This window comes from Polypterus senegalus, chromosome 17, assembly GCF_016835505.1.
Source record: "Polypterus senegalus isolate Bchr_013 chromosome 17, ASM1683550v1, whole genome shotgun sequence".
Classification (NCBI taxonomy): domain Eukaryota; kingdom Metazoa; phylum Chordata; class Cladistia; order Polypteriformes; family Polypteridae; genus Polypterus; species Polypterus senegalus.
Window position 1 is genome coordinate 91,046,971 of NC_053170.1, and position 60,948 is coordinate 91,107,918.

General features: G+C 41.6%; 1 protein-coding gene across 1 annotated transcript; it reads left to right on the top strand.

Moving 5' to 3' along the window:
• The first annotated feature begins 16,263 nt into the window (after positions 1-16,263).
• LOC120517994 (alpha-N-acetylgalactosaminide alpha-2,6-sialyltransferase 1-like) lies at positions 16,264-59,333 on the top strand. The gene is made up of 9 exons (XM_039740538.1): positions 16,264-16,394; positions 34,672-35,011; positions 39,671-39,833; positions 42,280-42,445; positions 47,850-47,988; positions 51,438-51,541; positions 58,175-58,258; positions 58,378-58,477; positions 58,597-59,333. The coding sequence occupies exons 1-9, from the start codon at positions 16,288-16,290 to the stop codon at positions 58,765-58,767; spliced, it is 1,374 nt and encodes a 457-aa protein (XP_039596472.1). The 5' UTR covers positions 16,264-16,287; the 3' UTR covers positions 58,768-59,333.
• The last annotated feature ends 1,615 nt before the right edge of the window (positions 59,334-60,948 follow it).

Genomic DNA, 60,948 nt, shown 5'->3' on the forward strand with positions numbered 1-60,948 from the left:
TATATATATAAACGTATATATTGCATTTTACGGTGAACGCAGAGTAGGCTAAGCACACGTGATGACGCGCGCGCCCTCATGTATTTACTTTTATTTAAATAAAGTTCTGTTTTGGCCCCTATAGTAGGTGTTTTTTTTTATTATTTTATTTTTACTTCCGTAATATTTGGGGGAGGGGGCACAAAAGTACATTTCTGCTTAGGGCTCCCATTTGGCCAGCAGCGGCCCTGAGCCGGAGCTTCGAGTTCGAGATGAGCGCCCGCAGTTACCGCACTTAAGTGTCCACTTTGGTGGCATCTCAAGCTACTTCGCCACTTTGCCCGTCCCTCTGTTCCTCAGAGGCCACTCGAATGCCCACTATTCACTGGTCCTGTGAGACTCGCTGGACACCACACATCCAGGGCAGCCAGGAAACACGTCTGAAGTGTCGCGTGTGCAACATCGCGATCACGGAGCTGCTTCTCCAGGTAGTCCTGTCCTCCTCTCGACCACCCGAGGATGATGCCCCTTTCATAAGTCCAGACCCAAGTGCACAACACACCCTTTATTCATTATTTGTTTCCATGGCACACCAGGGTAGCTCTCAGGGCGCACCGCTAGAAAAACTCGGCGAAAAAGGCTGTTTTTTTTTTTTTTGTTTAAAATTCAATAGGCACCAAAAACTACCGCCAGGTGTCAGGCTTGCGCACAGTTTTCATTGCAGTGACTGACATAATAAATGAAGAAATAATTGCATAGCACATAAGGAAATAAACAAATCACTATTTAATTATTTATACTCACATTTCATGTTATTATTTGTTTATTGTCACGTTTCATATTGCGTATATGCGTTTTTTTTCATTTTTGTCTGAAATTTTCCACCATAGACTTCCTTCCTTTATGAAAAACCGTTTTCTGTGCCATAACACTAAAAGTGGAAATAAAATATAAAGTGTCACGTGGTAAGGCATGGCTGGGGTGTGCGCATGGAGCCGCTCATATTATTATACAACTGAGAAGACGAAAGCTTTGGAGGTGAAAAATATATGCAACATTTTGTTAGACAAATTGTGTTGTACGGGTAATCCTGTTTTAACTCCAGCAGCGTACAAAGGGAAGAGGTGTGAGGTCTCCAAAACTGATATGGAAATCAAAAAAGTAGAGCTGTGTACCATTTGTTGGAGTAGCAGAGACATTGCAACTGGACAGACAGAGACACACGTTTGATAAGATGGATTGTAAAATGAGCACAAAACTGGAAGTTACTGTGAAAAAAAAAACCAAAATGGCAGCACAATAATGCCACAATCATAACAATAAAATATTTTCATCAGCCCAAAAGTAAATAATATGCAATGGAGTGTCAGAAATGCATTTAAAGGATGCTAGAACTCAATTCACAGCGACAACATTCTCAAATCCGCTTAATCCAACTGAGGTTCATGGCTGGTGATGCCTATCCTAGCTAATGTTGGGCACAAGGCAGAAGTGAACCATGGACACGGTGCCAGTTCGCCACTCTTGGTTCCAGTGACCCTAACCTGTGCACAACCCAGGGTTCAAATCCAGGATTCAGGATCTGTGCTGGACAAGTTTTTCTTAAAGACTCTGCATTTTCAGAAGTGGTTAAAGTTATTCTTCAGTTAAGTAGATAATGATTCATAGGTTATTACCTTTCCATTTTACAAGTGATAAATAAAAATGTCAGCACCCCTGTTTACAAAACAGTAAAAAACGTTCCTAACTGGCTCCTCATAAAATGATCGAGTGATGTTATCTCTGAAAATGTCCTTTGACCAATCGTAAGTTCAGCAGATAGCAGCTGGCTGACTTGCTAATGGCCTGACATGAACTGACAACAATCTTTTTTACTGATAACAGATTGTCTTTTGGGAGGTGTGGTGAATCATCCAGGGAGATAAGGGGCACTACATTGAGGGCATTGTGTCCATCGTTCAGCCTTTCATTGGGCGTGGAAAACGGCCATCTAAGAAGAAAGCTGAGTCCATGCCATGGACGTGCAAGTCAACGGAAGAAAAGATTATTTAAAAGCAGCCCAGAGATTAGGAGAGGAGAATATTTCAAATATGACTAACTAGTGCAACAACACGTGAGACAATTTAAGATCTGCTGTATTCCCAGTTTTGGATTTTAATTTAGAGCATACTGCACTTCTTTACAGGTCTCCATTTTATGGGTGGCACAGCAGTAGCGCTGATGCCTTGCAGTAAGGAGACCAGGGTTCATGTCTCGGGTCCTCGCTGTGTAGAGTTTGTTCTCCCCATGTCTGTGTGGGTTTCTTCTAGATCAAGGTTGGATTAAAACCCCGAAAGGCCCTTGGATAAGTTAGATCCTTAGCAGAGAGTTGAGTATGGTCTGAAAAATCGTCGCTGAATGATATTTTTCCCTTTTGACTTCTATACTACATTCGATCAGTTCTTCACCGTTGTTTAGTGGTTCATTTCTGCCTATGGGTTCTCAATTGTTTCATCGGAGGGGGTCCACTTTGGTCATTTCAACTAGTGGATAATCAAAGCTTTGATCGAGCAGGGGAGGGAGGGAATTGGTAAAGGAGCCCCTTGCCATCAAAGGCCTCACCCAGCATGCTCTGATGATGGATCCACCATTGCCCCGGGTGCTCCTCTTTCCTCTCACACTCCATGTAGGTTAGGTGGACTGATTCTTACAGAGGAAATATTGTGAATGACCACTTTGAGCATAGATACCACCTCCAACTTTGTACCCTGGGATATGACTGCTTTACTTGACTACCTTTGTTGCTGCTGCTACAATTAAGTGGACCTTTTGTCAACTTCGCCCTGGAGATGCACACGGGGATGTAAGGCAATATTAGGAGATGTACAAGAAGAAGAAATAAAATAAGATGAAACACGAAACATTGATAGATGAAAAGTAAAAAAAAAAAACTAAGGAAGAAATACACACAGAATTAGATGTAAGTGTTGACAAAAAGAAGTTAAAAGTGAAGACTCCACCACTTGTCTTATGATTTTTTTAAATTAAAATAGCTTAGTGTGAAAGCTATATTTAAAGAAATGTATGGGGGGGGGGAGAGAAAAACAATGTAAGATGGATCTATAAAGAAATATGAAGTATAGCCATGGAGACCAATCTCCCTTTTTCGTTTAGATTACAACGTTTTTAGTGAAAATCCTGAAAGACATACCTAAAGATATGGCCGACCAAAACTAATGTGCTGTCCTGAAGGAAATCTACAGACATTAGTGAGAAACTAAATAAAATAAACACAATCTTGAAATATGTTTTTATAAATTTGTAAAAGCCTTTTGATAAAATGGTGCACTTGGAAAATAAAGAAGAGGTAAAGCTAATTTCCACACTGAAAAAAAGCAGCTGAAGAGAGTTAAACGGTTCTTTATCACGCAAAGGTTCTACGAGGAATCACTCAATCCAGTATACAGTGATCCCTCGCTATATATCACGCTTCGACTTTCATGGCTTCACTCTATCACGATTGTTTCTCATACACACTTACGTCACTGCACATGCGCTTTCTGAGAACTTTTATCTAAGTCCTACGATGGCTCCTAAACGTGCTGCTTTTTCTAAGCCTTCTGACAATAAAACGCCGGAGGAAGATGCTTACTATCCAGGAGAAGGTGAAACTCTTGGATATGATTAAAGATGGCAATACCCTACAAAAGCCTCCTCACGCATATGAAAAGATAGCGCCAGCAACTGCCTATCAAGATGTTCTTCAGCCGCGCACCCAGACACCCACTGCCTACTCCTAGTACTTCTTCACTGAAGACAATAACGCACCGGCTGAAGATACGGCACCACCTCTGAAAACTCTCCTACTGAGGTCGTGCCTTCATAGATTAGTGGTTGTGTGCAATTAAATGTACAGTACAATAATCTACTTTTTAAAAGCGTTCGGGATTGCCCTTCCGTCCCGTGAGTGCAAAGCGTAGCAGTTTTCTGCTTATCACAGACTTACTACTTGCGGCTTGAGATACGAAGCGACGCGATGTGAGCAGAGTTCTGGTGCTCTCATCGTTCCCTTGCTTTTGTGCGCAATGCGCTGGAAAAATAGACAAAATTATGTCTCTGGAAATAATTAATGTTGGTGGAGTACAAATGCCTCACCGCGTAGTAAATATCAGGGGAGATGGTGCTTGCTTATTCTCATCTATAGCTTATTTAGTGCATGAAACTCTGTCTTTAGCGGTACAGATTCGGGCTGACATTGTACGACTTTGGACAGGCACTTGAGGGGATAAAAACGTAGGTTTTCGGGACATGTTATGAATGGACACTTTGATGTTCTCATTCCCTATACTTTTACATGCCTGATGTACACATGGAGCGCACAAAAATTGAGGATAAAAGTCGGTCGCTTTTAAAGGCGAGTGCGCCTAGTAATATGATATTTGTAACGTCTAATATGTCTTATTTTCTCTTATTTTGTCTAATATATTGGGTAATACGAGTGTAATGGTGACTAAAGGGTGTTATTTCATGTCTATTAGAGGGCTCTAATAATGTTAAAAAATGTATTTAGAAGGTCGTAAACAGGTTTTCTATACTCTAACTGCGAAAATATTTGATTTATAAATAAAGAATCCTACTTCGCAAAAATTCATTTATCACGGTAGAGTCTGGAACGGATTAACCGTGATAAACGAGGGTTCACTGTAGTCCCATTTTGGAACCGCTGTTTTTAAGAGTTGTCATGCATGTGTGTCAGAGGATCGCTCTCCAAGTTCTCGCTGGGTATGTGATACCACCCTGGGCCGAGAGGGGGCGCTGCCGCTATCTGCCTTGTCTTTTCTCTTCCCCCCACAGTTCATCGAAGCCACCCAGTTAGGGTAACTGACTCCGTCCCTTCTGATCCCTGGGCGATAAAAACGCGCCCACCCAGAAGGAGGCGTCACTTCTACCCAGAAAAACCAGAGCTAAGGAACTCCAAGTTTTATCAAAGGCTGAACAGAGATCCTGGTTAAGTGTAGCCATCTTATTTTCTTGGTAGCTGTTTTTTTTTTTCCCTTTTACGTATTTATTTTTTTTTTGTTGTTTGAACAAAGGAGTAAATGGAGACGGCCAGGTTGGCAACCCAAAATATTCGTTGTCTTTCGAGCCTGTTATCCCATGGATGAGCGCACAGTGCACTGCAAGCCTTTCCTCAGCAAAGAATGACAAACGTCTCGGGAGTTCTTCTGGATGTAAACTTGGTATTAGCACTCAGTCCTGAATAAAAAAAAAAAAAAAGAGAGGAGAACAGGCCAGCTAATTAAACAGATCAACTGGAATAAAACGTGACTCGTTGAGTCGTGAAATCGATTGCAATACACACCAGCGGTCACAAGAGACAGACAGACATGACGACTTTGCCACACAACACACCTTTATTTGTAACTGGGGAGCGTTTCCCCTGCTCCCCACAGCACAGTGCATAAGCACCAGCACACAATACTCAGTCTCTTCTTCCTCTTTCTTAACTGCCTCCATTCCTTTCCCAGCAAGCTCAGTCTTTCTTCCTCACGACTCTGGCTGCCTGAGTTGTGGCAGCTGTCTCCTTTACTCGAGGACCCAGAAGTGCTCCAGCTGTTCTATGGTCACCTTCCGGTTGAACTTCCGGGATTGTGATGGCAGCCCTGCACCGGAGGGCTCAGCCATTCTCCACATGCCCCCTGGCATTGTCCATGGGCCACAGCAGGGTTGAGCTGCCCTGCGTAGCAATCCAGGGGGACTGCCCTCTGTCATCCCGGGGGGGAAGTATTGCCCCGTGCAAACTCCTTCCCTTATGGAGGTGTCCCGGCCAGGTAAGCATCCCGGCTGCCCATTACACTGAGCTTAAATAACAAGAAGAATCATGCGGAGATGAACTGAAGGCATCCTGGACTACGCCATAAAGGAGTGTGGAGAAAACAGAGAGATGTAGAATGAAAAGTAACTGGAGTCAACGATGGAAATTAAAACTGAAAGTTATCGGGATCAAAAAACCAAATTAAAATTGAATAAAAACTGTAAATAATGAAGTTTGAGCTTGTAAAAGTGAGCGAAAATAAAACAAAACATAAACACACTGTGTGAATAAAACAATTTACAACAAGACTAGAAAATGGCCTCTCTGCTTGTTTAATGAGATCAGCGCTACATATAAAAATACCCTGCTAACCCGTGACTTTAAATACAAGTTTTAATTCTCTGTCCTGGGTTCAGATTTTAGAAATCTGTATCTAGAGACGCGGACAAATGTGTCCGTCCCCTTACGGCTCATTGAAAAATTCTGTACCCCCCCCCCCTTAAAAAGTGACAAAACAAAACGCAGTTATAGACCTGCATGCCTTTGAGATGTCATCGAGTAAAGCAAAGCAAGTGTGACAAGAGATCAAGTGGGACCCCTAGGGAAGACCCTAAATAACTGGATTTGAGTGATTTTTCAGACATGCCATCTAGCGGGTTGGCAGAGCATATCGATTTGAAATGGAGTCTCCCCCATTCTCTCTGTAACATTGACCTCCCAGCCGGTTAAGGGATTGGACCCGATCCCATGCGTGCTATCCTAGTTAAGGATAAGCTAAGGGTGGAGACCATCAGGACTCTGAAGGAACAGCTGATGGCAATGGGGCTTTGCAGTCATATTGGAATAATACAATTAAAAATCAGCCATTTTAAACAGTAACAGCCATTAATAACCTAGGAATGTCTTGAGTCTTTTTTGAAATCACTTTAATGGTGTCCTGTTTGTGGCCACCAGGGGGAGCAAGAGAGTCTCAAACCCAGGACACAGTATAACACTAGGCGTCATATGAATAAAATAAAAGGTATTTATTCACACCAATTACCTCTTCAACAATCCTCCAGTAATTAGCCACATAAACAATGCAAATAAATTCCACAATTATTCTTCCTCCTCTCCACCTCCCACTGAGTGTTGCCCGCTGCCTCCCGACTCTGACTCGATTCAAATAAGGCAGCAGGCTTCCTTTTAAACCAGACCTGGCAACTGTTTCCGGTCTCCTGTCCAGGACATCCACAGCATGTGTGGAAACCAGAGATGTCCTCTCCCAGTAGCTCCCTCTGGTGGTCCTCAAAGACCCCGACAGGGCTGCATTTCCAGACTCCAACTCCCATGCCACCCTGTGGGTGTCCTGATTGAGTTTAGGTCAGAGAGACCCCTGCCACCTGTTGTGTGTGGGCGTGATCTGCAACCGGTGAGCCTGTTCACCTGTTCCTTCCATTATGGCCTCCTGGCTGGGCATTAATCCTTCCTTTGTCCCGGCCAGGGTGCCTGTTCTTCCTCTTACACTTGATAAAATTAAGGTATCAATTTCTATCAAAAACATGAAGACATTCAGGTATGTCCAAACGTTTGACTGTTAGTGTCTTTGAAAATAAAATTGCAACCTTGAAGCGCAAATTTTTATGACTTTTATTTCATGTTTATGAATCCATTTTGTTACCCATGGTGCCGTGGTCCTGTCCCCGCTTGAGAACAGAGGACTGCAGACCTGGCAGCACCGACACTGATGTGACAATGACAGCAAAGGATCTTTGCAAAGTCTTCAAACTACCTCATCTTAACAGATGTTGCATGGAGATGTTTACCAAGCGCTTATAATGAGTGACAGGACAGAGGAAGAATTACTTTGCTTTCAATTGTTTTTTGATTTTATGATAACCAAGGTGGCTGCACTATTTGGATTAGTCAAAGGCAATAAACATCTTGTGCATATTTAACTTTAATTACATTTGTTGTCAGGCTGTACCTAATAGAACAGATGCGTGCCTTTTATATTCCGCAAAAGTAAACATTTAGCGGTGGGCTTGGTGTGGACATTTATTTTTTCGATATCTTTTAAGTCAGTTTTCCTTTTTTTCCAAAATCATATCTGTTACACGGTTTGAGGAGAATCTAGAACTCGATGGTAGTCAAGGTGGGGACATCGATCATCTCCGCACGTGGCCTACACTCCCGTTCACAACTACTGTAGTTAATTCACAGTCATCACGTCAACTAACATATCTGGAACATGACGGTAAATCGGTGAGGTTAACGCAAGAAATGTCAGATTGGCTTGGGATTTTCTTTTATAGATTACATGTTTTAGCAATCCAATAGTTTTCATATGAATTTTGAATTAATAAATGAATGCTAACTATTTGCCCACTCTCTCACAATCCCGAATGGGTTTAAGCAGGTTTGAGAATGATATGTCACTTACCCTGTAAATGGATGCTTTATGTCAAATGGGGGCCCTTTCAGATATGGGTGGTGTAGTGCGGGCAGGTGAGTAATAAGGTGGAACGAGAGCCCAAATAGTTGGGGTGCCAACCAGGTAGACCCTGATTAATTCAAAATAAAAAAGAACTTAACAGGCGCACGAGGGCACTACAACAAACAATTGGCTAATAACCAGTTATTGCCCTTTAGTGGCGCTCCTAGGAAGGGGTTGGTCTGGAGTCGTGTATGACAGTGAGGCTCCACCTTCTAGGGAGTCTCCCTTCTGTATTGGTTGGACTGAAAGGGGAGGAGCTTCTCTAACTCTCTGATGAGAAAAAGGAGGCAAGACTATTAGTGGCAGTGCCCCCTCTCATCCAGGGGTGGTACCACATACCTTAGGTGAGCCTGGAAGGCAATCGTCTGGCACACATGCGTGACAACAGCTAAGCTGAGGATGCCCAAAGTGCGCTCAGTAATCTACAGTCGCACCACTTTTCTTGCATTTGCTCTCATGCTGGTTTCAAAAAAATTTTAATTAAAAGAATACTCTGCCCATAAATTGTATATATTTTTTATAAGTTAAAAATACCATGTACTTCGAGAAAAATGTTTAGTCGAAGAATGGGGAGAAAAAAATTTACGACATAACAGAACCCAATAGTGACCGATGCTGTACATGTGAACAACATCCATGTAAAAAACAAACAAAAAAAAACTCATGTTACTCGTGTCTCACGATCCACAGGTCCGGTATTCAGTCGTACATGCAAAACCTGCAAAATGAATCCTTTTTTGCTAAAATATTATTAAACAGACACTTCCAGAAGAATCAGAGAGCATCATAAACAAGAAACTAAGGTCTCCTGGGACTGAATTGAAGGCAGGATCAGTGTTGCCCAGGTCCGCAGTTTTCTTACCCAATTGGGCTATTTTTGAATTGAAATTCTATGGGGTGCCTTTCTGTTTTGAGCTACTTTTTAAAAAACAGAGCTTTTTTGGGCTATTTTTTAACCCTCCCACAATGAATTTGGCACCCCCTCCCCTACTATTGGCACTTGCACTATGTCCCCACATTGCATGATGGCACATACCCATTCTACCAATGTGAAATATCTTAAAGGAGGAACTCGGGCTTTGGTATGTATCTAGCCCTCTCATTTTTTCTACCTCAGGCATTGGACAAATTTGCTATTTTTAAGCAGTTATTGGGCTATATTTTTTTTAGGAACCTTGCAACCCTGGACAGGAGTCTTGACCAATGAGTGGGGAGTAGATGAGAATCTTCAATTCAAAAAGAAGGGAAGTATAAAAGCAGGACAGGAGGCGAGCAGGGTACCTCGAAATGTCCGAGTCTAAGAAGTAGGCTTTACAAGAGAGGTTCACACACAGGACGATGTCGAGGAAAGGCATTAAAGGTAAAGGTTGCAAATATCTTTAAATTCATTCTATTAGTTACACACAACATGACTAGCATGAGTATAAATGTATCGTGAAATATACAGTATATTTTTGTAAATTGTATATTTCATTATTTATTTAGTATTTTAGTGTCACCACATGCAACACAACATGCCTTGAAATGAAAATTGTCACTTTCACTCGTCAAAGTGGAGGGGGCGGGATGAAGAGAATATTGTTTTGTGATTGGCGAATCTTACGAAAAGTGCACATCCCGTGATGGCTCATTCGTAAGCTCAAAGCTATGACTGTGTGCCTCGGATACGAGTGCAAAAAAAAAAAAAAACATCACCAAGAATTACTGTGCGATCGTTAGGGGTCTGCATCCGAAGTGTCTGCTGTAAACGTGCCGCTTAAAGGTTTACAGTATGGGTGCCCATACTTTTTCGGTTTGCGATCCACTTTTAAAATGACCAGGTCGAAATGATCTACCTACATTAAAAATTATATATATATATATATATATATATATATATATATATATATATATATATATATATATATATACTGAGTATACTTTATACATGAAAAGTATGTTGTCGTACCTTGAATAATTGAATAACCTTTATGGCACAATAACAATTCAATACATTTATGGTCACTACAGTATTTGGATTTAATAATCGTCAGTTGGGAAAATGCTGACTCGCATAAATAAGCAGAGCCGAATAATGCAGTCAAGGGGCTTTTGAATTCAGCCGAGTGAAAAATGACGGCTGTCCAATTAACTGCGATTTTAGTTCCCTCTCATTTCTCTTTCCCAGATCGCTTTTTGGAAGGACGTCAGTTTCGTAGTTTTTATGAACAGTTCGAAAATGCCTTTCCACATTTTCCTTCTTTGGAATAGCAATGATAGATTGACAGATCAGTCAAACGCACTTCGATTGTGACATCGTGAGAAAAAAAATTCTCTTCTAATTCCACATCCAGCCCATACCCTCCCCAAACATTTTTTTTTAAATCCCTTCTTTAGTTGATATAAATTGGAACGTTAACTAGATCACAGCCGGAGTTTTACAGTAGCTCGCGTGCTTGATCGTGGGTGCGGGATGACCAGTGTGTTAGAAGAGAAGAAGTCTCAGACTGGCCGCCCTGTATGTCAATTAAGTGGCAAATGCCATAGGGAGGAAATATGATCAGTGGCGTAGCTCGGGTTCGTGCCGCTCAGTGCGGGGCGGGGCGGTGCTTCAATTTTCCGCCATCCAACATATGTGAATATGTTAAACTATTCAAATAGAAAATAATATTGACGTATAGAGAAAAATTAAGATACATTTTGCATAGATTTATTCATATATACAGAAACAGCAATATTTTTTATATACATTTATAAGCATCAACTAGACAAGAATATAGTATAGACGCACTGATATGCCGGCGGCACGCGGTGGCGCTGCTGCCTCGCAGTTAGGAGACCCGTTTTCGCCTCCCTGCGTTGAGTTTGCATGTTCTCCCCGTGTCTGTGTGGGTTTCCTCCCACGGTACAAAGAGGTTAGGTGGCTTGGCCCTATTGTGTGTCCGGCAGTGGGTTGGCACCCTGCCTGGGATTGGTTCCTGCCCTGTGTTGCCTGGGATTGGCTCCCGTGACCCTGTGTTCGGATTCAGAGGGTTGGAAAATGGATGGATGGATGGCACGGATAAGCCATGTTCTAATTAAACTGCTCAAAAAAATTAAAGGAACACTTTGAAAACACATCAGATCTCAATGGGAAAAAGAAATCCTCCTGGATATCTATACTGATATAGACTGGGTAATGTGTTAGGAACGAAAGGATGCCACATCGTTTGATGGAAATGAAAATGATCAACCTACAGAGCCCTGAATTCAAAGACGCCCCAAAAATCAGAGTGAAAAAATTATGTGGCAGGCTAGTCCATTTTGCCCAAATTTAATTGCAGCAACTCAAAATTGTACGCAACACTTTGTATGGCCCCTTTGTTCTTGTATACATGCCTGACAACATCGGTGCATGCTTCTAATGAGATGACAGATGGTGTTGTGGAGGATCTCCTCCCAGATCTGGACCAGGGCATCACTGAGCTCCTGGACAGTCTGAGGTGCAACCTGGTGGCATTGGATGGACCAAAACATAATGTCCCAGAGGTGTTCTATTGGATTTAGGTCAGGAAAGTGTGGTGGCCAGTCAATGGTATCAATTCCTTCATCCTCCAGGAACTGACTGCATACTCTCACCACATGAGGCCAGGAATTGTCGTGCACCAGGAGCCACTGTACCAGCATAGGGTCTGACAATGGGTCCAAGGATTTCATCCTGATACCTAATGGCAGCCAAGGTGCCTTTGTCAAGCCTGTAACGGTCTGTGTGACCCTCCATGGATATTCCTCCCCAGACAATCATTAACCCACCACCAAACTGCTCATGCTGAATGATGTTACAAGCAGCATAATGTTCTCCATGGCTTCTCCAGACCCTTTCACTTCTGTCACGTGCTCAGGGTGAACCTGCTGTCATCTGTAAAAAGCACAGGGCACCAGTGGTGCATCTGCCAATTCTGGTATTCTATGGCGAATGCCAATCGAGCTGCATGCTGCTGGGCAGTGAGCTCAGGGCCCATTAGAGGACATGGGGCCCTTGGGTCACCCTCATGAAGTCTTTCTGGTTGTTTGGTCAGAGACATTCACACCAGTGGCCTGCTGGAGGTCATTTTGTAGGGCTCTGGCAGTGCTCATCCTGTTCCTCCTTGCCCAAAGGAGCAGATACTGGTCCTGCTGATGGGTTATGGACCTTCTATGGCCCTCTCCAGCTCTTCTAGAGTAACTGCTTGTCTCCTAGAATCTCCTCCATGCCGTTAGGACTGTGCAGGGAGACACAGCAAACCTTCTGGCAATGACACGTATTGGTGTGCCATCCTGGAGAAGTTGGACTACCTGTGCAACCTCTGTAGGGTCCAGGTATCGCCTCATGCTACCAGTAGTGACACTGACTGTAGCCAAATGCAAAACTAGTGAAGAAACAGTCAGAAAAGATGAGGAGGGAAAAATGTCAGTGGCCTCCACCTGTTAAAGCATTCCTGTTTTGGGGGTCATCTCATTGTTGCCCCTCTAGTGCATCTGTTGTTAATTTCATTAACACCACAGCAGCTGAAACTGATTAACAACCCCCTCTGCTACTTAACTGACCAGATTAATATCCCATAAGTTTCATTGACTTTATGCTATACTCTGATTAAAAAGTGTTCCTTTAATTCTTTTGAGCAGTATATTAGTTTAATATAATTACGCTAGAACCAAAGTAGGGTGCAAGTGATAGATGGGGATGTTTTCTGTGCAGAGCAAGAAAGCATTCGGATTAATAACGAAACAAAATTATAAATTGTAAATTAGTTGTTTATCTTCCTAGAAATTATCGGTTTAATGCTTATGTTTATTTTTTTGTCATTGCCTCATCAATTTCAACTGCTCTGTCTGATGCAGAAGGACAGTCTGACTGTTTGACGTTTTTCCTTTTGGCTAATAATGCCGCCCCCTCAGCCCCTAGCTACGCCACTCTATATGATAGACTAACGTTTAAAATTTTTTTTTTAAATGCAACGCGATGTACCTGCACTACCTTTGTGATCTACCGGTCGATCGCGAACGACGCATTGGACACCCCTGCTTTATGGCCACTCTGCTGACGATTCACCAATCAAATAACAGCACTCGCTAGAACCCGCCCTCTCAACGTTGACGAGCGAAACTGACAGTTGCCATTTCAGGGCTTATTTCCTGTTGCATGCGGACTCGCTGAAATATAATATATAATTAATATAAATATAGAAAGAAATAAACAACCACAATGTATTTTGTGACACATTTGTTTATTCATACTTCGGTTTCATGTTGTTGTTCTTTAATTATTGTCCCATTTTATGTACGTTTATCAATTTGTGAATTTTTAAATTTCATTTTATCCGAAATATTCTCCATTTTCCCAAAGCTGGCTTCTTTATTACTTTCTACGTGGTCTTTATAAGAAGGCATTATTTAAAATAAAATAATTCGGATGTGAGCGTCAATAAGCTTTGCACCCTATAGGAACCAAGTTACCTGAAATATTATGTAACATTTCAGTAATTATTTATCACTCTGATTATGATCTTTTTTATTATAAAATTGGTCATTATATAATCAAAATTTAATTGCAATATCTAACATGACAGGAATTAGCCTTTACTACATCATAGTTTAGATTTATTTACTCTGATGTGGAAACGGGACGCTTTGTATTTTTGTAGTATTATTGTGTAGCGGGGTGGCGCGGTAGTAGCCCTGCTGCCTCGCACTAAGGAGACCAGGGTTCACTTCCCGAGTCCTCCCTGCGTGGAGTTTGCATGTTCTCCCCGTGTCTGTGTAGGTTTCCACCAGGTGCTCGACTTAATCCCACAAACATGATCTTGCTCAAGAAGAAGGACGCCCTTCTGACTGACATCGGGAAGTGATGCCTGGTTGACTTAGCAGATGAAGCGGCTTCCTCCTAACAGTCCGTCTGTGTCCTGCAGGGTCCAAAGAGCAGAGTCTCGTTTCTAACATTGAAAAAATAAAACATGATGAGAGTGACTCGGCAGTTAGTTAGGTCTGACCTCTTTGGTTCCGCTGGTTCCCTCTGTGATGATTTGGGTTATTTATTTTACCGTGTACTCCATTTTTTTATCCCAAATATATGCATGCCGGATTAGTTGTGAAGCGTGCACGGATTGTGTGAGTGTCATCGCAAGTGGCCTCTGATGTTGCCGGTGGAGACTTAGACGGGCTAGCGAGTGTTTTTTGATTTGTCCGTCTATCCATTTTCTTAACCTGCTTAGCATGGGCAGGGGTGCAGGGCAGCTACATCTGTCCCGGAAAGCATTAAACTCAAGGTAGGAACAGGACAAAGTGACAGTCCATCGCAAGGTGTATCCATCAGTTCTCCAAACTAGCTTATCCAGAGCAGGGTCGCACACACACACATTTAGCAACGCCAGTTCACTCAGCCTGCAGGGGTCTGGACTGTGGGAGGAATTCAAACTACACGCAGGGAGGGCCCAGGGTCGTGAATCTCCTTGTTGCATCAGCGCTACCACCGAGCCGCCTTGAAACATTGCGAAATATTGTGAAATTGTCGCGATCCACAAATTTGCAACACGTATTGCACATAATGTAATGAAACTCGAGTCTAAAGCACCTATAGTTTCATGTTAGTCTGATCGGAACCCAGCTAGACTGTTGATACAATTAATGAATTCTTAAAAGTGACACAGGATAATAATAATAATATAATATAAAATTATATTATTAACCTACAAAGCTTTAAATGACCTCGCACCGGACTACATTGGCGACCTTCTCTATCGCGCTTGTTCGCCCTGGACTAAGGTCCTCTAATTCTGACCATCATGTTGTGCCCCACACTATAACCTGCACTCTGTGGGTGACAGAACCCCCAGCTGTATAGCACCCTGCCTTTTTGGAATGACCTCCCGAAATTAATTAGCTGAATCCATCCATCCATTATCCAACCCGCTATATGCTAAGGGTCATAGGGGGTTTGCTGGAGCCAGTCCCAGCTAACACAGGGCGCAAGGCAGGAAACAAACCCTGGGCAGGGCGCCAGCCCACCACAGGGCACGCACACACACACACACCAAACACACACTAGGGACAATTTAAATCGCCAGTGCACCTAACTTGCATGTGTTTGGGCTGTGGGAGGAATCCGGAGTACCCGGAGGCAGCAGCACTACCCACTGCGCCACCGTGCCGCCCTTAGCTGAATCTATTCATTCTTTAAAAAAAAGAAAAACACTGAAAACTAATCTGTTCAGCCAGGCGCCTAAAATCTAATATCCAGATGTTAATTTGTGTGTGTGTGTGTGTGTTATATCACAAATGATGTTATTTGCTAGGCTCTCTTAGTGCTAATTTTAGTATTTTACTCTGGTTTATTCTATTTTATGCATTTTTACCTGTATCTGTTTTAATGTGCTATATGCAGGAAACATCTAATGTTACATACACCGGCTGTTTCTCTGTGAATCACTTTGAGCATAGGAAAGGCGCTATATAAATAACATGTATTATTATTATTATTATTATTATTATTATTATTATTATTATTATTATTATTGAAGTAAGAAGAAGTTCACGAAACAGTTTTGCTCCGATCCCTTTCCTTCCAACTCGTTCTTAAAGCATTTTCAATAAAGCGTAACGGCGTTGATAAACCGGATTTAAACGTTTGTTAACTTTGCTACTGTCTGAACAAAGGTTAATGAAGTGGGCAATTGGATTATACGCCTAGAAAAATACGGTATATGTTTTTAATATTTCTATTCATTATTTTATTTCCCGTTTAACCTTGATGTCATGGCGCTGTCGTGCGTTCCGACTCGTGTAACTGTAACCCGTGTTCACACGTACCTGGAGGTCTGAGCTGCAAGTGTCCGTCCGTTAAAACTTTGTGCCCGTTTTTCTTGCGGTGGATCAGAACATTTCAAACACTGAAGAAAAAAACCCTGTTTGTCTTGGATCAGCTTCCCTGTGAGATGATCAAGTCGGTTTGTTTAAACGGGCGGATGGCTATAAACTCCTCCCAGACAGAAGCGATAATCTTCTCCACCTCGCTGTCGCGTTAGCCACTTCACGATTGGCCAAGATGTTTCGCGTTAGAGCTCTGTATTTTTCGCTTTTGGGATTTATTTCGATTTTTCTTGGTTTCGCCTACTTTTCAAAAGATTTGACATTTTGGAAATTTGACAGCCGGTGAGTTGCAAATCGTTTTATTTTAATAAGAATAACATATAGGGCTTCCAAATTTATTATTTTTACTAAAGAGAGACGTAGCGGTGAATTCAAGTCATATCTGATGCACTTCTGGATTTCACATTTCTCTGATCAACTTTTTATTAAGTCAAGTCTAAGTGACAGGATCTAAGCGCTTTTTCTTTTTTTATTTTGCATCTTTACTTTCTTATGTTGTATATTAAAATGTGGTTTCAGGTTTACAAACAGAACATTATTAAATATTTACAATATCTGTCCTTTATTTATACATGTTAGTATGTAAAATACTGCGGTGGGTTGGCGCTCTGCCCGGGATTGGTTCCTGCCTTGCGCCCTGTGTTGGCTGGGATTGGCTCCAGCAGACACCCGTGACCCTGCGGTCGGATTCAACGGGTTGGAAAATGGATGGATAGTATGTAAAATAGCGATCGTCTAGCGTGCTTAAGCGCTAAAAAAGCCCAACACAGACCTAAAGGGTCCACTTAAACTCCTGCCACCGCACCCTCTTCTACCACCCACCGTGAACTTAGAGGAAGTTCGAGAAAATGCTTTTCCTCTGCAGAATATCATTAACTCGACAGTGACCCCTGCCCGGTCAAAGGTGGACTGCTGCTGGTCTGCCATCAAGGTGTTTTGGGAGCGTGCCCATGGGGTCCCGTGACGGCAGGGGGTTTTCTCACCAATACACGATCAAGTATCCGTACGTGATCACGTGTCCGCACGTCAAAAACAAGAGTGGGAGAGCGCGCGCTGCATGGTTAAAAATACAGTCAACGTAAGTCATTAGGCCAGCCAGGGGTTTGGCGCAATTAAGGGGCCAGGGACTGGGCTGGAGGCTATCGGGTCTCAATTCGGACATGTCAATGAGACAAGAAAGGCAGAGACTCGATTGGTTTGAACTCGGACCTCTGCAGATAGTGCTTGTAACGCGAGTCTGAAGAGCGCGAAGATTGTGTGTGGACCCTGAGATGAACCTGTCATAGACTGAGAACCCCAGAGAGTGCTGGACGGTGTCGTGTTAAAATGTCCAACCATTCTTTTTACAAATCTGCCTATCCAGTACAAATGATCGGCGGAGAAGCTGGGGCTAACAGAGCAAGCATCGAACGTAGGTATTGGAACCACACCTGCATGGACAGGATGCTGGTCCATCACAGGGCGAACGCACACACGCGCGCGCACACCCTCACAAACACATGTGCGCACACAACAAAAACAACATTTATTTATACAGTACAATTTTATATAAATGTAGCTCAAAGTGCTTTACAAGATCACACAAAGGAAAATATAAAAATAAGATTAGGCAATAAAAAAGAATAAAATGGCCAATAGGGACGAAAAGAACAAATCAAAAAAATCTACAGGGGTTCCCCAGCCCCGACTTGGCATTCTACCTCACATCAATGATCTAAATCAGCCCTCATGGTTTACATCTTTCACGTGGAAGAATTAGATAATAATGGTCATATGAACATCAATCCATCAGTGTTTGTACTGCATGGTGCCTTGATCAGAAGGTGGTGGCGAAAAACCTGAAAAAGAACAGAGAATGTAGAGGTGTACCAGCACACACGCACGCGCTCACAAATACACGCGCGCAAACCCTCACAAACACACACACGCGCTCACAAACCAAACACGCACAGGTAAATTTAGAATCACTGGTTCACGTAACCTGTATGTCTTTGGACTGCGACCGGACTCCTGTGGTTATGTCGTATTTGCTAAGCTGTGTTCGCTAAAGAAGACCTGTTTATCCGCGGTGTCCGTAACGTTTCGTTCCGCTTTTATGAACTTATGTTAGAAAAGCATATTGCATTCTGGGAAGGCTTCTTTGCCTATGAACTATATTCACTCACCGGGGGTTGAATTCAGGTTCGTTAAGTTTGACTTATAAAAAATGTATTGCATTCACTCAGAACGTGCTAACATTTTCACTGCATCAACCGATTGTGGCCCGGATGCACTTATGGATAACCTTAAATAAATACAATAAATAAATAAATAAATAAATAAATAAATAAGCATATATATATATATATATATATATATATATATATATATATATATATATATATATATATATATATATATATATATATATATATATATATATATATATATATATCCATCCATCCATTATCCAACCCGCTATATCCTAACTACAGGGTCACGAGGGTCTGCTGGAGCTAATCCCAGCCAACACAGGGCGCAAGGCAGGAAACAAACCCCGGTCAGGGCGCCAGCCCACCGCAGCGTATATATTATATATACGAGTTACATTCAAAAGGTTTCTGCACTTTTTTAAGTCAATTAACTCAATTTATTAAGAATTTCAAAGACAAAAAACAAATTACATTACTTTTCTACACAATCACCTTCGCTTGCGATGCAATTTTCCCAGAGTCGTACCAACTTTTCAATGACCAGTTACTAATCCTCCCGCCTTCACCGTTTCCAACCAAAATATAAAAGTGCGAAACTTTTTTGAACGTCCCTCGTTGTAGCGTCCTAGCCAGGCTGAAGCCTTTTATTTTTGGAGTCACTGTTGAGTCCGATTGAGTGAGGGCGGAGTACAGCGCGGAGGACTGACAGCGGGGGTAATGATTGATGCGGTAAGGGACGGGAGGAGGGTGGAGAGGGAGCTTGGTTCTGTGATGGGGTTACGAAGGCGGTGTTCTTTTCTTTATTGTTCAAGTAAACCTTTGTGAGACTTTACTACGCCTATTTTTTCCTTCTTTTTCGAACCCGAAAAAGGTCGCTACAATATATTCGTTTAAAGATTGGCGGCGCCGCCCCTTAAAAATATTCATATTTCGGTTTGTTTCCCTTCTTTCATTTTGTTTAAATGTGCTGCTCCGTATCTGCAGGTGAGTGTTTGAGCTATTTTAGCACTGCAGATGCTCTCTTAAACACCAGCTCTTTAATGGCACTTTTACCGGGCTGGGCGGTCCCTGGTAGAGCCAGTATGTGACAAAGACCCGTTTCTTTTAGAGAAGACTTCTTTGTGTATACGAAATTGACTCTTAAGGTTTAAAAGGTACTCTAATATGTGGGGAAAAAAAAGATTAAGAACATATTTATAGGAACCAACGGTGCTCAAGGTAGTTAATTAATTCAAGAAGACGCTCAAAGTTCTTGTGAATTTCTTTCAAATGCACTGAATGAGCAACAGGTGCCGATTTGTATTTCGTATTCATATGAAGAAGTGCTACTCTTTGTCTTTTCTTTAAATCGTCACCGTTCTTCAACATTGTATTGCCTGCCAAGTTTCTGCACCATGCGGGCCACTTAGCCAGGGCAGTAAGCCAAGGGCTCGTCTGTGTTGAATTAGACTGCAAACTCTGCTTCTCTTTTGCGGTACCGAGGGAAGCTTACGTTTGCTTGTAATACGTTTTTGGCTTTTAATCAGGACCCCTGGAGCTCTGCAGCGCTTTTTAGAAGGCTTGAACCAGCTATACTCTTAGAGAACCAGAATGGTTTTTCAGAGTGATGCTGTATAGGGCAATCTTTTATTTATATAGGTCAGTAACAGGCTCCATACAGGAAATAGCCAGGTAGATGATCACAGATTTGTGAAATACCGATGGGTCGTGATTTTAGAAGGAAATATAAGGTAGATTAACAGCACGGTAGCACGCGGGTTGAATTCAGGTACGTTAAGTTTGACTTATAAAAAATGTATTGCATTCACTCAGAACGTGCTAACATTTTGACTGCATCAACCGATTGTGGCCAGAAGCACTTAAAGACACCCTTAAATAAATAAATTATATATATATATATATATATATATATATATATATATATATATATATATATATATATATATATATATATATATATATATATATATCCATCGGAGGTAGCGCTGCTGCCTTGCAGTTAGGAGACCTGGGTTCGTTTCCCGGCTCCTCCCTGCATGGAGTGTGCCTGTTCTCCCCGTGTCCGCATGGGTTTCCTCCCACAGTCCAAAGACATGCAGGTTAGGTGTGTGTGCCCTGCGGTGGGGTGGCGCCCTGCCCGGGGTTTGTTTCCTGCCTTGCTCCCTGTGTTGGCTGGGATTGGCTCTAGCAGATCTCCGTGACCCTGTAGTTAGGATATAGCGGGTTGGATAATGGATGGATGAAATAATGGAACAGAGGAAAGAGATCAGATATATTGTTTGGATTTAAACTTTACGTCGGAGACTTGTATAAGTCTAATTCGTGTTGCCATTCAGGGAGATAAAAAGTAGTGCTTCTTCCCAATGAAGAGGCCTATCCACGAGAATTAAAAGTTTTGTTGTTTGGTGAAAGTGAAAACCACATACGCAAGCAACAGAGATGTAAAGTTGCTGGTGCAAAGTGTAGGCACTTCGCAACCAAAGTGAGCACATACTAAGGTCTGTCTGTAAGATAGTCCACGATCCATACCATCAGGTATATGAATCTACTCCCATCTCTGTCAGCTTGTCCCTAAGGAGCAGAGGTTGAATGGTGTTGAAGGCGCTAGAGAAGTTCAGAGACATAATTCTTACAGCACCACTGCCTCCGTCCAGGTGGGAGAGGGATCGGTGTAGCATGTAGATGATGGCATCCCCCGCTCCCACCTTCTCCTGGTATGCGAACTGCAGAGGGTCGAGAGTGTGGCGAACCTGTGGCCTCAGGTTGTGAAGCAGCAGCCGCTCCATGGTCTTCATCACATGTGACGTCAGAGCGACAGGCCTGAAGTCATTCAGCTCACCAGGACGTGATACCTTTGGGACAGGGGTGATACAAGATGTTTTCCAAAGCCTCGGGACTCTCCCCTGTTCCAGGCTCAGGTTGAAGATGCGCTGTAGAGGACTCCCCAGCTCCAGCGCACAGGCCTTCAGCAGTCGTGGCGATACTCCATCTGGACCTGCTGCTTTGCTGGCACGAAGTCTCCTCAGCCCTCTGCTCACCTGCGCTGCTGTAATTGTGGGAGGGGGTGTCTCTCCTATGCTGGTATCAGCAGAAGGATGGTTGGAGGATGCAGTACTCCGAGGTGAGAGTGGGTTAGGGTGGTCAAACCTGTTGAAGATGTTGTTCATTTGGTTTGCTCTTTCCACGTCTCTCTCGATGGTGGCACCCCGCTTCAAGCTGCAACCAGTGATGATCTTCATCCCATCCCACATTTCCTTCATGCTGTTATTCTACAACTCCAGCTTTCTCCTGTACTGCTCCTTCACCGCCCTGAGCTGGACTCGGAGTTCCTCCTGCACGCGCTTGAGCTCATGCTGATCACCGCCTTTAAAAGCCCTTTTCTTCTGGTTCAAAAGGTCTTTAATGTCACTTGCAATCCATGGCTTGTTGTTAGCACAGCAGCGTACTGTTCTTACTGGAACTACAATGTCCATACAGAAGTTGATGTAGTCAGTAGTGCAGTCAACAATCTCCTCAATGTTCTCACTATGTGACCCCTGCAGGATATCCCAGTCCGTAGTTCCAAAGCCGTCTCTCAGAGCCTGCTCTGCCTCAGGGGACCACTTCCTGAATGCACCCAGAATGGTTTCCACCTATGACGAACCGCTCTAGCACCTTTATTTTTATGAGTGTATGATGAAAACCTTGCAGACATTTCCACAAAACTGTGCCTCATCGTCTCCGGAGCTGATGATCTCAGAAGGCAGGTTAGGTTTCGAGTTTATGGAAAGCCAGTTAGACTTATGTAACTTCTTTTTACCGCCGAAAGTCTCTTCTGACCAGAGTAACACACCCAATCTGTTCTGAAAACGATGTATGGATCGTCATTGTATGGATGGGTGTATGGACCATTGAATTACCGAGTTAAGGGCCATCCTCTTCGATCAGGTCTGAGATTCTAGGCATCTCCTAAAGCACAAGAAATGAACTTCAAACATATCATCGGTATAATTAGAAACTTAAGCTGCCCTTTAGTTTCATTTCGACAGGCTCTTAGAGCCCTGCAGCGTTATAAAATTGTTCTATAACAAAGACCTAAAATAATACAGAAGTCGATCTCATTTAATACATTTGACAACACAGTGGAATGCGGAAAGTCCCTGACAAAAACAAGGCCAGATCACGGTGCCAATTCCAGTCTGCCCTTCCCAAGTTTGTGGTTCTTAAGTTCAAACCTGTAAAGGGAAAACGAGTTTCTGTCAGACTTGAATTCCGCCCAGCTACCTATTCTTCAATTTTGGATGCTAACCACATGAATCGGCTCAAAATTGTTCACATCTGCTTGTCGTGTTTACGTGGAACAATGAAATTCTCACTTGGATGTCTCTTCAGAACAGTAACAGCGACACAAGACCAATAAAAGATATACACAGACACACACACACAAAACTGCAACATATATCTGCAAATACGAGGGGCGTTCAAAAAGTTTCTGCACTTTTTTAAACTTTATTCATTAAGAGTTTTAAAAACAAATGACATATAGTCATATAGTCACCTTTGTTTGCAATGCAATTTCCCCAGCGTCATACCATCTTTTCAATGCCCAATTACTACTCCTGCCACCTTCACTGTTTCCAATGAAAATATAAAAGTGTGGAAACATTTTTGAAAGGCCCACATTATGAATAACCCTGTCAGTATTTGCACAACAATCGCTACACGAGTTGCTGCGATAATCCATCTATTATCCATCACGATCACGAGGGTCTGCTGGAGCCAATCCCATCCAACACGGGGCGCAAGGCAGGAAACAAACCTTGAGCAGGGTGCCAGCCCACCACAGGGCACACACACACACCAAGGACAATTTAGAATCGCCAATCTACCTAACCTGCATTTCTTTGGACTGTAGGAGGAAACCGGAGTACCCGGAGGTAACCCACGCAGCAGCCACGGGGAGAACATGCAAACTCCACGCGGGGAAGCGATCCCGGGTCTCCTAACTGCGAGGCAGCAGCGCTACCTACTGCGCCACCATGCCGCCCTGCCGCGATCATGTCGGGTGAAAAAAAATCGAACAGCGAATCAACATCAAATTTCTCGCGAAATTGAACAAAATGGCCACAGAAACTTCTGAAATGATAAAAACAGTGTACGGTGATAACAGTTTGCCTCGCACACAACTTACTGAGTGGCACAAACGTTTCAGGGAAGGGCAAGAAAATGTGGAAGACGTTGAACACCCAAGTCAAGGGGAGTCGGTGCTTCACCAGGACAACGCTTTTTGCGCACAATGCTTTTTCCGTAAAGCAGTTTTTGACTGACAAAAACATTCCTGTCCTCGATCGTCCTTTCTATTCGCCCGATTTAACTCCCTGTGATTTTTACTTATTACCGAAAAGCAAAAGTGACCTGAAGGGAAGCAAGCAAGCAAGAAGACGTTCCAGCACTGTTTCAATCAATGGAGGACACGTATGGAGCGGTGTAGAGATCGGGAGGGGGAGTATATAGAAGGTGACAATGTTTAGAATGCTATAATTTATCAGTAAATATTTTATTTTTTTACCAATCCGGTTATTTTTGTGCCTCATCTTATATAACAGCGGTTCTCTGTAGGGCGCCCCTGTACAAGGTGGGCGTCGAATAAATTGAACAAGACATCAAAATGATTTTTTTTACATTTTTTATTTCAAATTTAAATTTGCAAGCATATAATCACAACGAATGCATTGTATTTAAAATAAAATATTTCTAAGGCCTAGACCTAATGACTAATATGTGCCTGCGCTTTAAAGCACACAGCCTGTCCAGGTTTGGTTTGATATTCGAGATATCGAGACACTCTGAGCTCCTTTTCTATTTGAAGTTTGTTTCTATGACGAGCGGCGCCGCCGCTGCTGCTGCTTTTATAGTTGCGTATTTTCAATCCAGAAAGTTCGAGATGTATCGGTACCTGTCGCGAACATTCGGGTAACAGTAGATCAGGTGATAATGCGGCGCGACTGCACCACATTGGCAGTGTAGCCAGTATTGCCAAATTGAGTTAAATAATTTACTGCGTATTGGGTTATTTTCATGACACAACTAACAGCGGTTTAATATTTGCCGGACGAAAATACGTTCGTCTTGCGCAGATTGACTTCATCGGTGTCCTCGTTTACGAGGTTTAAAAAAATTAAAACATATTTAATCGTTTCTTTACATAAAAAAATAATTAAATGACAATAAATAATTTATTCTTTGTTTTTGGGATTACTGCCAAAAACCACACAAGGCATTTTAACAGTTATTAAAGCACTTAAAAAAAAAAAAATTGCAAATATTTCATCGAAGTTAGCCGAACACATGCAAATCTTATGGAAGTAAAAATGATAGGATACCGCGACACCGCACGAGTATCGTACCTTTGTTAGTTGTATCATGGGTTATTCTCATCTATCTTATACAGGGTGACACAGAAAAACTGGAACGTTTGAAAAACCCAATTAAATAGAAGAAATCTAGCAAAAAAATGTTATTGACAGCAATTCAACCACTACAAGTTGCCTTTTACAAGACAGTAATCCAAATTATCAATGTCTGAAAATGACATCCTGTAGATGGCGCCCTGCTCTACGTATGCATTCTTCCAATCTGCTGTTGAGGTTCCCCATTGATCGCTGCAACATCTCAGCTGGGATACCACGAATTTCGTCTTGTATTCTTTGTTTCAAGTTATTCAGTGTCCTTGGCCGAGTCGTGTAGACCCGACTCTTAAGGTAGCCCCAGAAGAAAAAATCACAAAAAATCCGGTGATCTTGAGGGCCACGGACTGTCACCGAAACTTGAGATGATGACACGGTTACCGAACAATTCTCGCACGGCTGCCATTGATTGCCTTGCAGTGTGCGATGTCGCACCATCCTGTTGAAACCAGGTTTCGTGAAGTTGTGGAAAATTGTTTAATGCAGTTTTGAAAACGTCAGAAATCCCTCTGCGCACCTTCCAAACTACCATTGTTTTTGTAAAACATTTTTATGGGGAAAGCACACTGTTGACCGTTCCACTAATCCATGATTACTAAATGGCGAGATGGTTTACAGCTCAAGGTCCCTGTTCCGCAGTGCTGCCAACTGTACATGGCTGCCGCTACGCATTTCAAAAGTTCCCATTTTTCTGTGTCACCCTGTATTATGCAGGAGGCGCGAAATACGAAAGTTTGAGAACCGCTGTCATATAAAGTACCTGCAACCGCAGTGAATACACATTATCAAACCACTGTATAACAGAACAAATAATTACAGATGATATCTGTAACCACAATGAATAAATGTTGTGAGCGCTGAAGTCGGAAAACAACGGAAAAACTTAAACCCAATTAAAGTAAAAATAATGACTTTATTCTTAATTCTTGGTGAGTAGAGAGAATGTGAGACTACCTCTTTCCAACTCAGTCAACTGATTTTGATTTTGGCAGAATATCTCAAGTAAACCCGTTCTCTCTTTTATATCCTAGAAAAGAAAAAAAAAATCCCTAGCAGTTTAGTTCTGTGGTTATACATATAATTTATGATATACTGGAGTGTCCTAAAACATAAAACAAACAGCCATCTGCATTCCTAAGGAATACACCCTTCTAATTATACACATGTAGAATCAATTTAAACATTCTTATAGTCCATAAAGATCTTACATTCTTCACGGGGCCTTCTGATAGGTCAGCCTTTCCTCATAAATGATAAAAGTTAGTCCCTTAATGCTGTGCACACGGCCCAACTCCTTTTCTGCATAAATCAGGAACAAATCATATAGCTCTCTGCAGCCTGATCAACTCAAAACACAGTCCTTGATATCTGTGAGTTAAATAATAATGTTTTCTCTTCCTCAATGTCAAAACACCACATCAGAACAGAACAAATTAAGTATATAACATATCTCCAACCGCAGTGAATAAATGTCAAAACATGAAAGGATAACAGAACAAATAAGTATAGACAATATGTGCAACCACAGCAAATCAGTCACTGAAAAAAGTATAACCTTCATTCAACTCAAAATAATTAAGGTAATGATTCACACTTAATATTTTCAATCTGAATCACCATAATTCTTTTTAGCTTATTGATCCTACAATTTGTAAGTTGAGGTAAATCATTTAGAGTGATTGGGTGCAATTGACTTGTTTTAAACTATTTTTTAAGTTGTTACAATTTAAAATGGTTTATTTGTCATAACCTGTTTTTATGCTATTAGAAATATTATGAACAGAACACATTCCAAATGCTGTACTTTTTACATTTATTTAAAAATCTAGTGCAAATACACCAGCATTTTGCAGTGTACATCTTAAATATACAACAAAATATTATTAAACGTTTCTACAGCTTTCTTGAAAATATGTTTTATTACAAGTTCTTATACTTAAAATTAACAGTTGAGAAACAGGGTTACCTACCAGAAATCCTCCGTTATAAAAGTCTGCTGCTGAAAATGGCCAGACAGGTTTAGCCACGTCCACTCCACTCGGGAAAGTGTTTTTCTTTTTTGTGTTGGAAAGCCAGCACAGACCCTCCCCAACAACAGCACACGAACTTCCTAAAATATTAGGTTAACTGAAATAAGATTTTTAAGTTTATTCCCTCCATCACAACTTACTTTGGTACAAACAATTTTTTTTTTACTTTGATTGAGATCTGAAACCAAATATTTTAAGCTATAACACTAAATGACTAATCTTAAGTTGCTTGAAAGAGAAAATTTACGTTGAATGAGCAACATCAATGTTACACTTTTTTCAGTGTTATAACAGAACATGTACTGTAAGTTTAGGTCAGCAAACCGCTAGATGAAACCAGAAAGGAATTTGGTTCCTCTCTTTTCCTCATTTATGTGTGACATCTGCATCTTACCACTACCTCCATGTTCAACACGTTTGATGTTAATCACATACAAAGAACAAAAGAAAATGAAAATGAAAATTGCTCCATTCATAAATTAGCATGGTATGTGATGCCAGCTAGTCTTCTTCTTCTTTCGGCTCCTCCCGTTAGGGGTCACCACAGCGGATCATCTTCTTCCATACCTTTCTGTCCTCTCCATCTTGCTCTGTCACACCCATCACCTGCATGTCCTCTCTCAGCACATCCATAAACCTTCTCTAAGGCCTTCATCTTTTCCTCTTCCCTGGCAGTTCTGTCCTTAGCACGCTACTCTCATTTGTGGAGGACTGCCGACTTCGTGCTCCAGCCCTCACCCCCAGGCCGCCAGGAGGAGCTCTCCCGACAGCAGGATCGTGCCCCGAGTTCCAGCAGGGCCTCATGGACTATGTAGTGTTTATACACAGCCCTGCTGGATACCTTGGGGACCACCGGGAGTCGCTGTAGGGGGGCTCGTGGGCTCTTACAGTGGTGTGAAAAACTATTTGCCCCCTTCCTGATTTCTTATTCTTTTGCATGTTTGTCACACAAAATGTTTCTGATCATCAAACACATTTAACCATTAGTCAAATATAACACAAGTAAACACAAAATGCAGTTTTTAAATGATGGTTTTATTATTTAGGGAGAAAAAAAATCCAAACCTACATGGCCCTGTGTGAAAAGTAATTGCCCCCTGAACCTAATAACTGGTTGGGCCACCCTTAGCAGCAATAACTGCAATCAAGCGTTTGCGATAACTTGCAATGAGTCTTTTACGGCGCTCTGGAGGAATTTTGGCCCACTCATCTTTGCAGAATTGTTGTAATTCAGCTTTATTTGAGGGTTTTCTAGCATGAACCGCCTTTTTAAGGTCATGCCATAGCATCTCAATTGGATTCAGGTCAGGACTTTGACTAGGCCACTCCAAAGTCTTCATTTTGTTTTTCTTCAGCCATTCAGAGGTGGATTTGCTGGTGTGTTTTGGGTCATTGTCCTGTTGCAGCACCCAAGATCGCTTCAGCTTGAGTTGACGAACAGATGGCTGGACATTCTCCTTCAGGATTTTTTGGTAGACAGTAGAATTCATGGTTCCATCTATCCCAGTAAGCCTTCCAGGTCCTGAAGCAGCAAAGCAACACCAGACCGTCACACTACCACCACCATATTTTACTGTTGGTATGATGTTCTTTTTCTGAAATGCTGTGTTCCTTTTACGCCAGATGTAACGGGACATTTGCCTTCCAAAAGTTCAACTTTTGTCTCATCAGTCCACAAGGTATTTTCCCAAAAGTCTTGGCAATCATTGAGATGTTTCTTAGCAAAATTGAGACGAGCCTAATGTTCTTTTGCTTAACAGTGGTTTGCGTCTTGGAAATCTGCCATGCAGGCCGTTTTTGCCCAGTCTCTTTCTTATGGTGGAGTCGTGAACACTGACCTTAATTGAGGCAAGTGAGGCCTGCAGTTCTTTAGATGTTGTCCTGGGGTCTTTTGTGACCTCTCGGATGAGTCGTCTGTGCAGTCTTGGGGTCATTTTGGTCGGCCGGCCACTCCTGGGAAGGTTCACCACTGTTCTATGTTTTTGCCATTTGTGGATAATGGCTCTCACTGTGGTTCGCTGGAATCCCAAAGCTTTAGAAATGGCTTTATAACCTTTACCAGACTGATAGATCTCAATTACTTCTGTTCTCATTTGTTCCTGAATTTCTTTGGATCTTGGCATGATGTCTAGCTTTTGAGGTGCTTTTGGTCTACTTCTCTGTGTCAGGCAGCTCCTATTGAAGTGATTTCTTGATTGAAACAGGTGTGGCAGTAATCAGGCCTGGGGGTGGCTACGGAAATTGAACTCAGGTGTGATACACCACAGTTAGGTTATTTTTAACAAGGGGCAATTACTTTTCACACAGGGCCATGTAGGTTTGGATTTTTTTTTCTCCCTAAATAATAAAAACCATCATTTAAAAACTGCATTTTGTGTTTACTTGTGTTATATTTGACTAATGGTTAAATGTGTTTGATGATCAGAAACATTTTGTGTGACAAACATGCAAAAGAATAAGAAATCAGGAAGGGGGCAAATAGTTTTTCACACCACTGTATGTGCCCTATAACCCGGGACTACGTCACAGTCACGTGACATGAAGGAACGATGTGCTCCCGGGGTGAAGAAAAGGACTGTTTACCCTGACCCGGAAGGAATAAGGAACTGTGGATTGATTGGGCAGGAACACCTCCGGGTCAGGGTGTATAAAAGGATTGTGGGAAAGCCCTGAGACTGAGCTGAGCTGGGAGGAAGGGTGGCTAAGTGTCTGGGTGAGGAGGAGAGAGTATTATTATCGTTGTTTATTTAGTTAATGAGTAGTGTGGAGGGTGCTTTGTGCACGTTATTATTATTTAATAAAGAAGTCTTGGACTTTTATCCGGTGTCTGGAGTGGTACCTGAGGGTTGAAGTGGTGGACAAGAGCGTTATCTGTGACACATTATACTCAGCATCTCTCCTCTGCACATGTCCAAACCAACGCAATCTCGTAAAACAGCATTATCACCGGAGCACTTGCCTTCACAGTTGAAAATATTTGTATCCCTTTCCAGGTTTTTGAGATGACATGTTGCACTCCTCTAATTGTGTAACGATTGCTCCATTGAGTTTGCTGACCACCATTCAACAGGAAGGTGATTATCCCAGCAAGAAACTGGAGGAAGTCGTCATAGATGTGTGCACAAGTGGCCTGTTACTGCTGTTAAGAAACCGCTATTCTTATCGAAGCCTCCTATCATTCCCACTCTATTTGCTCTGGTGGGCTCCTTGATTTTCCGTCTGCTACTCTGTTGCCTTGGAACTGTCTCTCTGGTTTCCAACAATCCAAACCATCGACACATTATGTTTTAATGCAGCGCTTCTCAACCTTTAAGTATTTGCGACCCGAGTTTTCATAACAGTTTTAATCGCGCCTCCCCTAACATTTTTTTTGAAATGCAGATGCATATTTTATTATACCTACTTAACTTTTATCGCCATTTATCTAACTCTATATTTATTGTTCTAGTATCAGAATGTAGTTTAAGTTCATTTGTTTTGGTTTCAACAGATTTTTTTTTTTTTTCATATTTTTGATTCTTGTTTTCTTTTTTTCACGATGATTGCCTGCGTTTCTCCATGGGAGATACTGTACAAAACCTGGACGTTGATTTAGCGGCATATCAACAAGACGGATCCCCTAGGTGACAGTCCGAGACAATTGTGGCTTCACGGAGACATGAAAAAGGCAAAACTGAGTTGAGAGAAAAAGAAGTCGAAGAGCCACTGCTTTTTCTTAAGTCGATGTCACGTTACTCTTCTACTTAGAAAGCATGTCAGACATGTTGAAGGCAGTTGCTCATTTCGCTACCTAACCATGTCAGTTTGCAGGACTTAAAATCAATGGACGTGTCAATTTTAGTGACTGTATGACGACTTTCCAGTATAGTCAATGTTTGCCCCTATTTGTGACAGCCAAGAGCTGGTTCTGTATGAAGGGTTAACAGCTATTGTACAAAGACACAATCTCAGCCCTTCTCCCCCTTTTTCCATTCCATCGTGGTACATAAAACACACGACATCAGACAGATGAGCTTCTCTTCTTGTTTGTGAGGGCCAAAACACAGGCGTTCCTTATTCCTTGTCACTGCATTATATGCATTGCACTTTCTTTGGTTGTCAGCTCTCATGCACACTGAGCCCACCCCAATGACTAAAGACAAAATGAAACGTACTTGAGGGATGTGCGCGTCTTCTCTCTATCAAACTAACACTGAGGACTTTCAAGCAATGAATCATTCAGCAGAAGGGTGTCAAGAAAAGGACCAACGTCAATATTCCTGTATAACGCCTCACTGTTACTGGAATTGCCAAGTCAGGAGTTTTCATTCTGGTGTGAGTTCAGAGCATACTGTGCGTGTATATTTATTTATCTATCTGTTTATGAGTTTATTTATTTAAATAGCTTCTATAAAAAAGCTAAATTTCCCCCTGGGCACAAACAAAGTTTTATCTATCTGCCATTTATATAATGTTTCTCATGTCTACTGTATCTATCTGTCTGCTATTATAGTGCCTTTCATATCAATCTACATGGGCAATTTTCCATCAATTAAATAAAGTACATTTTTTTGAAATTTTATTGAAAGTGATGGCTTAACTATGTTCTGTTCCTCAGTGAATGTTTTACGTACGGATTATCTTTAGTGGAGTAAGCATTTTGTTTAGATATGCCCTACCACAGAGTATTGGGTCACAGCCAGGATTTATTTCTCAGATCTCACGTATCGTCTTTAATTGTTGTTTCTGTTGCTTTTGAATGATTATTTTGAGTTTTATGTTAGGCTTGTTCATTGTTTATTATTTGTGTATCAAGTCACTAAATGCTTAGCTGTTTCCTGTACTTTGTGGGTGGAACCTCAGGAGGCGGGGCCACTTTGACATCACTGCAGTTTGGTCCGCCCTCTGCCTTTATACTGAGGTCAGAGAGGGGGAGCCTGCAGTAGTTCATTGAGTGTTGTTTGGAGTTGCTGTTTTTTTTTTTTTTGTAAATGATTTTCTCTTTATTTCTGGCTTCTGGGATAAATTCACTTCTATTTCTGGATTTTTTTTTTGGTTTGTGTATTAATTCTTTTTTGTTTCCATTTTCACCCCTTTACCTTTATTTTTATTCTTTCTTGATTTTGCTGATAAATGTTTCTTTTTATTTCTTCCCTCTACAAGCCAGCATTTCATGTCTTTTCTCTCCCTTGTAGGACATTTTTGCACTTTGCATTGCATTTTGAACTTTAAAAGCCAGTTCCCTATTTTTGGGCCTGCTTAGGCTTAAACCTGCAGGTAGTAGTTGGGACGGGCTGCCTAGGGATGAGCCTAGGAAAAAGAGCTAGCAGTCCAGGGTTTTCTTTGAAGAAAAAACAAGAGAAGAAGCATTGTCAGAGTCAGAAACGGGTCAAAACCGTAACATCTGCAGCGCCACACAGTCAAAAAATCCCAAGCAAGAGTTGAAACCAAAAAGAGAGTGTCAGAAAGGGTATTTGGAATCTGTAATGTTCTACAGGGAAATGACGTTTTAAACCTTTTGTGTCGTTGTGTCATAACAATAGAAAGACAAAATAGCCATGATTATAAATCCCTCTATTATATAAAAAAATCTTGGGACAAGACAAGACTTTTTGAGAGAGACGAGACAAAACAATTTCAGAGAGATAATTTCAAGTCCTGCGAAACAAGACTTTGTGCCAAGAGACGAACTGAAAGCCTGATAGGTCCAAGCGGGAGCCGAAATAAAAGACAGACAGTAGAAGAAGAAAAGACAACGAGTAGAACAGCGGTTCTCAAACTTTCATATTTCACGCCCCCTCTTGTTCTACCTGGAATAATTCTGCGGCCCCTGTATAATATAAGATAGATGAAATAGCCCATGATACAACTAACAAAGGTACGATACTCATGCGGTGTCGCGGTAGCCTATCATTTTTACTTCCATAAGATTTGCATATGTTCGGCTAACTTTGATGAAATATTTGCAATATATATTTTTTTTAAGTGCTTTAATAACTGTTAAAATGCCTTGAGTGGTTTTTGGTAGTAATTCTAATCCCTAAAACAAAGAATAAATTATGTATTCTTATTTAATTATTTTTTTATGTAAAGAAACGATTAAATATGTTTTAACTTTTAAAAATCTCGTAAACGAGGACACCGATGAAGTCAATCTGCGTGAGACAAACGTATTTTCGTCTGACAAATATTATACCGCTGTTAGTTGTATCATGAAAATAACCCAATATGCAGTAAATTATTAAACTCAATTTGGCAATATTGGCTACGCTGCCAATGTGGTACAGTCGTGCCGTATTATCACCTGATCTACTGTTACCCAAATGTTCGCGACAGATACCGATACGTCTTGAACTTTCTAGATTGAAAATACGAGACTATAAAAGCAGCAGCAGCGGCGCCTCTCGTCATAGAAAAAAACTTCAAATAGAAAAGGAGCTCAGAGTGTCTCGATATCTCGAATATCAAACCAAACCTCGACAGGCTGTGTGCTTTAAAGCGCAGGCACATATTAGTCATTAGATCTAGGCCTTAGAAATGTTTTATTTTAATTTTAGTTATAATGCATTTGTTGTGATTATATGCTTGCAAATTTAAATTTGAAATAAAAATGTAAAAAATTCATTTTGATGTCTTGTTCATTTATTTGACTCCCACCTTAGTACAGCTTCAGCGCCCCCCCCCCCAGGTGGGCGCATCCCACAGTTTGAGAACCGCTGGAGTAGAAGACAAAGTAGAACGTTATAAAGAGGTTCAAAAATGTTGACGCGATACACATGCATAGCAGGTTAAAAATTATGAAAGGACTAAAATTCTAAAGTCTCAAAAACAATGACAGTAAAGATCGCATTAGCGCAAACAAACGGAAATTATTACCTGGTGAAATAACAGAACAGCGAAAAGAGATTGAATATATGGACATAGGTGATATGAGAGAAGTATGTAGATATTGTTCATCTTTAAAGTTTAAGTCGGAGACATATAGATCGTCTAATTCGTGTTGCCATCAGTGAAAAGTAGTGTTTCTTCTCAATGAAGAGGCCTATCCACGAGAATTAAAAGATTTGTTATTTGGGTTAGGGTTAGGGTTAGGGTTAGGGTTAGGGTGAAAATGAAAATCCACAAACATTACAGGCAAAATATCCGAATCTACAATAATCTGTACACGTTTACAATGCTCGTAACGCATTTACACGATTCAGGATCATATGCTATAAGAATCTGTGGTCTCACAAAAATTAAAGCTACGACAAGTTTAATTTCAAAGAAACCACAATTCGGTCAGGTTTATATTTATAATCACGGAGAAGCAATGCAACACAGAATCGAAAGAGTTAAACGATCCGGTGTATTGGCGAAGCGAGTAGGGGCAGAACCCCCTAGTAACCAAGATGGTGGTGAAAATGGTAAACAATAAATCATAATAACAAAAGTAAATCTTAATTGAAAAACTATTGGAAGATTCTGAAGACAGGGCTAAAGGAACCCCCAAATGAGTGCTCAACCACGCAAATTAGTGCAGAAGAACTCGTAACAAATTAATAATGAAGTCATTCATAGCAACATCTAGATTGGCCAATGAAAGTTCTGGCCTGCTTTGTGGGAATATTACAGGGCCTCACACCTATTTTTGTCCTCTTTGTGACTCCTACGCTCTGGACTAGGTTTGTTTTCTGGATTCCAACTCCTGACTAACGTCTTGGTCTTTGATTCTTGGTTGCCTCTCCACTTGCTATTACTGACTACACCTTTGTCTAATCAGCCATCTTGTGATCTTATTGATTCACACAATAAACCTTAGAAACTCCACACGTCTCTTAACAAAAATCAAACTCGAACTTCAGTTCAATTGCTACAAACATTATGAGCGTTGCCTTCAGACATTGCTGACTCTTATTTTGCTTTCTTGTAGAACCTCAGTGATTTCAGGTATACGGTCTTTTGAGAAAAAACAAATGATATGCGTGGAAGTAGATGAAGAAGTGTTCTATAAAAATATTGGGATTTTTCTAAAATCCAGCGATGATCAACAGAAACAACCGCCGAGGTCAGAACCCCAAGGCAACAAACCGACAACACAGAAAGTGGTGGTGACTACCCGTCCTGACGTTCAGAACGGTAAAAATCAAAAGAGAACTCCTGTCAGCAATCACATGACAACAAGAAAGCCTTACGGTGTAAAGGACTTCACTCTCTATCCTGTGTGGCCCGATGAAGAGGAGTATCATCGTGACCCTGTGGTGGAAAATTGGGTAAGAGCTCTAATCTCCCGCTTCATTTTACAGTTGACCCTCCTGCCTACCATTACAGCTGGTGTAAGAAATGGAATGACTTGCAGGTAAAGTTGGAAGGATTGTTGATTGAGGACATCATCATTTGGACTGTAGCCAAGAATTTATTGTTTATTACTATTTTTTTATACAGTGCTACTTAAAGTCTATTCTCAAAATATTAATTTGCATAATTGTCAGGACAGTACAACGTTAACAATCAACTGAGAAAATCATTTTTTAATAGGGCAGAAGAAATTGTAGAACTGTAGTTAGCACCAGGAGTGGCCAGCAAATGTGAACTCTGTAAATCAAAGGAAACAAGAGTCAAAGTAGAGCAAAGAGGTAGAAACTTGTTAAGGGGTCCACCGTCATGGGCACCTAAAACTGGGAACACTTATGATGCTTGGGAAAACAAATTGATTCCAGTCAAGAAGAAAATGGTGAAAATAAGCAATCCTTTATTTTTAGAGAAGGGAAGACAGTATGGTCATGTCAAGTCAAGTGTGTTTTTATTGAAATCTCGTCAAGTACAATGTACAGGGTGGGACGAAATTACGTGCAAAACGCTCAGGATCACAATGCAAAACAACGACGTATACTATGACAAGATAGTGTATGCAACATATAACTCAATTCATCATATAGAGCAGTAGACAAAACACTGGGTAATATTTATAGTGCAATTGCAGTAATTGACAATAGCAGAAGGGCAAAGTTCAGCGGTTCAGTTAGCTGGGCTGGTAGCAGCTTGATAGTAAGAACACTGTGTTTTAAAATGTGCAAGTTGGGCAGATAAAGCACAAAGCAAATAGCAAATTTAAAATGGCAGTGTCACTACCTGAGAGGCAGCTGCACTGCATGACATGCCTACTGGAATACACGGCCACACCAAAGTCGTCAGTATTCATGAGTCACCTGACCTTCCCACAACCCTAATTCCAGCCGTAGTGTAAGGATGTTTCACCAGAACGAAGAGCACAGTGCACCTTCAAAATGGGTGCGTTAAGAAGGATGCAAATGAGCCGCTCTGCCAGGTGATGTCACTCATGTATAAAGCAAAGGACGGCACACATCATAAGATTTGTGCGATTTCACTTGCTCCTCAACAGAGAAGAGCTCTGGAGGTCTCCGGCTAGACTCTGTTGAACTTGCGAGTTGTCCCACTCACCCGCTTCTTGGATCTGACATCTGTGTACGACTCGCCCAGTGTGGGAATCTCTCTTCAATCTCCAAAAATATGTTGTGGCAGGGTGCAGGGATGACAGGTTGCAAAGCAGAAGAACAGTTGGGACACAAACCTGGGTCACCCCGGGTTTAATAATAGAAATTCCAACATAAATATGCCTCTTGGCTTCAATAAGCAGCCCGCTTGGCTGTGGAAGTCAGGGGTCATTCACATGGAGGTCCATCCGGTGGTTTGCTGTATTTGCAAATGGTGCCTCCTTCTGGGCAGCCGGTCTTCTTATGTCACATGGACTGGAAGGGGCGGGGCTAAGTGCCCTCACTGGTGCTGCGAGGATAGAAGGAGAAGAGAATGTTAGCAACAGCACCCCCTTTCAGGCTATCACATACCGCGTGAGGAGCCCATGAGGAGATGTGCATGTGTAACAACGAGTGGCAGGCCGTGCATTTCACACCTAGGCCTTAAGTGGTGTCCTACCTGAATTAATCCACCGCTTAGTATCATCATTATGATACCAGAAACCATCAGTATTATACAAAAATGCAGTATAACAGGGCATTGCATCACAGACAGGTATCTCATGTATCGAGAATAAATGCCATTACTAAAGTAAGGGACCCAATGAACACAATTCAACAAGTCTCCTTTCACTGCAGCCACAGATGCACCACATACATCACCTCTAGCAGAAGCACCAATATCAACCTAATAAAATGACAAAAATATCAGAAATATAAATAAAATGCATTGTACTCACCAAAAACACTGATTATTTGTACACAAAATCGATCCTCCTTTCTTTCTTTCTTTCTTTCTTTCTTCAAGAACAGTTTAGTTCCAAAAATAAGTCCTTTTCGATAGCTATAAAGTCTAATGACAAAAGTCAAGTATGTCCAGTCGTATTTTAATTCCCTTTAGGGCTGAGAAAGTCCGCTCGACAGAAGCACTGGACACTGGGATAGTCGCTGCCAAGCATCCTCTGTCAGCCATTGTGGATCGACACGAATATGTTTTAACTGGTTACTACAGCTGTGGTGGACTGGCGCCCTGCCCAGGGTTGTTTCATTCCTTGCACCCTGTGTTGGCTGGGATTGACTTCAGCAGACCCCCGTGACCCTGTAGTTAAGATATAGCGGGTTGGATAATGGTTGGTTGGTTGCTACAGATCGCTCTCTGACGATCCAATCACAGGACATGCCAACGTTATCGTATATATATGTTAGATGGCCCCGGTGACCCCAACTCAAAATCTGATTGGTTAAAGCACCAGATTCATTGCCATCTATTTCAAGCCACAGGCGCCCGCACTGTTGATTCTGCAGGCTCAAGGCAGATTTCTTTTACCCTGGCAACACAGGATAGCTGAAATATGATTGGATAAAAAAACTCTAATATAAACATACCCTACTGGGCGCAGCGTGACCAAGCGAAAAGCTATGAAATGAAGAGAACAGACTATTGGGAATTATTTAATACATATTCATGGAAAAATATATGAATAAAAAATATTAAAATAAAACATAAGTCAGTGCTTTTGACTTTTGTTTAGGCCAGCAGAAGAATGCCTTGCTGGCATTGCCGGGCCTCCACTGGCACAGTATAGCCATTGCCATCAAGACTCCATAGATTGGGCTCAACATTTTCACTTTTGGCCTGGGGCAGCACAAAAAGCTGTAGTAAGCCCTATATTCAGTGTAGCACCTCGGACATCTAAGGACATCACAGACCTGATGTTGCTCAGTCCCAGGATTTGCTGCTGTGAGATAGGTGCAAGTAGACTGCGGGTGTCGTGAAATTTGTTACACTTTTATAACAGCAGATAAGCAAATCCACAGGAATGGAATCTGTGGAAAGCGACGATTGACTGTAAGTAACTGGGATCAGAAAAGTTCTTTACAGTTAGAGCTTATTGAAGTATTGGACCAAACCAGTTACAAAGAATATGGCACTTTAAGGAATGTCACCACTTGCAGCCAAAGTTCCTGAATCATCACTTGGGCTCTCAGGTCAAGTCAGGTCAGGTTGGGGAGCATGTACTGGTACAACTCCTGATCTCGGCTGACAATCCCTCAGGCAGACACACGGTTCAGTCCCACCCTCCAGAAATGACCATCGCTCTGCCTAAACCAGGTGTTACATGGGCATCCTCTTGGCCTGGTCCTCAACTATGAGGGTCCTCGGGTAATTGTGCCACACTGCCTTAGTGCCGTAACTGATGCTCCATCACAATACAGGTCATGGGACTCCATGAGTAACCACTCCTTCAACACAAAATCAAACCAGTAGTACCCTAGGATTCTCCAAAGAGACACAGCACCGAAGGAGTCCAGTCTTCATCTCAGGTCACTGGATAGTGTCCATGTCTCGCAACATGGACTATGGTGGTCAATGCAAGGTGAGACACAAAAATAACCGGATTGGTAAAAAAAATATTTATTGATGAATTACAGCATTCCAAACGTTGTCACCTTCTATACAAACTTTTGTCATGTGAAGTTCTTTGTGCAAAATGCGTCTCACTGATTCCTCGTCAATACCAGCCAACTCTAGACGACAATCATTTTGAACAATCTGATTCACTGTTTTTTGATGTTTTCATCCGTCCGAGACGAACGTGGGTGACCTGGGCGTTAAACGTCTTCCACATTTTCTTGTCCTTCCTTGAAACATTTGTGCCACTCAAGAACTGTTATCACCATACACTGGTTTTATCGTTCCATAGGTTGCTGTGACCGTTTTGTTCAATTTCACGAGAAATTTGATTTTGATTTGTTGTTCGATTTTTTTCACCCGGCATTATCGTGGCAACTAGTGTAGCGATTATTGCGCAAATACTGACTGGGCTATTCACAGGATATACATAGCTGGTCGGCGGTTTGAGAGGTTGTGTAGGAAGGGATATCATTCTATGATTCACGTCCGGCCGACCTCCAGACAGTTTTCCAGGAAAGGCCCAACCTCAATCCGTTTTTTTTTTGTGTCTCACCTCGTTTTTAACTCAGTTGCCAATGAACACCATTCCATGGGGAGGGAAACACAACCACTTGGACCTGAATTTGCACATCAGAGGAAGACGGCCCTCTCATGGCAGTCAAGTGTCACCTGTGTTGGCCTGCTCAGTCCCAACCATTGCAGATGCACCGAATAAAGGAATTCTCTTTCTTCAGTGGACATCTTATTCTGAGGGTCACCCTTAGAAGGACAGACTAACGATAGCCATTGCAGAGGCTCAGACGTCATGGCGATGTGGACAGCAGGATGGACCTCATGGGATAAACAAAATGGCTGTTGTAGCACCTATGACTTTTACCGTATGGGCTTTTCCTTTACAACGGACTTTGTGATTGAGTAGCACGTGCCTGCTAATTGGTATTTAGAAGCCATTAAGTTAGATAAACGATACAGAAAACAGTAAGCCATACTGATCTTTGCAATCTATTTTTCTTTATCCACAGAACTGCCCAGTAAATCTAAGGAAGTCGGAGGTCAGTTGGTTTAAGGAAGCCTTCATCCCCAATGTCGGATTCTTCATGCACAAAGAACATTTCAATGAGAAGGAGTGGAGGAGGCTGGAAAAGTTTAATCCTCCATACGGATGGATGGGGGCCGACTACAAAGGTGAAATGTTGTTTGTGGGCAACTTCGCTCGAATAGTGTGAGGCAGCCGAGCAACCAGCCTTGAGGGTCATCTTGGAAAAGGTGCTGTTGTGGAATGTCCTAAGCCAAGAGAAGAAATGAATGAATCAGATCAGGTTCCAAATAGTCTATCCAAGTTCCTTGACAATTTCACAAAAGATTAACAAAAAAATCAGTGCCCTGGGCAAAGAATCAATGGAAACAATTAGAGCAAAAGAAAGGGACATTTGAGGGACTCAAGGCTGGGCTGAAATTACTGGAGCAACTCCGATTGTGAATGGCAGGCTGAAATTTGAAAGGTGCAGAACAGTAACATCACTAGGGTTGGTGTCACCCAGTGCAGTCAGCAAGACATCCCACGTGGCCCCTGGATGGCTTGATGACTAGAGTGTTTTAATAGAGGGTCGATCATACTTCAAAACAAGGCCACAAAGAACAATAGACACTTGGAATAAGCTACCAAGTACAGTAACATGGTAGACAGGAAGACTTTAGGAACTTGCAAAATTCGCCTTGATGTTTTAATAGAATTAAGTGGATAGGACTGGCGATCTTCGTTGGGCCGAATGGCCTGTTCTCATCTAGATTGTTCTCAGGTTCTAACATGCTATGGCCGAGAGAAGAAGAGACAGGGAGTCAAAAAGGTTTGGGGTGTCAACACGGCCCTCCCCGTTTAGTACTAATCCTGCTATAAACAAAAAATAACGCATGATGGAGTGAAAAGAGCAGAATCGCTGCCACATAGCAACATGCCCCCAATTGTCAGGCTTCTGAATAAGGAGGTTCTGTCCTCACATTATCTCCCTGGCCAAAGGATGCCTCCATTCGGGTTGCCATCCCTTTTAAAGCCCCGGGACAGGATGGGATGGGGTTAATTACGTTCACTGGGTGTTTTCTCCCGACTGACGGAAGAAGTACACGACAAGGCTGTTAGTGGCAGTGCCCCATCTTGACCCGATGTGGTTATTACATACGTGGGGATAGCTTGTCTGGTGATCAGATGTGCATGCCAGACATTGCATTGTGGTAATTCCATCTAGTAATGCCGTGTAGATGCTTGATTGTTTCATCGAGCCGGGGGTGTCGACATCCCCCACCCTTTGGTGATTTCAGCCAGAAACACTGCACAACACGTTTTTTTACAGTGAGCCACATGGGCAGGACCCCCTTTGATAGTATCACCCACTGTGGTCCTCACCCATCCCTAGTGACGCCACTTGGATAGAATCAGGCCACTGCTTGTGTTTCTTCTTGTGCACTCACATGTACAGGAAAGGGGTGAACACAAAGAAGAAAACTCGTGGGGACTTAATCGAGAAGATTCGAAGTTGGATTTGCTGCCAAAGGGGCTTCTGCAAAAGTACTGAATTAGGGGTCTGAGTACTTATATGCTTGGGCGGTTTTCACATTGTCAATATGGGTAATCGCACATAGATTGATGGGCAAATATGGACAACATATCCAATTAGAGTGAAGTCTGAAACACAATAAAATGTGCAGAAAGTGAAGGGGTCTCAATACCTTTGTAGATAAGTGGATTTCTGTCCATCCTACCCAAGAGGACTCTGACATTTTGTTGTGAAACATCTCTTTGTTTTAGTGCTTCACTGATTACACATCAGCTCCACCGCTCATTGTATAATTTACCTTTTTAATTAATAAAATAGTTCTTGGGCTCTTTCAGCTTGTACATTTAGTATACGATACGTTCCTCTTTTACTCACCTGAAAGTCGCTCAAATCTGCAAACAGGTCCTCAAGTAGTCAATATGAGCTCTTGAAACGTGACAGTCCAGGTGTTTCAGCTTCTTCTGCTACAAAGGAGAGTCCGACTGACTCCAAATGCCACCGGTTTGCAAGGAAATACTCCGGGCATTCCAACCAGCAAAATATAGAAGTGCCAGCGAGTGAGGCACTGTGTCCTGTATGTGCGGGTTGGCCCCACACTACCAGTTCCCTACAGGAGTCTCTTGCACCCACCACTGCCAATGACGTCCCTGATGGCTGAGCCTAGCAGATGAGGACACAGACATAGCAAGGGGTAGGCGCAAAAGTGACAAGTGCTTTATTTCAAAGCAATTCCGAAACAAGGTGTCCGAAACAGTGCAGTGCTCAAAACGTTCTTCAGAAACAAATAATCCGTCAAAACAAGTGATGGTGGAAGTTCAAAAACGGGTCAATAAATAATTACTAAAAACACTAGAGGTTAAAAGCCAGCCAAAGCCCTCAAGATGATGAGCCCCAATGCTGCCCTTTCACACCCCTTTATCCTGTTCGGTACCTCGCAGGAGGAGGAGGAGATGCCCACTGATGGGTTCAGTCAACCTTCTTCCACTGAGTGATGAAACTGGGTGAAAACTGTTTTCACTTGCAATAGATTGGATGTGAGAAAAAAGAAAACGGCTGACACTCTCCTCGTTTTATTTTAGATGTAAAGGAAGCTGTGGAAGTGATGCCTAGCTTAACTGAACAGAAGCTCTTGCTGACTCCTACAAGCAAGGATGGCTGCATCCGCTGTGCCGCAGTGGGCAATGGCGGAATCCTCAATGGGTCTCGGAAGGGGCAAGAAATCGATTCTCACGATTACGTCTTCAGGTTTGTTACTGCAGGGCTTTAGTTAAAGGAGGAGACCCAGTGAACATTTTGTTGCCTGCTTAATGCAGACATTCCAGACTCTGCCTCTATTTTGCCAGTACAAGTAGGATTTTTGTGCAAGCTTTTTAAAGAAGTGTCTATAACTCAATTTAAGACTTCGAGCCACTACCACTGGTGGAGCTTGGCATTTAGGCTGAGGGTGCCAAATGATCTAAAAGTTACACCATGTTGCTTCATATTTTCATCATGTCTTCTTGTTCTTCATCTTTTCTCACTTCTACGTGATCAACCTTCTCCATACAGTTCAGTCCTGCACCTCCTTGTCAGTCAGACCCTTTTTCTTCAGATCTTCTTTTACTTTATCCATCTGTCTCTGCTTTGGTCTCCTCTTCTCTGTCACTGTTACCTCCATGTGCATCACTCTTTCGCTCACACATTCCTTGTCTCTCCTCATCACACGTCCATACCTCTTCAGCCTACTCTCCTATACTTTCTTAGAAGTCTCTCCCACTTTTCTTGCACTTCTGATTGTCGCATTTCTAATCCTGTCATTTTGTTTTGCAACACCACACATCCATCTCAACCTTCTCATTTCTGCCACATCTAACCTCTTCTCCTGCACTCCCTTTACTGCCCGTGTCTCAGCTCCATACATCATTGCTGGTCTTGGCACTGTGTTGAAAACCTCACCTTTAACTTTCGCCTTAATTCTTTGATCACTCAATGCTTCCTTCTAATTGTTCCATCCACAATGCACTCTGTGGCTTATCTCTGCATCGCATTCAAGATATTTCAACTTGTCCACTCTTTTGTGAATTTCCCCTTGGGATTAATAAAGTATCTATCTATCTATCTATCTATCTATCTATCTATCTATCTATCTATCTATCTATCTATCTATCTATCTATCTATCTATCTATCTATCTATCTATCTATCTTTTCAATAGCTCTCTTGCAGGCTAACTTCTGAATCCTGATCATCATTAAACTTCAGATATCCTGCCTTCTTCTTCCTGTTTATCTTCAGTCCTCTGTCTTCCAATGCCCTTCTCCATTCTTCTAACTTCCTCTCCACCTCTTCTTTTCTGGAGCTACACAACACAAAGTCATCGGTAAAAAGAAAACACCAAGGGGATCAGTCCGTTATCCCATGAGTCAACTCGTCCATAACCATATCCTAGAGGTAAGGACTTCAAGAAGATCCCTGGTGCAGACCTCCTTTAACTAAGATCTTGTCTGTTACCCCAACACTACTTTTAACTCAAGTCCTGACGCTCTCATACACTTCCTTCCATAACAATCCTCACACACTTCTCTGGTCCTCCTTTATCTCTTGTGCACCTCCAGACCTCTTGACGTGGCCCTCGATCATAAGCCTTGTCCAAATCGATAAACACATTCACATATTTAATAAAGCGTATTTACATCACGTCCCAAGTCAACTAAACACATTTACATCTTCTTGTATAATGCGCTACTGTGGCTGTCCGTTTGTCGGTCCAGGACTTTAAGTCACCTGTAGCTCGCAAACCGTTTGAACTATGGACCTGAAATTTGATACACATGTACTACGTGACGTCTACTGTACACTTTCGGGGTGATTATCGACCTCCAAGGTTATTCCTCTTTTTATTTCATTTTATTGTAGAATCAACTCTCGCCAGCGGCCAGCAGGGCAGCCGGGCGGGGAATGCGTACGGGTGTCGTTCTCATCCCTGCCACCTTCGCCATCACTTCCCCTACCTCTTCATATCTTAAATCAATCTTGAGGCAGATTGAAGAGCTTAAGTGCCAGCTTAAGTGAAAAAATAAAGAAAACGCACTAAGTAATTGCAACACAAAAACTGACTGAATCACTTTTAACGCGAAAAGAAGAGAAGAAGCGGGCCGCTAGGGTGGAGAAAAAGAGGCAGCAAGTGCATCAACCTCCGAGCAAACAAATGCTAAACGTACAGAGAAAGAGGAGGAAAACTAGGAATGTTCAGGTCAAGTGTATTCATGGCACGTTATCATGAGTTACTGGTATTTAATAATGCGTATTTACATCACGTCCCGTCAACTATCATAAAATGTTCGTAATATAAAATTACAATTAAAGCAAATCTCACATTACTTTACAATATTAAAATAACAATATTTAAATGGCAGAAAATGTTGCTTTTCTTTGGTTTGCTGGCCTACTTTTTGTAATTGTGGCCAATTTAATCACTTATTTATTTTTTTCAACAAGTTACAAAACATACGTGGGACCGTTCATTTTTAACAGTTTTTCAACCAGTTTTGAAACTTGGGGAGTTTTGAACTTTTTTATTTTATTTACTACATCAAAGAGTCAGTTATCCCATTTTTGCGTATTGTTAAATTTTGCGACGGGCTGCGTGTTGGGTGTTGGTATGTCTTCACCTCCATTATAAAATGTAGGAACAGGCCCGTTATTTTTTAAATGTGTGAAACTCACTAATAGATGTCGGGACTGTGTAGAAATGAGCTCGACATGAAAAATGCCAAACGTATCCTTTAAGGAAAGGCGACGTGCAGATGGCAGTTGCTTAGGGCAGGGCAGACGTATTGCGGTATTTGCTGATTATTATTTACATATTTACATTGCCTGTGGCCTTAAAATTTTTTTTTTGAGAAAATAAACTTCTTTTATTTGAGCTTTATTTCAATAATATAAGGTATCCATTAGGGTGGGCCGCAGTTAAGAACCAGAGGTCAACATCAATAGCGTGTAACCCCTGAAGCTAACCTCTACATCAGGGGCTCAGCTGGAGGTGAGGATTATTTGAATTATCTGAAGAGATGACGCCTACTGTAAACACATAATTTTAATACATGCAGGATTTTAAAAAGTTCATAATGGCGCATTCTTACACTGCTGTTGCTTCAGCAGATTATATTTATAAGACATTTACAAATGATTACCTTCATAGTTTGTGCACATCTACTCAGGTGGCTCACCTGAAATTTTGTGCTGACAAAGCGTTAAAAAAATTCTTAAAAATTAGGTAAAAAGTACAGCAACCCTTTAAAACTTTAAAATGACTATTATCTCTCTATTATAATAAAAAAAAATCCTGGGACGAGACGAGACTTTTTCAGAGAGATACTTTCAAGTCCCACAAGACGAGACTTTGTGCCAAGAGATTTAACCACACCTGGGGCCGGAAATAAAAGACAAAGAGTAGATGACAAAGTAGAACGCAGTAAAGAGTTCAAAACGTTGGCACGATACACATGAAGAGCAGGTTAGAGATGATGAAAGTACTAAAATTCGAAAGTCTTAGAAAAATGATAGTAAAGATCGCATTAGCGCTAACAAATGAAAATTATTACTCGGTAAAATAACGGAACAGGGAAAAGAGATTGAATATTTTGTTCGGATTTAATCCTTAAGTCAGAGACTTGTAGGTCGTGTAATTCGTGTTGCCATCAGGGAAAAGTAGTGTTTCTCCCCAATGAAGAGGCGTATCTGTGAGAATTAAAAGATTTGTTGTTTGGTGAAAGTGAAATCCTCCGAGAGAAAATTTCAAGCCCTGCGAGACAAGACTTTATGCAAAGAGATTTGGAAAAATCCCGCCCACATCTAAAACATTTATAATCACGCACACGGCTCAATCACTTCTCATTTGTGTGAATGCTATTGTCAGACACAGTTCGTGTAGAGAGACAGAAAAGATATTCACTCACGGGCAGTTATACGTTGCATTGTCATGATGTCATTCCAAACATGGAATCAAAATTCAATGTGATATTGACGAAAAGGTAAAAGCGAAAAGAGATCAAATATATGGACATAGGTGATATGACAGAGGGCGGCATGGCGGCACAGTGGGTAGCACTGCTGCCTTGCAGTTAGGAGACCCGGGTTCGTTTCCCGGGCCCTCCCTGCGTGGAGTTTGCATGTTCTCCCTGTGTCTGCGTGGGTTTCCTCCCACAGTCTAAAGACATAAAGGTTAGGTGCATTGGTGGTCCTAAATTGTCCCTAGTGCGTGTGGGTGCCCTGCGGTGGGCTGGCGCCCTGCCCGGGGTTTGTTTCCTGTCTTGTGCCCTGTGTTGGCTTGGATTGGCTCCAGCAGACCTCCATGACCCTGTGTTAGGATATAATGGATGGATGATATGACAGAAGTATGTAGATAATGTTTAGCTTTAAACTTTAAGATGGAGACTTGTTGATCGTCTAATTTGTGTTGCCATCAGGGAAAAGTAGTGTTTCTTCCCGATGAACAGGCATATCCATGAGAATTAAAAGATTTGTTGTTTGGTGAAAGTGAAATCCACATACGCGAGCGGTAGAGACGTGAAGTTGATGGTGTGTAGCGCAGGCAGGGAGGGTTGGAGAGCGAAACGAGCAGGGTGCAAAAAAGAAAAGCATGAAATACCCCTAAAGCAAACATAATTTCTATTACATTATGAAGTGGCAAAAGACTGTTAATTCACAGACACCACTTGCATTTTCTTTTAAAAAACACGTTTTTCATTTATTAAATGTTTTAAGTATTTCAAATCAGTATTGAACTCCTTAAAAAAATGTAGATCTTTCATAAAAACATTAATCTATTAATATAAATAATGTAAAAATATTAGAAAATATTTATATCTATAGAGTCCATTCATATCCTACATACTTATGTAAATCAAACGTTTTAAACGTGTGACACTACTACCAAATATTTAAAAAACATTCTCCAGACCGATTGTGGCAGACGTTAGGAAGAGAAGAAAAAGCTGTCCCTAGTGCATTCCTCATAAATGATGAACCTGTGGAGAAGGTCTCCAGATTCAAATTCTTGGGAGTGAACATCAAAGAGAACTTTTCTTGGGCCGCTCTCACACACACACGCACGGACACACACACTTTTACCATTGATGACCAGTAGAAGGCCAAAAGTGGGCGGGGCTGACCCAGGACCTTCTTGTGAACTTCTATCCTTGCATTGTGGTGGCTTGGAAAGAGGTACCAGCAAGTGCCAGAGGGGGATCCATGTTAATGAAAATATGGATCAAGTGATACTCTTCAAGGGTATTGGCACCCATTAGTGGATTGCTCACATATGAAGAGGAGGTGCCAAGGGCAATGATGACATGCCAGTGTGCCAGAAGTGATTACCCTGGGGGCACTAGTCCAATAGTGATGTCATGGAGTACAAGTAAGACTCCAGAGGGGTTTTCCTATAACTTTGATTTATGGACATGGGGATTTCTGTGGTGGGATATTAAACACTTACTGCCAGAGAAGAAGAGCCAAACTTTCCAATAGATAGATAGAAAGATAGATACTTCCCAAGAGGAAATTCACAAAGTTCTGATCTTGTCTCACTCCTCTGTAAATGTAGCTTTGCAGAAATTTTGCATGTCTTGCGGTGGATGAAGTGCTTTAAACATTCCATTTTGCATTTGTAGGGTGAATGGTGCAATAATCAAAGGCTTTGAGACAGATGTTGGTTCAAAAACTTCATTTTACGTCCATACGGCACACACGATGACAGCCTCACTCTACGTCTATAAGAAGGATGGCTTTACCAAAGTGCCAGTGGATAAGGTAATTCTTGGTGAAACAGTGCCTGCGGGCAAAGCCCATAGGGGGTCTGTGTTGTAGAGCAGTAACAGTATTATTGGCACCCTTGCATTTTAGATAGATAGATAGATAGATAGATGAAAGGCACTATATAATAGATAGATAGATAGATAGATAGATAGATAGATAGATAGATAGATAGATAGATAGATGCTTTATTAATCCCAAGGGGAAATTCACATAATCCAGCAGCAGTTTACTGATACAAAGAAACAATATTAAATTAAATAGTAATAAAAATGAAAAAATGAAAAAATATATATATATATTTTTAGTTATATCATCTACAATATCTTCAGAAAGAATGGAAAATATGCCAATGTTTGTTCATAAGAACATTTTAATAGGATGACCAAAGTTCTCCAACAAAAATGGTGTCCCTACACATTGCATGTAGTTTTCTTTTTATCCAAAGAATAAAATGAAGAAAAGACTCAGACAGTATTAAAGATCCCTTCATTACTGCTTGGCTGAACAATCTTTGGCTATGATGACGGCCTCCAAATGTTTCTAGTAACCATCTAGACCATCTAACCATCTAGAAGTTTCTTGCACATTTCTGTTGGTCATCTCTCTTACTCTTCAGCTGAAATTCCTTCTCGCTCTTGAGTGCTTTTAAGATTCCTCTTTTAGCCGATTTCAGTTCTTTCCAAACTGAGATTGCCACTCATCACTGGCCAGTTGAACACAATCCCTTTTTCCCCTTTGTAACCATCTTATAGGGTGGTCCAGATCTAATTATGCAATTTTCATTACGCTATGACTTATTAAGTTTATTACATAGAAAATCACCCGAAAAATCTGGGACCATCGAGAAGTATGCGAACTGACGACATGAAGAATCGTCTTGGCGCTGAACTGGAATCGTCCCCGCATAAATCAAAGTCATCCAGACGATCTGGATCTGCATAATTAGATCTGGACCACCCTGTACTGTGCTTTTGGACTGTTTTGGGTTTTTGTCCTGCTGGTGTGCCCATGACTTTGACCCATAACACTGGGTAGTACATTCCTTTCTACTCTGATTTCATGCTTCCCTTAATTTGTTTAAAATCTCTTGTACCAAATGCAGCATTTCAGCTCCATGACATTATGGAACATTTAATCATCTTTAATTGAAGCTACATATCACACTGCGAGGTGAACTTTTCTTTAATAGACTCAATTTACAATCTACAAATAAACTGTTTGTCCTTCATTGCCAAAGAGATCACCTTTGGTTTTGTCGTTCCACAATTTGGTTTCTTTAGGTAGGGTCAGATGTGCCATTTTTGCCTTATACCCTCTAATACCATAATCTATCGTCTATGATGAAGGAGCGAAAGCTTTAGGTTTGTCAAAAAATTTTGATCTCCAGTTTTCTACGGATCTCGACATTTTAGGGTGCCCTGATACCAGGGATGTGTGGTCAGGGGAGGCCTGTCATCATGAAAAGTAAAAAAAAAACTAATAATGATAACATAAAATAAATGTGTCCACTAGTCTGAGCTATAAATTTGTTTTCCGTATGATTCCAATGATTTGGATCATTTTTATAGTCAAAATCGCTGACAGGGTTGATGCCTGCAATTGGGGCTGCCTGTTGCTCTCTCTCTGTATGTCGCCAATATAACGTTTACAGATTTGTTTATTATACACCCCGACTTTTCACAGTCTGTCTAATATCTTTAATGAATGTGTGTGACATATTTAGTCTTGCTGATCGGACATAAAACCGCCGTGAAAAGGCACAAGGTGAGGCAGACAGTACCGTGCCGCCCTGAAGGGGGCGCATGTGAGCCCAACAGGTGCTCTGATGCTCTCAACCTCTGTCTTATCTACTGCATTGTCAGAAATTAACAGTGAATGAAAGAGACAATTTTTTAAGACATTAAAAGCAACCATTCTTTGGCTATTTCATATCATATGAGCTCAGGCAATGTTTTGCAGGTGAGTCACATTTCACTGTGATGAGAATCAAGCGCTTCCAGTCAAATCATCTGAACCTTTCAAAAGGCTTTCAACGGTCGTGTCATGAGAACTTTTCAGCTTTCACATAAGAACATAATGAATATGACATACTGAGAGGAGACCATCAGTCCATCAGGCTCGTTTGTTTAGCTAAGATATCTCATCTAGGTTCTTCTTGGAGGTTGTCAAAGCTTTTTCATCAACTCCATGTCTCGGTAGTTTGTCCCAGACTCCCACAACCCATTGAGTAAACAAGTCCTAAATGCACTTCCCCTTAATTACCTTTGCAGTCCATGAGGACACGATTCATCATTACATCGAAGGAATTCTTCAGGATCTACTTTGTTAATGCCTTTGAGAGTTCTGAAGACCTGAATTAGGTCCCCATGGAGCTTCCTCCGCTTGAGACTAAACAGGTTAAACTGTCACAGTAGGACATGTTCTCAAGACCCATGATGCAACTGCTTCCAGCGTTGCTATGTCTTTCTTGTAGCCTGGTGACCACTGCTGCACACGACACTCCAGACGTGCTCACTAGTGTGTGTTATACAGTCTGAGCATGCCTTCCATCGATTTATATTCAGCCCTTTTTATTACACAACCTAATATTTTATTTGCATTTTTAATCACTTCTGTGCATTGCTCAGACGATGAAAACATGGTGTCAACATAAACCCCTGAATCCTTTTCAGAGATCTCCTACTGTAGCTCAGGTGTCTCCGATCTTGTATCTATAATTGACTATCCTTTCATCCATGTGTAGCACTTTCCACTTTTCAACATGAAACTCCATTTTCCAAGCGTTCGTCCAGGTCCTTTTGAATCGCTCTTGTCGTCTCCTCACTGTCTTGACATTTCTCCCATTTCAGTGTCATCTGAGAATTTTACAATGTTTATTATCTACACTAAGTCAATGTCATTAACATAAATCAGAAAAAGTAACAATCCAAAGGACCACCGCCATTGATGAACTCACTCCACGTGGAACAGTCTCCTGTTATCTGTACTCTTTGTCTACCATCTTGAGATCCAGCTTTGTAAGCTACCTCTGATGCCAACAAGCTTCTAGTTTCACACTAGTAGACCATTTGCACACCTTTCAGTTTTGTTATGGTTTGTGTACATATTATTTTTATGTTGGACTTGATGTACCTAAAACGCATGGGTGCCAATAATATGGACGACATCTGCCGTAACAAGTTCTGCTAAATTCTTTCTTGCTTCATGCAGTTTGCTCATTTTCAAACAAATCTATTTGGTGTTGATTTCTCTTGAAGCCATTGTTAGTCCGGCTCTTCTGAGAGTTCAGCAGATGTGCCCTCCTGAAGTGACAGCAACTTATTTCGTAATTGAGTCAATCGATAATCATTGAAAAAGCCTGGAGAGGCATGAACACCCACAAAATGAGCAAAGTATGGAGGACGTCACACTACTCTCTGATTTGAATGGTTTCCTTCTCACAGGACACAAAGTTTATTCTGCTCCCAGAAGGCCGTCGGGATTACGAGTGGATGAAAGCCCTCTACCAGAATACGACGGTTTCTAAAGGGTACTTTCACAGAAAACGGTAAGATTGTGTGGTATGTAGAAGTACCTGGCAAAGAGACATTATATTGTACTGTATTATAATTTAATTTTATCCATTATTTGTGAATTCACCTTTAGGACTGCTGCAATTCCGTTGTACTAAGTGCAATGGCAATAAAAGGAATCTGATATGATCCGATTTGCTAGAATGTTTGTCACATGTTTTGCTTAGTAATTAAATTAGGCTCCATTTGTGCCATAAAGGATCAATGGCCTATCACCAGAATACGTGAGTGAAATCCGTGTATTGCATAATCCTTCAAAGTATTCGTTTGGCAACCTGGAGAATCGTGAAAAGGCTGTGACAGGAGGGAACATTTTCACACAGCAGATGTCTAATTGTTCAGAAACTACTAGAAAGACAAAGAAAAGGCCCCAGAGTTACCTTACACGGGATTCTCAATTGTGTAAACATATCAGGACTGCACTGCTTATGGTGTTTTCGGCACGCCGGTATTAAGGCTACCCTTCATAATAAACAGTCACCAGCGTCCGAGCTTAGACCGCATATTGCAAACTACTTACTTTGAAATCTTGATTCTTGGGTTACGATTTGGCTCTGATTCCACCTCCCTTTGACCCTTGCTTAGCCTTTTTGACTTTGCTCTTTCTCCTAATCGTCACCCTTTATGTGTTTCACGAACAGATGATTAGCTCTCAAGAATTTCATTACCTCACAAATGTGCTGATTATGGTGGAAGGTATCTTTATATCTATAGCTCATTTTACCCCAATTAACCAGGCAGGAGGAAGCTCATTCATTGTGCCTTTAATTTCTCTTCATGAAGAGTAAAACATCCTGTTAACCTTGTCTACTAAGGGGTGGTTCCCCATGCAGAGATGCCATGGAGTGGTCACAGAACTGAGACAGAGTCATTCTTAGAGATAACTGAATCTGCATAACTGTGAAGAATTAATGCTTACTCCAATTGGTTCGTTGGCTTACATACCCAAATAAAAAGTCTTATTTTACTACATTCTGGTCAAATCAGTGCATACCCCCAACCTAACCTCACCTCACCTGGTCCTGTCCATATCTCTTAAGCTCAGCTTTTATTCTTCTATGGAAAACTGTGTATGTGACAACTGGTCAGTATTACAACAACAGCATTTATTTCTACAGCACATTTTCATACGAATAATGTAGCTCAAAGTGCTTTACATGATGAAGAAAGAGAAAAAAGACAAAGTAAATAAGAATAAAAAAAAGAGAACACTAATTAACATCAAATAAAAGTAAGGTCCAATTGCCAGGGAGGACAGAAAAAACAAAAAAACTCCATAGAGCTGGAGAAAAAAATAAAATCTGCAGGGGGTCCAAGGCCACGAGACCACCCAGCCCCCTCTAGGCATTCTACCTAATACAGCGTTTAAGTATTTGCGACCCGAGTTTTCATAACAGTTTTAAACGTGCCCCCCTAACATTTTTTTGAAATGTAGATACATTGTATACCTACTTAACTTTTATCGACATTTATCTAACTCTGTATTTATTGTTCTAGTATCAGAATGTAGTTTAAGTTAATTTGTTTTGGCTTCAACAGATGTTTGTTTCATATTTTTGTTTGTTCCTTGTTTTCTTTTTTTCACATCTTCGCGCCCCTCCTTTTTTTTACTTCGCGCCCCTAGGGTGGCCCGCCCCACAGGTTGAGAACCACTGACCTAACATAAATGACCTCAATCTATTCTCACTGTATTCAGGGTTCACATGGAAGAACCTGAGGATGACGGTCATGTGGACTTCTGGCCTTTAATCCATCAATATGGGGACATCACGGTGCATTGATCAGCTGGCGGTGGCGCAGATCAGCAGATCAGCACCACAGAAAACCGGAAAAAGAACAGAAGAGAGAGTAGGGGTTAGTACGGATTGGGGAGCCACCATGAATAATAATGTTAATTAATTCACTATACAGAGCATCAGGATTAAACTAAGATGACGCTATAAGAAAGCCATGTTACAGTAATGTGTTTTCAGCAGTGCTTTAAAGTGCTCCACCGTATTAGCCTGGCAAATTCCTATTGGTAAGCTATTCCAGATTTTAGTCTCATAACATTACCTACGTTACGTGATAGAACATGACATCAGCCAATTTCCTGAATCACCTCATTCTATCTCCTTGTTGCCTACACTGCCTTTCTCTGGTTTAATTATAAGTTTAACCCTTTTTGCTACTTTGAAGATGAATGCTAGATTTTAATATGGGCAATAATTACACTTCCCCTAAATAACTATGAGACCCCTTAGATATGTGATTCTCTCACAACATGTCTACGTTCAAATGGCATCAATATAAGGCGGTACAAAGAGACCAAGAACTTCTAATAAACAGCGCTGGTCCATTAGCAAGCCCAAAGGGGATAACCTTTGTAAAAAATAATACAGCGTGGCACATAAAAAATACTTGAATAACAGCTGCAAAAGTCAAAATTGGATGCACAGTAGTGTATAGATTGAGTCTAAACCAGAAATGACTCACATAAAGAAGTTGGCGGGGTTTTAAGGCAGGTCGGGGGAAGTGATGTCAGCGGGCCTGGAACCGGAAGTGATGTCAGCGGTGCCAGGCAGAATTTCCTGTGTTTGGTCTATACGAATAAAAGAGAAAGGGTTATTGCACACCGACATCCCCTGGCCTGGCGTGGAATTACCTTCTTTTGGTCCTTCTAGCTGCCTCCCATGCCATGTGTGTGACATCTGGTAATTATAATGTCCATCCTTGGGGTTACTCATGGTGATTAAAGATTACAGTCCTTTACAGTTGTTTTCAGACTTGTCTCAATATCGTGTCCCCTTTTTCGAAACACTGAACACAAGCCCCACATCAGTAGACTGCGTGAACTAAATTGTGTATCCAAATGCATTCAGTCAGCACTTCATCCAAAATTCATGAGTACCTCCCCAGTGAAATTTCACATATGCTTCAAATAGACAAATCATTTTGATCTTATTAAATGTTTATTCAGTTTTCTAATGTGCAGCGTGGTTACCTTCTATACCAAAACGGTCACATTTGCATTGACATGTGCACCTTCATCTTTGTGGAGTTTCAACCTAACCAATAGGCATGGAAGGAATGTGATCTAGGAGAGGGCAACTGTAAATGTCCCAGGCCAGAGGTGGGCTAACATCACCGTGTGTGCAGCAAATCTGGTGATGGACTGCAGCTGCTATAAGCCCACCATGGGCCCTTATACAACACAGCACGGCTTATCACTTTTCTTGATGAAAGGCTTTCAGCAGAAAGAGAACAAGACAGAGAAAGTTTATGAATTTTTGTGAGTGTATTGCACAACGTGGCCTTTCATCATTCCCGCCAAGTCACAGAGTGGTCTACAGCCCATCCCAGGATGATGATGTTGTTCCGGCCACCCGCCATACTCTCCTTTCCTCAATCGCATTGAAGATTTTTTTTTTTCTGCATGGAGACGGAAGGTGTTGTGACTACTGCCCACGTGACCAGATGTCACTTCAAGAAGCAATGACTGCTGGGTGTATGGACATAACAGTGGCACACACCCATGACACTCTACTGTAAGAGATTTTTTCCTCAGTGTATGGCTGGAGAAACCATTCGGTGTAATGTTGATGAACATCCATCCATTATCCAAACCGTTATATCCTAACTTCAGGGTCACAGGGGTCTGCTGGAGCCAATCCCAGCCAACACAGGGCGTAAGGCAGGAAACAAACCCCGGACAGGGCGCCAGCCCACCGCAGATGTTGATGAATATTTCTGGCCAAATCCAGAGGATAGGATGGATTCACCATTAGGGCTGCAGTGGACTGGGTGTTTCATGTTTTGTGTCTTCACTTGCAATGTAACACTAAACTATAGAAAAACAGAGGATACAGAAAAAGATAATATATGTTATGGATACCAGGGGGTGTTCTAGCTCCCCAAACACCCAAAACAAGCAGGCTCAGACTCAAGTTAAAAGGCAAAGAGTCTTTCATTGTGGGAAACTCTTCCCTATAAACATTTCCCACCACCACAGCCACAAATACAATAAAGGACAGTACAGCGCAACTTTTTTCTTCCTTTCTGTCTCCTCCATGCCTCCGCACAAGCATTGTCCTCCTTCTCACACACGCACGCGAGAGACTCACACACACACACAGAGACAGGCCCGCATGGGGGACAGACATGCACGCGCACACACGCACGCACACAGACACCCACGCAGGCCCGCCACAGAGACAGACAAGCTCGCACACACGCACACACACGCGCACACACACCCAGGCAGGCAGACAGACAGGCCCGCGCAAGAGACAGTCACGCACGCACGCGCGCTCACACACACGCACACGAGAGACTCACACACACACACAGAGACAGGCCCGCATGGGGGACAGACATGCACGCGCACACACGCACGCACACACGCACACAGACAGACAAGCTCGCACACACACACAGGCACGGGACAGAGTCAGACACACACACACACACAGGCGCACGCGTGCATTGTTGCAATGTTACTTTTCTTGGTTGTTTATTAAATTACGGATTTTTCAAATGTTCATTTTTCTCCCTGTGCTTAAAACTCATTAAAAAAGGTGTTTTTAGCGAGCGGGTCGTAAGGCTATAGCGTGAACTCTTGCAGTGTTAGTTTTCTCTGTTATTCAAGGTTTTCTCAGTGTTATTCAAGGTTTTTACATTTAGTTTACTATTACGCTGTGCATTCAATGGTATAATTAACGATATTTGTGCTTAAAATATATATATTTACACAAAGTTCATACGATCTGGAACGGATTAATTGTATTTACATACAGTCCTATGGGGGAAATTACTTCGGTTCCATTGTATTACTGTCTGATAAAATTACAGGCATTTTACAAAAATACAAACCATTATTACTGAGAGAGAAAATTAAAGGCACACAATACAGTGACGCATATTACAGCTACATACAAGGTCCCTTGCCATTTAATATAGACTGTTCATACTAATGTTTATGACTACTGTTCTGTAGTAACGGGCTTAATGTCTAGTATTGGAATAAAAGGTTTAAAAAATACAGGATGTACTTAAAATAGATAAATTTAGAACAATCGACTTTGACAGCAAAAACTAAATTGCGTTTTTGTTACTGTTGATGTTGCTGAGAAATAAACATAGTTCTAATTAACAGTGATTTTTAATGTGTAGAATGTATAAAAATATGACAATATCTTTTCTTATAGATTACAAGGTAATGCATTACTGTTAATAGCAACTGTAAGCTTTTTATTTTAAAGTTACAAGTACAAACAAGTTTTAACTTCTAGTAGTATAAGTATGAACATGGAAACAAGTGAACAAAATTTTGAAATAAGTTTAATTGTAATTTTGCATTTACATTGAAAAAACAACACATTAAAAAACAAACAGCCAGTGCGTCCCTCCGTCCATTATATCTCAAACATAGCATTGACCCTTAGTCCCTGCCCTTCAACACATGCCTTTAGAAAGAGCTCCATGTCCTCCGCACACTGAAAAACAAAGAGGAAGAGGTCCCTTGCTTCAGTGTCTTCTTCCTCCAGCCTGTCTCTTAAGACCCTCTGCTGGTCCTCTTTATTTAAGGACAGATATTTCCGAGTGGTTACGTGTCCATGGAAAAGCGCCTTATTTTGGACAACCCACTGCACAGCAGTATGCAGATCTTGAACAACTGTGTCAACTGTGTCAAGCAAATGGGGATAACAACTTAGCTATTCTCTGATGCAGAACAGTTATTTTAACAGTGAGTCAAAAGTCACTAATCATCTAATTACACTAGTGTTTAAAGTGAATACTGACCTGACTGACTTCTGGTAACTTACGCTTTTTCGGTCTGAAAATGGGCACATGTTGTCCTTGAAGCACAGCTTTGGCGTCCTCACTCCATCGTGCAAAAAGCTTGCCATTGCTTAACAGAAAATTTTGATATTGTTAATGTGTCTAAACCTTGAGACAAAATAGTACGGAAGTCTGCCCACTGTGGCCGTGACGCGTTTCCGCCTACTGTGGAGGTCACGTGTTTCCGCTTATTGTGGAGCTCAACACCTTACAGTGGCTGCAGCCAGACCCTTCTCAAAATGTGTGGGCACCCATTTCGGGGATCCCAGACTGAGTTTGCTGCCGTCTAGTGTTTTGGGGGAAGCAATGGTCTAAAGAAGCTGCCCCCACTCCTGTCCTTCTAAGGGGAGGGCGTCCCAGTTGGGTAAGGATGGCAGCTGTCCCTCACAATGCATTCTGCGATGCTTCAGTTGCTTTGTGTGTTTAACTTGATTGAACAATGAGTGTTGTATGAGAGGGAGCAGATGTTAACAGTTATGGCAGCAGGAATCGCTTTTGGGTGAAGTATGAAGTGTTTTGTTGGTTGAAGTGCGTGTTTTACACCAAGTGGTTAACGTATGTGCTCAGGCGTGTTTTGTATAGCGTACTGTGTGAAGAGTTTTGACACAGTGGACATTCATGGTATTGAGACGATTCTGAAAACAATTGTAAGGACAGTCTATAAAGTCAGTAGTCAGTCCAAAGAAATCAAGAGAGATGATGAGAAGAAAGACATATTCAAAGCCATGGTGTAATCCAAACCTTCCATTACTATGCAATAATGTATATTTGTTTTTTTCTTTGTCTAGGCCAGCCACATACTTTGGTGATCACTTCACAATGGACAAGTACTTTGTTATTCATCCTGATTTCAGCAGATATTTGAAGAACAGGTAAGCCTACTCAATCTTTCTTCTAACCAGTTATTCATGTCCTCTGTGTGCGGAGTGTCTTATGATCACACCGGGCACCATTGTCTGCGAAGCGTATTAAATTTGAATTTCTTTCACAGATTCTTTAAGTCTAAAACTCTGAAAGGCAAAAGCTGGGCCATCTACCGACCAACGACAGGTGCATTTGGCTTGATGTTGGCACTTCACATGTGTGATGTGGTAAGTCACGAGGGTGGACGTAGTGGTGGTCCTGCCAGGCTGCTCATTTTGTGTGTCTTAAACAAGCAAAACAAGATATCCAAAGGTATTCATTGGCCAGCATTTTTGTGTCTTGGCAGGTCAACGCTTACGGGTACATCACAGAGAACTACAAGAACTATTCCGACCATTATTATGATAAAGAGTACAAAAAGACCATCTTCTATTCGAATCACGACTATGGGCTAGAGATCAAGTTGTGGAAGATGTTTCACGATGCAAAAATTTTCAACCTCTACCACAAGAGCTGAAGACAAGCGAAGAGAGGAATGTGCCTTTTCCTTTGTCAAAAGGAGGGAAACAAATGAAAAGAGGACTCCATGATGCCCTCGATTTAGGTGTACCCACTGCAGCCTTGCATTTCTTCACTTTTCCCAACTTCATTCATCTATTTTAAGAGCTTTGTTCTGTTTGAATATTTAGACTAAAGTTTGCATTACAGTTGATATCGGCCGTAATTAAGGATGAACTCATCACGCAGGACACGTGGATCTTCATTTCCAAATATCAGAGTTCTACAGCCCAAACCAGAAAGCCATAACTGTATCTCTGTAACTCTCTAACTCTATAACTCTATCTCATGTCAAGGCTGTGGGTATATAATTCAAAATATCGCACATTGGTAAATTGTGTAAGCCGCCACATGAGCCCTCTGCCGCCCATTTAGTGGTGACCTCTGTGTCAGGACTCTCCAACGTCACCGTGATGCTGCCAACGCTGGACATTCTGAATCGACATGACTGTAGTGAATAAGGGTTCATGCTAAACTGAGTGAAAGATTTCATTTTTTGAGTTTTTATTAAATTTACAAACCTTTCTGAAAGCACGTTTTCACTTTGTCACTAGGGATTTATTGAGTGTAGACTGACGGGCGCATAAAATGAAACCTACAACGCCATTAAGTGTGCCGAAAGTGAGGGGGTCTCAATACTTTCCAAATCCACTGTAGACATTCCCATTCACCCTCTGCATCCAAAGATGGTAAAACTTGTGGCAAGTTGAATTTTGGGGGTGGGATGGGGGGATATATTACATTAAACAGGCACCAAAGTTTTGAGGCAGAGTGTCTTGTGGCCTCCTTTCATTAAAATATTGTTGTCATTATTTAGAGGTGAAACTGGGCTCCTGTTTGAAGTTTGCATTCTGCTGGCCCAACCCTTGTTGCTCCTCTTTTGCCCCAATAATAGTTTGGCAGCTGTGCAACCTGAGAGCTTACACAAACTATAAGCAACACCCGCCATAAATCAGGTAAACATTCTTAATGGAACTATTAGCATAACTGGTAGTGCTTTAATTGAATAACAAGCACACACCCATTCTGGCTTTCTAAGTTTATAAGTGATTACTCCATGTAATGTTATTTTTGGTGCTGGAAATTGAAAGGAAAACCAAGAAACTTGGCAATGAGAAAAACTTGCTGGGCACTCCAATATTTCTCTTTTTCACGCCACAATAGTGAATTGGGACGTTTTTGAAAAGTCCCCGCATACTGGTTACCACCGTGGTGATGTTGACTTTCCCACCTCTGTAACCATGGAGAAGAGCAGTAGTCCCCAGAGAGAACTAAAAACTGCTGCATGGTTTAGTGACGCCGAGGTGTGCCTTGGAACTCGATTGGTATGAAGTCGCTTCTGCATTTCTTTCATTGAACTGAATAGCAAAGTAAGAATGAAGTAGGGCAGACATTGTTCAAGGGAATTAGCGTGAAGTAGCAAGTGAAAGACCTGTTGATAGCTATGTGAATGAAGACCCTGTAGGCCAGGAGTTTCCAACGCCAGTCCTGGAGGGCCGCAGTGGCTGCAGATTTTCATTCTACTCCTTTTCCTAATCAGTGACCAGTTTTCACTGCTAATCAACTCCTTTTCCATTCACTTTAATAGCCCTGTTTTTAAGGATTCAGTCCTCTGAATTGATTCTTTTGTTCATTAAATGGCAGCCAAACAGAAATGAGACGTGAAACAAGCCAACAGATGACCAGCTAAACTTGAATGTGAAACTCCAGCCAATTTCACTCCAACCAGTCTCTTAATGAGAAGCCAATTCTTGCTGCTAATTAAAGCCATTAATGAATATCAGGACTTGTCGCTGCTCTCCTTCTCCCACAGCAGTCTGTTGATTTCCTGTTTTTTCTAAGACCACCATCAAGATGTTTTGGTGACCTGAGCAGCCCAACATGACTGAGACCTTCATCTTCCCCCCCCTCCCCCCAAGTTGGCTGGTCACATGGCGGCTTGTTTTGTGTCTTATTATTGTTTGGCTGCTCGTTAAGGAAAAAGAAACAACTAAGGGGTCTGAGTCACGTCAATTAAAACAAAGGCAAAACAAGTTAATCAGCAGCAACAAATCTTACATAACGCATCTGCTTCTATACTTAGTAAAGATAAGACATTCAGCCTGCCCCTATTATTATTATTTCATTATTATATATATAT

What these genes read in the sequence shown, in the direction of transcription:
- LOC120517994 (XM_039740538.1), top strand. Translation starts at nt 16,288, where the DNA reads ATGTTTCGCGTTAGAGCTCTGTATTTTTCGCTTTTGGGATTTATTTCG. An exon ending in TTTTGGAAATTTGACAGCCG is followed by an intron (nt 16,395 to 34,671) that starts GTGAGTTGCAAA and finishes GCTTTCTTGTAG; the next exon opens with AACCTCAGTGATTTCAGGTA. An exon ending in ACCCTGTGGTGGAAAATTGG is followed by an intron (nt 35,012 to 39,670) that starts GTAAGAGCTCTA and finishes CTTTATCCACAG; the next exon opens with AACTGCCCAGTAAATCTAAG.